This window comes from Equus quagga, chromosome 1 (assembly GCF_021613505.1).
Source record: "Equus quagga isolate Etosha38 chromosome 1, UCLA_HA_Equagga_1.0, whole genome shotgun sequence".
Classification (NCBI taxonomy): Eukaryota; Metazoa; Chordata; class Mammalia; order Perissodactyla; family Equidae; genus Equus; species Equus quagga.
Genome location: NC_060267.1, coordinates 168,140,679 through 168,212,573, shown reverse-complemented (window position 1 = coordinate 168,212,573; position 71,895 = coordinate 168,140,679). Strand labels below are relative to the sequence as shown.

Genomic DNA, 71,895 nt, shown 5'->3' with positions numbered 1-71,895 from the left:
GCTCCTGCTAATGCAGCCGGACCTGCCGGCTTCCTTCGACACTACTCGCTTGTTGTGTTGCTTCCTATTGGTTAGCTTCCTAAGGGGGGTGGGAAATGAGCTTATCAAGAGGGGAGGACTTTTCTTTTCTCTCTGTCTCTAGGAGTAGGGTGGGTGGGGAGGGAGGCTGGGCATCAGGGATCACGTCACTCTTAACAGCTGTTACTTAAACAACTATTTTTTGGTTTGGTTGTAATATATTGTACTTTATTAAGATTGCCAAAAACTGTTAAAATTTAAAAAAAAATTTAAATCATGTGTATACAACTTTTTGCCAGATAAAAATGTAGTCATTTTTATTTGAAAGATGTGCTTTTTTGTTTTTGTATATTTGTAAACTTATAGAGAACCTTTCCCACACACCTCCTCCTTCCCGTCCTCTTTAAACTCTTCGTCACCTCTGCCCTCCTCCCATCTCCAGCCCCGTAAATTAAAACAATTAACTGGGCAGCTTAATTTGGCTCCAATCCTGGGCCATCTGGCCCCGACCAAGCAGGCCCCACCAAAGAGGCCCTACCAACCTGCTTAAATCAGACGCTGATGGAACAACACAGCCTCTGCAGAGGCAGCTCTGTCTGTCCTTCCTCGGCCAGAGTGGGACATCAGCCAGGGCCCTGAGCTCAAATTAAGGCCTTGTGGCCTGTAGGGAGCCCAGCCGCAGGCCACATTGGAATTATTTTTGCCTCTCCTTTCCCATCCCTGAAAAGCCTCGAAGGGGGAGGCACTTGCCACAGGCAACCTTGTGTGCTCTGTGGTCCGCCCAGTGATTGGCTGTGTAAGAGGTCATCAGAAGGAAGGACGGGGTGCTGTAGGCTGTGTCACTGTGTGGTTTATAGACTTGGGGCACCATGCATAGTTCTGAATATGTTTTAACCAACCTGCCCAGTGATCAGAACACATGTCTTGGTTGAATCTAAGGGAAGGGCAAAAAGAAACTCAGTGTGGGCCCCCCTGAAACCCTCCTCTTTGGCCATCAGGGAAGCCGGAGCTTGTATCCCATGGTATTAGTCTGTCTGTGAGTGGGGAAGGGAGGGTTGTCTGCAGAACCGCCACCTTGAAGATGCATGTTCTCAGATCCTCGGTTGCTGATACTGTTGAGTGCTGTTCTGGAAAAGCTGACTTCTTGATGTGTTTTCACCCCACTGGTAGAGTGCAGTTGAAATGTTTGTGCACATACCTTTGTGGACACTGTATCAGCACTGGTTGCCTGAGGGTCGGGCTGAGGTGAGGTCTCCAGAAGGCTGCCCAGAGAGCCATTCTTGCCATTTTTGACTCATTTCTGAGAAGGGCTTAGTCCCGAAGACCTGTAAATTCTCTGAAGAGAGCTCTCTCTTCTCACTAAGTGATATAACCCACGTGGCCCCCATTCCAAATAGACCCAGACTCACCAACCCTGAGCCTGCACAAAGCCAGGCGGTGGGCACCAACTCTGGTGGAAAATGATAAACCCCACCCTCCAAGCTGGCTTTGACTCTTCCTCCAGGCCACTGTTGGGCATGTCTTAAGTGAGCTAAATGACCATCTGGGTGTGGTAGGAGGTGAATTCCTCCACAAAACAGGGCTCCAACAAGTCATCGCAGTGAATCTTGGAACTTCTCAGAGATGAATCCAAAATGGCAACCAGTAACTGCATCAGAACCTGGCAGGACTCTCTGATCCTTGTCCAGTGGGCCTGTCACACACTGTCAGCTAAGGAGACTAGACCTCAGAGCTGATCCTTAGAGAGGAATTCACCTTCAGGTGAAGAAAAGAGGAAGCCAGAGTCCCACGCAGCTCCTCTTCCAGAAGGCAAAGACCAATGTACGAACATAATTCCAATGTCGCGTGTTTAGTTTTTATATGTGTGTACAGAATTATATATAGAGATAGACTTGTGTACACACCTTCCACACACATTCTCACAGAGATACATGTGCTCAATGTATATTCTTGTTTTCCCTGCTCTCAATTTGGAGCTTGCATTGTGGTAACAGTTTTGGAAATTCAAAAGTACTGCAACGTGTTGAAATAAGAAATACTTAATATTGTCCAAAAAACTTGTGATTGTCTTGCCATCAATAAAATAATACATAGATGTGTTAAACTACAGGCAAAAATAGCCCACAGGAATATGTGCACCATTTCTCTCTCTATGTACTTATATGCACGGGTGTGCACGCCCATGTGGGCCAGTATCCCCCACCATGGCACACCCCCAAGTGGTGCTTGTTGGAAGAGTGCTTACTTACCTCGGGAGAACTTACAGGAGTCCATGTTCCAGCATCTGGTCTGGTTGGCATGAGGGCCATTGCTTGTGGCCTCTGGGACGCCCCATTTACAGGGATCTGCATTAGATCCCAGTGAATGAATGTATGGTGGATTTTTATTTTCTTGGTACTAAAGAGTAGCTTTTCTTAAAACATTCCTGTAAAAAAATAAGTAGAAACTCAGCTCCCTTCTCATATGTGAAGGCACCGTGAACTTTTTTTCCAGCCTAGAGCAGTAAGAGACACAGTAGATATCGTTTGGCTTGACATGGCCTCGGTGAGCCCTGCCTTTCTTAGCATGCACACATCTTCTTCTCTCGAGTCCAGGCTCTCCCCAGCCCCAGGGCCTCTGCAGGTGTGGGCAGTTGCCTCCTCTCGTCCTCCCATCTCAGTGGTGCCCTGCTATTCCATGACCCTCTTTTCCGCAGGCCTGATTTCCACCCCTCATTTTTGGGGTCTGTTAGGGCAGTCAGACCTAAGCACACTGGTTCCTTGGCTCTCGTTTTGAACAGGTACCACCACTGTCCTCTTGCTTGTAGGTGGGATCTTGACTCAGATTTAAGGCTCAATGATAAAATGACCAGGTTCCTTTGAAGAAGATGTCATGAAATTGCCTCAGCATCCCCAGTGAGGGTAGAACATTTTTGCTGAATCCATATGGCCTTGCACAAGGCCAAGTGAGGGAATTCTTTTTAGGAAATGACCTCAATTTAGCCAGTAGTTCAGAGCCTCTCCCCAAAGACTACCCTAACCTGGGAGAGGAGCAGGGTCATCTTTAGGTCCTCTTTTTGTCTTTGGGGATCTCAAAGAAAACCTGTCAATAAAGCTCCTGTTTTGCAAGCATCTGAAAAATTGAGCATAAGATGGAAAAAGCAGACCGCATACTTATAAATGCATACAAGTGCCAGAAGAACGTGTGCCGTCAGCAGCGGGAGGGCTCGACCTGCAGTTGTGTAGTCCAAGGTTAGCAGGCTTGGTGATTATAAGCTAGTTTCTTTTGGTCAGAGGCCTCCCTGTGATGACTGTCACCACTCTTTTCCTGTCAGCATCCTCAAACATTCTGTAATATTCCCAGGTCCAAGGAGCAATGGCCAGATCAGTTCAGGCATCTCAGGCAACAGAAACAAGGATTGAATGGTGGTAGCTAAGGGTGCAGACACAACTTGAGCGCGTCTCTGTCCTCCCGGTGGCCAGCTAGTGCTGGGAGCCCCTGCCCTCTAATACCAGGTGTGACAGTAATGGCACCGCTGGCTTCGGTGTCCGGCAGGCAGAGCAACCTCTTTCCTGCACACAGTGGAAGGCAGGTGAGGATGTCAGGATGTGAGACAGGTAGCCAAGGACTGAGGCGTATCTGAGCCACATGAGGGGCGGCTGAACAGAAGTATGTCTGTGTGCATCGACCAGGCAGGGTTGTGTGCTCACTAGTTTCCAAACTACCTCTCCCCCAAGAATGTGAGGCATTGTCACCTGGCTACAGCAGTGTGAGGCAGAGGTCTCATAACCCTTCCTGTTCCACAGGCAGGAAAACCAAGACAGAGAGGGGTGACTTGCTTATGATCACCCAGCAAGTTGGAAGCAGTGAGAACCAGGGTTTCCCTTCTTCATCCGTCGCTGACCTGTGTGTCAAATGTGACTGTGCACTTGCACATAAAGGGCTGCTGTGCATGGGTGCTCCTCAGACCATCTCTGCTCTGGTTAGGACCTAAGATTCTGTCCAGCGTGTCTGAGTGAGCCGGGAAAGAATCCACATACATTTCAGGCTCCTCCATTGCAGAGGAGGGCCCCTCCCCAAGTCCGTTCTGATTGTTGTGGGCACCCCACAGACCAGGGCACCCTTATATTTTTGTTTGAAATGAACTATGTAGGTGTTCCAAAGCCTTGGGCTCTCAATGTGTAAACTCCCTGGATGCCAGGCCCCTGTGTGGCTGACCTTCCTGGCAGGGCATGGTTTTTCCTTCCAGTGGGGTTTTGATGGTTCCTTCCGGTGGGAAGCCTCCATACGTTGAAGGCCAGCCTGTATCACGTGGTGTGTGTCAACTTCTCCCCTCACTTTCCCTCACCCATCCCCATAAAAGTGATTGGCCATGACGAGCACAGAGGGTGGCATTTCCATCTCTTACTGGCTCAGCAGGCATAAATGGGCACATTGACTTTACATAAAACTGTGTAAAATGTGGAAGACTCAGCATGTTGATCAAATAAACTGTCCTAATTCTCAACACAAAGCTTCTTGTCTAATGTTTCTAAGTGGTGCGATCATATATGGGGGGAGAGGGTGTGCAAAAATAGATTTCTTCAAGTGCGTGCTCCACGAAGACTCTCCTCTCTTGTCTGGGTGGTATGTCCACCACCCAGAGCCCTTTGCTTCTTCCTCCTGCTCACCTGGGCTCTCCACCAACTTGGAAGGGGGGATGATACAACACACTCAGCAGATTAAATCCACACTCGTTTCATAATCTCCACTCTGCCTAAAGGCGGATGGGAAGGGAGACTCCAGGCAGAACTGAGCCTGGGGATGTGCTATCTGCTCTCATCCCTGCTCTCCACTGCCATGGCTGGGGGTTAGGAAAGGTGGGTGCAGGGACTGGATCTCTATTCCTTCTGCTGATTTCCACAAAGCCATTTCAAGGCAAGAATTTCAGGTGAACCATAATCACCTTTCAGGTAACACCAAGTTGCCACATACTATCTCCAGCTTCACCCCACACCAGTTAGAGAACATCCCTGAGAGGTCCCTACCGGTCTCAGTCACCTCCAGACTAAAAGATGCCCTGAAGGTCAGGAGAGTTGTGGGACTGATCCAAAGAGGACACAAAGGCCACGATCAGGCACAGAACTGCCCTGGCCTGAGAATGCTGGGATCCTGGGGCTGTGGAGTAAGCCAAGTTTGCCAGGTCTCGTTCTTCAAGTTCAACTTCATTAACTATCTTTCCCCTTTAAAGGTTCTAAAGTTTCTAGAACACCCTCCAATCTGCCACCCCAAGGAAACCATCTCTGATTAGGAGGACAGGAAATAGATGTCCCTGCCCACTAAGCCTAACTTTTCTGGCTGCCAGATTTAAAACGTGAGGTAGAGGAGGTACAGGGAATGTCAAGGGGCAGAGGCCGGAGAGCCAAAGCGCAGATGCTTGTCTGCTCCCGAGTGAAGCTATTCCAGGACAAGAGGTCATTCCCCAACATTATGGTATTCAGGGCAAGATGACTTCACACAGCAAAGGGAGTGAATAATCTGTGTATGGTATTTGCACGCACGGCTGTCCAGCAGCCCCTTCCCTTGCCAGACGATGGGAGCACTGTTGGGACTGCCCAGATGTGAATGTGAAGATTCCAGAGTTATGGGTAAATGTCCCACCTGACCCCGCATGGTATCAAGGGATGCTGTTCACGGTGGCTTTCCTGATCACCGTAGCTGTGTTTTGCTGTGACCAAGAGTGCAGAAAAGAGCGTTGATATCCATGCTAACCTCAATTTTTTTAAAAAAAGCATATTTCAGTTGAAACAAAAGGATCTTAAGGCAACAGAACACCAAGTGCCTCATACATAATGATAAGGACCACAGGGGGACACTGGAATCCCAGGAAGCACTGAGTCACAGGCCATGGGAAGAAGTGGCAGTCATGTCAGGGCTGCATGGCTGGCACAGCCGCACAAGAAAGCAAGGACAGCAAAGGCAAAGGTGAGGGCAGCACTGAGGCAGCTGACCTTGGGGCCCACACAGTGCAGCCATGATGGCGTTCAGGCTAACACGATGAGGGGAGAGCAGGGGCGCCACGCTGAAAGACCACCTTTCTCCACCTCAGAATGGGACGATCCATCTCGGGGAGGAATGGTGCTTTATTCGGCATTCCCACAGCCGGGCACAGTGCTTGGTGTTTTCTGAATGAATGAACGCCATACAAGGCTCTCGTGAGTCAGCAACAATTTAGGGCTTTAGCAGTGAAAAGGAAATGGGGTTACTTCCTATGCAAAAGCCAGGTGTAGTAGTCACCTTTCTTCATGTGAAGGGCTGAAACAGAGGAGGGAGGAGGAGGTAAGCATTTTCATTGCTGCTAATATCCTTCAGGTGAGAATGGGCATGAACCCACTGAATATTGATAATTCTCTGCTAAACTCAAACCTTAAAAAAAAAAAGCAGCATAATATTCTGGCTGAAATGATCTCAAGTGAACGGGACATGGCCAAGCGTCTCCCACATGGCAGGACCACGGAAATCCAGAGGCACTGACAGAGGCCAGGGAAAAGGGAAGTGGCAAACCCCAGGAACTCCGACCACTAGCAGCTGTTTTTGATCAGGAACTAGGACCCCAGTAAACTGACAAGTGCTGGCAGTGGAGGGGCTACCAAGGCCCCAGAACCCATGGAAAAGAGGCTTCAAAAAGCTGGAATAAAGAACAGTGCAGTCTGCCTAGACCCTTGGTCTGCATGTGTGCTCCACACGCCTTGAAGATTCCATTCCAGAAGCGGGCAGCATCTACCAATGGAATGCCCAGGGCTTATGCGTCACAGCTGCCCCTCCACAACAGCATCTCACTGTGGCCTGCACCTCTCCCTTAGCAAGGAGCAGGGTCATTCACATCGGGAGGCAGATGCCCTGGGAGCAGGTCTCAGTGCCCATACACACACAGCGGTTCAGACACTGCCATGTTCCCAAGGAGGAGGTGTTTCAAGCCACAGCTGCCTCATCTATGACATACAGTCAGGCTTAGTCTGCTGGTCCTCATGAGCTGACACCCATCTTTGCACTCTGGACACACTTGCCCCTCAGCTGATAAAGAAATGGGCCGATTTTGGCTGAGTGGCTTCAGGGCCACAAGAGGATACCACCAGAGTAGAGAACACATTTGACCTCCCATCAAAACCCCTTCCCAGTCCCCAAGGACTGGTCACCTTGACCTCAGCCTGGCCCAAACCTACAGGAATGGGGCGTAGCACAGGAGTGGGAAGAAGGCTGAACACGCCCAGGAGGGATTCTAACCTGCTCGCTTGCTTCACCCTGCAGGAAAAACTACACAGGGCTTGGGGCCCAAAGGACAGAAAAACACAACATACTAAAGGCACACGTGCTACTCCAGGCCACTCGCTTCTGAGCGTGATCCTAGGAGCCCCATGGGCCTGGTGAAGGACATGTTAAGCATGCAGATCCCTGAGACCACAGCAGATCTGCTACTGAATTGAATGTTTCAGAGCAGGGTCCTCAGATCACCTGTTTAACAAGCATCACAGGCAATTCTGATGCACAGCAACATCTGAGAATCAGTGTTTGAAACAGAACTTTCCTGCTTCAGAAGATCATCTTTAGGCCCTGAATAAAATTCAACCTTGCTCCCCTTCTTCAGTCACTTTTTTGATGTATTGCTTCTTCCAATAAAGTGAAAACACTTTATGAACCAGAAAAAACAAAAAAGCTGAGCGAACACAAGGCTCTCAGAGAAGTGTCGAGCTCTAGAGAAGTGTCAAGCCACCGATTTTTACTGACATGAGCCCCCACTATGATGTGAACAGGTCACATTCATCACATTCCTTTTTGATTTCTGGCTCACTGTTCTTACCTACTTCCTTAAATTACTATTTGGTTAATAAAGAAAGGGCAAGAGCACAGTAAGAACACTAGCAGCATGAGGCTTTTGAATGAGAATCCTGCCAGGGTCAAGGTCTAACGTCTTCTCCGTGTCAGCAGGCATTTATTTCATACACCCGCAGCAAGGTGTATGACTGAGGGTTTGGGGCAAAAGGAGGAGGGGAGCTGGAGTACTCACTCAGAGCCAGAGTGACCTACAGGAAGGGGTGACAGCAGGCAGAGGCTTGGGCTGTAGACGTGGAGACCATACTCACTGGGGCGTTATCAGCCCTGTGTTTCACTCTTGTACCCTCCCTGATCCCTCAAGGCCAGGTTCGGTGCCCCTGCTGGTGCTCCCAGAGCACCCTGCGCCTCTCCTCTTCGGGCTCTTACCACCCTGTTCTGGGGTTGGGGTTAGCTTCTCACTTATCCACAGCCACCCTCGTCTCCTTTTAAGCTTTAGTTGGGCTTGTCCCTGGGTGTGTGAAGTAGGGATAGAAGAGTTTGCTCCTGGGTAAGATGTAATCTTGAGGCCCTAGAAACTTGGAGTCAGGCCTGAATCCTAACACATGCTGCCATTTGTACTCCCTATACCATTCTATTTAATTGCTTGGAGCCAGACAGGTTGTTTTATTTACCAAGAAATGTAGTAATAATTTATAAAAGCCATGTTTACGAAGACAGCAAAGCATACCACTTTGAAAAGGCAGACTTTTTTTTAGCCATCAGTGAATAAGCACTTCAAAGATCTACAGAGAACTTTTTTCAATTTGTATTTGTTCCACAGCATTCTAGCTAAGAGTACAATGTAGGGGCAGATCAAACAGCACATGAAGATAGCTCAGGAGCCCCCAGCCCTCCAGAAACACGGAAGAGCTTCTAAATCCCCATCTGCCCCCAGTTAGGGAAGACTGCTAGAACACACTAGACTTGGCATCTGGGGATTTAGCACTTACAGTTCTATCATCTGGGAATGACTGCAAGAGCTCATGACATGTTTTTGAAACCTAAGTGCTATGAGGCTGGAGTGTGGACAAGTCATTGAGCTGATGAAGAACAGACCCACTGTCAACACAGCCTCGCTGTCTCCTACCTTTCTTCACATGTCGGGAGACCGTACTGTAACTGTACCTACAAATCTGAGAAGGCACAAAGGACAAGATGACATACTGCGCAAGAATGCCAGGGGCAACTGGAAACCAACCGATTCCATACACAGGCAGGTTTGTTTCCAGGAAAAAGGGACCAAAGCACAGAAACAGAGGATAAGAAAACTTTTCAGATGATAACCATATTCTCATGATAATATCCTAAGTGGAGTCCACTTGTTATGGCACAAAGACCTTGACCCTATGTCAAGCATACACTAAAGGGATGTTACATACACTTTAACAAAGGGAAGACACACAAGTCAAATAAAAGTGACCAGTGTGAAAGCAATAAGGGAGAACAGAACTTAAAAAAATTCCAAGCTGGTTTCAACAACAGTTTGTGCCAGAACAAGGAAATATTTCTAACTATGTTTTATACCCCTTCTTTATCAACTGCAGGCGACCATACCCTTTTCCAAAACTGGCAGTCAGACACATACACATCCCTGTCTTGTGCTTGGACCAGCTGCTCAGGCGATTTTAGCCAGCCACTTCTCCAAGTCCTGGATGTCAGCAGAGCCAGCGTCTCCTCTTCCACCCTTGGCACTGCACTCCAGGAACTCCACTTTGAGGGGCAACTGTGAGAATTCAAATTCTTTGCCTTTCTTTCCCAGCTGAGCAGGGGCAGTGCTGGAACTGTCCAGTGTGCTGGGGGCAGCAGAACGGGTGACTCGTAGAGTGTTGCTGTGAGGCAAAAGGAAAATAAGAAGCAAAAAGAGCTTAATTTTCATAGCAATTAAAGGTCTTTAAGAAATCATATTAGTTCTTAAATATTTCAGCACTCATTTAAATACTTAACCATAAAACTGTCAATTATGCTATTAAGATTGTTGAATAATCCTTTGCATTTATAGATCATCCTCTTGGACAGACAGGAGACAGGCATCCAACCTGACATGGCCAGATGACATCAAGTCAGTAATGGACCCAGGTCGCACCAACCTTCTTTCAGCCCTGGGCCGGGGCTCCCCTTCCACTAGGATCTCCTGCATGATGCCATTTTTATATACATGCTAAAGGTTATAAAAATTAAGTTTCTGAAAGTTGAGGGTCGGTAGATAGGGTATTTATATTTATCTTAGGTCTATGTGGATATAGAGCTTAGAAATCCACAAACTCCAGATTCTCATATCCAGTTTGGGCACAATTATTATTCTCTAACCTCCTTAACCACCAAAACCTTCCCAATTTAAGTTGTCTTACTGCCACCTGCTGGCCCTAATAAAGAGTGCATAAGCAACGCTCATTTGTCTACTTCTCCCATCCTTTCTGCTAACAAGCAGCAGAGGAATATATGCTGCCAATCTCTTTCTTACAAAATAAAGCATTTCTTGGTGCTGTAAGATTGCATCAAAACTAGTGAAGAATCCACAGGAAAAACTAAACAATACCTTGTTTAGAAGACACACATATATGGAAAAAGTATTTTAAAAAACAAATAATACAAAATTCAAGATATTAATTACCTCTTGAGGGAAAGAGGGGAAAGCTTTTGGGGAGGAGCATATAGGGCCTTCTAAGCAAGGTGGTGGGTCCATGGGTATTCATTTTAGTATTGCTTAAGCTCAATATATGTGTCATACATATTCCTTTATAGGTAAGATATTTTAGGGAAAAAAAAACTTTAAAAAAGCCAAACATTACATGTACTCAGCTCTTGCCATAAGGCCATGTAAATATAGTAAACTTTGTTATTTAGAAGACTCTGAAATGCTTCAAAGCTGATAGGGCCTAATTCTCACAAACATGGCATTAAACTAAAATTAGACTCCTAATTGAACTGACATTAACTTTTAAAACTTTTTAACATTTCACTTCCCTGCCTTATAATACAGCATTTCCTTCTGTACTATTTTTCTAGAACTCTTTAGAGTCTCTAAAGAGCTATACTGTTGGACTATACTGTTAAAAAAAAAAAAGGGGGATATATAACTAACATTATGATCGTTTTTCCCAAAGATAATTCCCAACAATTACAACAGAATTTTTAGAAAAACCAAATCATATAATTTTTCCAATTCCCTTAGCCTAATGACAAGCAATTCACAGTCTCTGGAGAGTGAGCATCAAAAGTATGGGACAAGATGACAAACAGGCATCTCCAGAATGGATAGAAACCACTGACAGAGGGACACCAGCAAGATGGCCGAACAGGAGTTTCCAGCACAAGTCCTCTCACAGAAAAATCAATCTGAATTACCAGCCATGCAGGAAAATACCTTCATGAGAGCTAAGGAATCCAGGTCAGAGACTACAGCACCTGGGTGTAGCACAGAAATAAGAAAAGACAAGCTGTAGAGGGTAGGAAGGACAGTTTCACATTACCCACATTACTTCTCCCACAAGCTTGCACAGTGCAGCATGGAGAGAGATATGCTCCTAGTGGGGGAAAGAGAGTGAAGTGAGTAGACACTGTGCCACGGAACCCAGCACCCCTGCACTCCCCAGTGGACCTCAACACCAGGCCTGCCCCAAAAGACCCAGGCACCTGGCCACACATGACAGATTCAGGCTCCAGGCCCACCCCAGTGGACCCTGGTGCCAGGCCAGCTTCCATGGAGCCAGGCAGTAGGCCCACCCTCCCACAGACCCAGGAGCCAGGCCAGCCTGCCCAAGGACTCCAGCAGCAAGCCTGCCCAGAATCTCTGGCCGGACTGACTACAGAAGTGCTTTCTTCAACAAAGCTAGTCTGTAAGGCCTAGAAGAGGTGCTTATTTTTTCAAATGCGCAGACACCAATGCAAGGACACAAGGATCATGAATAATCAGGGAAACATGACACCACCAAGAGAACAAAATAAAGCACCAGTAACCAACCTTAGAGAAATGGAGATCTACAAACTGCCTGACAAAGAATTCAAAATAATCGCCTGAAAGTTCAGTGAGATGCAAAAGAACACAGATAGACAACAAAATCAGGAAGCAATATATGAACAAAATGAGAAGTTCAACAAATAGAAACCATAAAAAAGAACCAAATAGAAATTTTAGAGCTAATGAACAAAATGACTGATGTGAAAAATTCAGACAGCTTCAATAACAGAGCTGGATCAAGCAGAAGAAAGAATCAGAGAGCTTGAAGACAGGTAATTTGAAATTACCCAGTGAGAAGAACAAAAAGAAAAAAGAAAAAGAATACAGAAAGTCTGTGTAACTTATGGGACATCATTAAAGGACCAATATATGCATTATGGAACTCCCAGAAGGAGCACAGAAAGACAAGGAAGCTGAAAGCCTATTTAAAAAAACAATAACAGAAAAACCCCAAATCTGGGGAGGAAAATGAACATCAAGATCCTTTAAGCCCTAAGAACCCCAAACAGATTAAACAAAAAGAGAGCTTCACCAACATACATTATAATCAAACTGACAGAAGTCAAAGACAGAGAATTTTAAAAGCAACAAAGAAAAGCCAATTGTCACAAACAAGGGAAACCCCGTAAGACTAAAAGATTTCTTAGCAGAAACTTTGCAGGCCAGTAGAGAGTGGGATGATGGGGGGGGAAAACTGCCAACCAAGAATATACTATACCCAGCAAAGCTGTCCTTCAGACATGAAGGAGAGAGAAAAACTTTTCCCAGACACATAAAAGCTGAGGGAGTTCATCACCACTAGACCCTCCTTACATGAAATGCTAAAGGGAGTTTTTCAAGGTGAAATGAAAGGACAGTAATTAACAACAGGAAAGTATACAACTCACTGTAACACTTAAGAATATACTCAAATTCAGAATACTCTAATACTGTAATGCTCACACATAATCACTTTTAACTCTACTATAAAAACCAAAAATATTAAAAATAACTATGGCTACCATGGATATACAATATAAACTAATATATAAGGTAAACTAATATAAACTAATGGGTGCACAATATAATAAGATGTAAATTGAGACATCAACAACATAAACTGTGGAGGAAGGAGACTAAAGTGTAGAATTTTTGTATGCAGTTGAAGTTATCAGCTTAAAAGAGACTGTCAGTACTATAAGATGTTTTATATAAGCCTTATGGTAATCACAAAGAAAAAACCTGTAGTTGGTACACAAAATAAAGAGGAAGAAAGCAAAACATAACATCACAAAAACCATCAAATTACAAAGGAAGAGAGGAATAAAGGAACTATAGAACAGTCAGAAAACAATCAACAAAATAGCACAGAAGTCCTTACCTATCAATAGTTACTTTAAATGTAAGTGGTTTAAAATCTCCAAACAAGACGTGAAGTGGATGAATAGATAAAAAAACAAGATCAAACTATATGTTGTCTCCAAGAGATGCACTTTAGATTTAAGGACACACAAGGGTTCAACGTGAAAGGATAGAGAAAGATATTCCATGCAAACAATAATCAAAAGAGAACAGGACTGGCCATATTTATATCAACGAAACAGACTTTACTTCAAAAATTGTCACAAGAGACAAAGAAGGTCATTATATAATAATAAAGATGTCAATTCACCAAGAGGATATAATAATTAAAAACATATATGCATCCAACCCCAGAGCACCTAAATGTGTAAAGCAAATATTAACAGAACTAAAGGGAGAAATAGACAGCAATACAATAATAGTAGGGGACTTCAATACTCCTCTTTCAACAAAAGATAGATCATCCAGATAGAAAATCAAAAAGGAAACAGCATATTTGAACAATACCTAAAAGACATATACAGAACATTCCACCCAACAATTGTATAATACATTCAAGTGTACACAGAACATTCTCCAGGATACAGCATATGTTAAGCCACAGAACAAGTCTTAACAAATTTAAGAAGACTGAAATCCTATCAAGTATCTTCCAACCATTAGATGGTATGAAACTAAAAATCAATAAAAGAAGGAAGAATCAAAAGCCAAATAAAAAAGTATCTTGACACAAATGAAAATGGAAACCCAACATACCAAAACTTATAGGATGCAGCCAAGGCACTTCTAAGAGGGAACTTTATAGCGATAAACATCTACACCAAGAAAAAAGAAAGATCTCAGATAAACAACCTAACTTGAGGGCCGGCCAAGTGGCACAGCAGTTAAGTTCTCACATTCCACTTCTCAGTGGCCCGGGGTTTGCTGGTTCAGATCCCGGGTGTGGACATGGCACCGCTTGGCACGCCATACTGTGGCAGGCGTCCTGCATATAAGTAGAGGAAGATGGGCATGGATGTTAGCTCAAGGCCAGGCTTCCTCAGCACAAAAAGAGGAGGACTGGCAGTAGTTAGCTCAGGGCTAATCTTCCTCAAAAAAAAAAAAAAAAAAAACCACCTAACTTGACACCTCAAGGAACTACAAGAAAAACAAAGCCCAAAGTTAGCAAAAGAAAGGAAAAAATAAACACAAAAACAGAAATAAAATACAAACTAGAAAAACAACAGAAAATATCAGTGAAACTAAGAATTGGTTTTTGAAAGATAAAATTGACAAAACTTTAGCTAGAATAACAAAGAAAAAGAAGACTAAAATAAATAAAATCAGAAATTAAAGAGGAGACATTACTGATACCACAGAAATACAAAGGATCATAAGAGACTACTATAACAAATTGGATAACCTAGAAGAAATGGAGAAATTCCTAGAAACACACAAGATACCAAAATCAAATCATGAAGAAACAGAAAATCTGAACAGACCAATAATGAGTAAGCATATTGAACCAGTAATCAAAAACCTCCTAACAAAGAAAAGCTCAGGACCAGATGGTTTCACTGGTGAATTCCACCAAACATTTAAAGAAGAACTAACACCAATTCTTCTCAATCTCTTTCTAACACTTAAAGGTGAGGTAACACTTAGAAACTCATTTTACAAGGTGAGCACTACCATGATATCAAAGCCAGACAAAGACACTACAAGAAAAGAATATATTACAGGCCAATATCCCTGATGAACACAGATGAAAAAATCCTCAACAAAATACTAGAAAATCAAATTCAACAGAACATTAAAAGGATCATATCCCATGATCAAGTGGGATTTGCCCAAGAAGCAAAGATGGTTCAACATACACAATTAACAAATGGGATACACCAGATTAACAGAATGAAGGATAAAAATCATATGATCAGAAAAAACATTTGACAAAATTTAACATCTTTTCATGATAAAAACTCAGCAAAATAGTTATAGAAGAAATGTACCTAAAATTAATAAGGGCCATATATGACAAGTCCATAGATAATATCATACTCAACAGTGAAAAGCTGGAAGCTTTCCCTCTAAGATCTGGAACAAGACAAGAATGCCCACTCTCACCACTTCTATTCCACACAATACTAGAAGTCCTAAACAGAGCAATTAGGCAAGAAAAGAAAGAAAAGGCATCAAAATTGTAAAGAAAGAAGTAACATTATCTGTTTTCAGATGACTTGATCTTATATATAGAAAACCCTAAAGATTCCACCAAAAAGCAGAATAAACAATAAGTAGCAGAATACAAAATCAACATACAAAATCAGTTATGTTTCTATACACTAATAACAAACTATTGGAAAGAGAAGTTAAGAAAACAATCCCATTTACAACAGCATCAAAAACAATAAAATACTAAGGCATAAATTTAAGGAAGTAGGTGAAAGATCTGTACATTGAAAACTATAAGACATTGATGAAAGAAATTGAAGACAAAAACAAATGGAAAGATACTGCTTGTTCATGGATTGGAATAATTAATATTGCTAAAATGTCCATACTATCCAAAGCCATCTCTAGATTCAATGCAATCTCTATCAATATTCTAATGGCATTTTTCACAGAAATAGAAAAAAATAATCCTAAAATTCATATGGGACCACAAAAGACCCATAATAGCCAAAATAATCTTGAGTAAAAACAACAAAGCTGGAGGCATCACACGTCCAGATTTTAAATTATACTACAAAGCTATAGTAATCAAAACAGTATGGTACTGACATAAAAACAGACACAGAGACCAATGGAACAGAATAGAGGCCCAGAAATAAAGCCTCACATATACAGTCAACAATCTTCGACAAGGATAACAAGAATATAAAATGGGGAAAGGAAAATCTCTTCAATAAATGGTGCTGGGAAAACTGGATATTCACATGCAAAAGAATGAAACTGGATCCTTATCTTACACTATACACAAAAATCAACTCAAAATGGATTAAAGACTTAAATGTAAGACCTGAAAACCATAAAAAATCTGACAAGAAAACATAGGAGAAAAGCTCACTGACATTGGTTGTGGCAATGAGTTTTTGGATATGACACCAAAAGCACATGCAACAGAAGCAAGCATAAAGAAGTATGATTGCATCAAATGAAAAAGTTTCTGCCCAGCAAAGAAAACAACCAACAAAATTAAAAGATAACTTATGGAATCGGAGAAAATATGTGCAAACCACATCTCTGATAAAGGTTAATATCCAAAATATGTAAGGAACTCATACAACTCAGTAACAAAAAAACAAATAACCCAAATGAAAAACAGGCAAAGGACCTGAATAAACATTTCTCCAAAGAGGACATATAAATAGCCAAGAAGTACATGAAAAGGCGCTTGACATCACTACTAACCAGGGAGATGCAAATCGAAATCACAGTGAGCTAGCACCTCGTTCCCGACAGAATGACTAATAGTAAAATTTTTAAAAAAGATAAGTATTGGCAATGATGTGGAGAAAAGGAAACCCTGGTACACTGTTGCAGGGAATATAAACTGGTACAGCCATTATGAAAACAGCATGGAGATTCCTCAAAAAATTATAAATAAAACTACCACCATATGATCTAGGAATTCTACTTCTGGGTATTTATCCAAAGGAACTGAAATCAGGATCTCAAGGAGGTACCTGCACCCCCATGTTCACTGCAGCATTATTCACAATAGCCAATATATGGAAGCAACCTAAATGCCCACCAAAGAATGAATGGATAAAAAAATGTAGAACATATACATAATGGAATAAGATTCAGCCCTGAAAAAGAAGGAAATCCCGCCATTTCAACAACATGGATGGACCTAGAGGACATTACACAAAGTGAAATAACAGACACAGACACAGTGAGACAATACTATATGATCATACTCATATGTGGAATCTAAAACAGACAGAAGCAAAGAATAGAATGGTGGTTCCTAGGGGTGGGGGAGAGGGGGAAATGGGGGAGATGATGGTCAAAGGATTTAAAATTTTAGTTATGCAAATAAATAAGTACTAGAGATCTACTATATGGCATAGTATCTGTAGTTAACAATACTGCATTGTATACTTAAAATTTGCTAATAGGGTAGATCTTATGTTAAGTGTTCTCATGAAAAACACACAAAAATAATAAAAGGGGCAGAAGGAATCTTTGGGAAGTAATGTATATTTTTATGGCCTTGATGGTGGTGATGGTTTCACAGATGTATACCAAATGCATCAAGTTGCATATATTAAATATATGCTGCTTTTACATATCGATTATACCTCAATAAAAGGTATAAAAATTTCTTTTGATATTCAATTTGAAGACATGAAGTCTGATAAATATGACTGAAGGGCTAACTTGACTCTTCTATTCATACATTAAAAAGTTTAAAGCATATGGAATTAAATATCATTCCCAATTAAAAGAAAAAAGAAACCACAGAAAATGACAGACCAGGGCTGGTAAAATTTTTCTGTAAAGAGCCATAAATTAAATATTTTGGACTTACGGGTGACATTTAGTCTTCGTCACATATTTTTCTACTTCTTCTTCTCTTTTTGTTTTACCTGTCCTTTGTTTTTTATTTTTTTTGAGGAAGATTAGCCCTGAGCTAACATCCACCACCAATCCTCCTCTTTTTGCTGAGGAAGCCTGGCCCTGAGGTAACATCCGTGCCCATCTTCCTCTACTTTATATGTGGGATGCCTGCCACAGCATGGCTTGATAATCAGTGCGTAGGTCCACACCCAGGACCTGGGCCGGCGAACCCCAGGCCACCAAAGCAGAGCCCGTGAACTTAACTGCTACACCACCGCCACTGCCACCGGCCGGCCCATTAACCTGCCCTTTAAAAATGTAAAACTGCTCTTTGCTCACAGACTCTAAGCAGGAATTTCCCAACCCCTGAAGCAAACCATACTCTGCTAGACTCCAAGCTCCTGAGTACAGAGCGACAGCACATTTCTGCCACATCCTGACTACAGGGCTTGGTAGATTCTAGATGAGTAAGAGGTGCCTGTTAAATGAATAAAGCAGTAAGTAAAGCATACTGAGGAAAAAATGTGCTAAAAGCTGAATTTATACAATTTTTCCTCATCAAATCCTTTAATTTAAAAAAAGTCTATACACAACAGCAATAAGAAAACATAATGTGCTTTATTATAATGTTGATGGTAACTCCTGTGTAAGCAAGCTGTTGGCTAACTCTTATAAACTGGCAGAACACAAAGACATGCTGGGTTCCTTAAAATTCAAAAGCTTATAGCTCAATTTACAAATTTTTAAACACTAAAACAAGCTAAATAACATTGCCATGTAGCCTGAAAACAATAAAATAAGCTATACAATAGTATCATAGATTTTTATATTCTCCTAAAGTGTTCCTTTCTTATTCTGTCAACAAAAGTTTCCATGGCTTTCAAATTTTTTAGTTTTAAAATCTTTGATATCTACTATATAGATGAGCTAAAAACAGTAGTAAAATAAATTGAGTTTATGGTCTCAATAAACCTGAGATCTTTTTTCTATGAAAATTTAAAATATCTATAAACATCCCATTCATGCTTTTTATAGTTCCATTAATTCTTTTGTCAATTACTAAATAAGTATATTTCACACTAATCTTCAGACTGATTGTGATAACCATAAACAACCAAAGACCTTCAGCAGTATACTCATATTTCCTAATATACAATTAACCAATAGGACTTAATCATACTTACAGTTCTTTCTCAAGCTGCTGCTGAATTAACTTTGCTGATTTTGCCATTGTAATGTCTGTAAAGAAATAAAGACACTGCAGTGGTTTAAACCAGAAAGGGTCTTTTCCCAAGACTTCTTGCACATATGGAAAATTCCTATTTAAACCAGTAAGTTTCTTTTCCCTTTTTATTTTTTTAAAAAGAGCTTTTTATTACTAGTAGCTTCATTATCAAAGTAAGCTTTATATTTGCATGTATGGGTTTTCCTAACATAATACTTACAAATATATTAAGCTGGTGACCCTAAAATTGACTAGCTCTTTCATGAAAGTTTTCCACACCTTACAGACCTTTTTAATGAATATATATATTTAAGTCAAGCCAGCGTAACAAAAAGAAAACCACCAGCTTTGTGACTGTAACAAGAGCCTTCCCTCCAACAGCTAATACCTTACCTGTCATATAAAAGTTAACTAAGCCCTTTTCCAGCTGATATTAAGATGCTATGTTAAAGTATCAAGGACATATGGGTAAGAAACAAGTGCTGGTTTGGCACACAGTAGAAACCAAATTAGTATTACCCCTCTCCTTATACCGAAGCGAGGAAACAAAGAGAAGGTCAGAAAATGCCCCTAAGACCACATTCCTGACTAGGCGGTGTTAGAGTTAATACCTGATCACTTCTGAGAAATGTGCTGGGTTCTTCACAGAGTCAGAATTTTACATCTGCAAGAGGCCAGTAGAGATCAACTAGTCCAACTTATTTTAGAGGTAATGAAACTGAGACCTACTTTTATTGGGTGTGACTAAAAAGTTTTTAATGGCTATCAGGTGAAAGAAAAACAACTTCTGCAAACTCCCCTTGAGGAAATGTGCTGAATGGTAAATGTGTTTGAAAGGAGACGCTCCACCCTGTCCCTCCACAACTGTGTAACTGAGACGACTATGGTCAACCTGATGAACTTAACCTGGTAAAGTAAAATGATTTATAATTTAAACAAAATGAAACAATTTGCTAATAGTCACTCCTTTGTTATCCCTCAGAACAGCCTGGTAAAAAGACGAATGAAGATGCAGGAGTATAAATAAATTTTAAAATTTAAAATCCTTTAACTTATAGGTTATTAGCAATCATCTCTCATCCTCAATAATAATTGCAGATAATTGTATTAATTCTTAGTAGCAATCCCAGAAAAAAAATCTCCATTATTATTGCCAAAATACATGATGGCACCTTGCTTATTGCAGGCGATTAAGAATGACGGTGTGTTCTTCAGACCCATACTGTCAATGAGGACTTGATACAGGAACTCGGCCACATCTTTGACCTCTCGCTGGAAGGCTGCACTATCCACAACAAACACGACAGCCCTGGAGGGGGAGAAAGAAAAACCGACAGGTGAACACGAAACAGTGCAGCATTATCCTGAAAAACTCTATCCTCCATTTTGTCCAATTCAATCCTACCGAATAACACACAACAGACTCACACACAGGTGTGTGCACATATAGTCACACAACACAAATACTCACTAAGCAAAGGACTACTGAGTGCTACTCAGTATCAATGATTGTATCTAAACAGATAATAGGGAATAAGGCCTGCCCTCAAAGTCCAGGAAGTCAGCATACACACAACTGTGTGATAAAATGCTACGACAATTATTCTACGGCTGCAACAGGAACAAAGAGGAAGATCATTTACATGAGAACAGGAGAGAAGACTTAAAGGAAGATGTCATAGTTGAGCTGAATTTTAGACAAAAAACTAGGGGGCAGACTGTCTGGAAAGAGGATGTGCAGGGCACAAAGGAGTGGAACACCACACCCTGGAGAACTCGAGGTAAGCCGGTACACAGGGAGGTGGAGAAACGGGGGGAAATCAGGTCAGGTGGCAAATGGGCGTGATACACTGACCTTTGTAGCTCGTGCTTTTCTGTCTTACAAAGAATACTGGCGCCTAAATGGAAGACAAATAAATCTAAGAGGGTAATCAAACTAGAAGCAACGTGACCAGGTAGGGCCCAACCTAAGGCAGCCAACAGTGAGAATCCTCGTGTGCCAGAAATAAAGAGGTATCAAAGCTAAAGCAAAGCAGTCCAGGAAAACAGCAGATAACAGGCCTCAGGGCCTCACGAGGGTCTGAACGCCCAGGTGGAGATGGAGACATGCAATGGCCAACATGCAACTGGGGAGCTGGAGCTGAACACCCTGCACAAAGCCTAGAACTTAAAAGCAGTCTGATGGAGGGCGGTGTGGGAAAATAATCCAAGAGGAATTGAAACACCAAGCCTCCTGTGCTGCACATAGATATGGGGTAGAATTTACACTCTCATGGTGCAAGATCTCCAAGCAGGAAGATTTATATAAAAATTGGGTCAGACTCAATGAAGCCCTATGGCCCCCAACAGAAGGAAAGATGAACCCCTTTTGGAGAGAGGCTTTCTTATCCTAAAGCAATAAAAATTAGCAACCACAAAAACATCAACAACAAAATCCAACCCTCTTGAACAGGGGTTCTAGATCAAAAATTACAAAACACAGAAAACAAACAATTATGAGAGAGAATAACCACAAAGATTAATTGGCATCCCAAAACTAAAAATAATAAAGCAATCAGTAAAATACTTAAAATTATTTAATACTAGAAACCATAATAAAAGAATAAGATAGTATAAAAGAAACATGATTTGAAAAGATAGGTTTTCAGAAGTAAAGAATAAATTAAATTAATAATAACTCAATGGAAAAGTTAAACAGAGAATACAGCTGAAAAGGATATAGTAAACTACAAAACAAATATGAGAATATCACACCATATGCCAAGTAAAAAGACTTGGAAAATATGATAGAGAAGGAACAAGAACAACAGAAATGATAAAGTTCAATGATGTCAATAAGAGTTCCAGAAGGTAAGAATTGACAATTTGGAAATCGAACTACCTAAAAAGATAACACTGAGAATTTTCCAGAACTGAAGATGTGAATCTTTCAAGTCAAATAGTACAATTGAATTCCGAGCATGATAAAGCTAAACCACCCCGAACAGAAGAAAATCTACCCCTGAACAGAGAGGAAAGAAGACAGATTATACACAATGAAAGAACAATTAGACTGCCCGCTGCATTCTCATCTACAACAACAGATGTCTGAAGTAGGAGTAAAGCCTTCAAAGTGATGATGGAAATCACCACCAGCCAAGATGTTACACTCAGCTACGATAGTTATTCAAAAATGTCGGCCAATGAGAAACAGTTTTAAATGAACAAAAGATGAGAAACTTTATCTCTTGTTCACCATTTTTGGAAACACATCTAAAAGATTTACTCAGCAAGGGAAACTGAATCTAATAGGAAAGGGTAAGAGGCAAGAAGCAATGGAGAGCAAAGAAATGTGTAAACATCCTGGTAATTCTAGGTGCTCACTGAATGGAGAAAATAATACTAATTGTTGGGGCTTAAAAAGGAGAAAAGAAAAAGAAAACCAAAGGAAGATGTGAGGAAGATCAAAGTTAAAGTGTTTTAAGATCCAGGAAAAGAAAACTGATATTGATTTTAAACTTGTGTTAAATAATCAATGTTAAAAAAAAAAAAAAGTCGTAGGGGGTAACAATGAAAAGAGTAGAAATAGCATACTTTCAAACCAGTAGGGGCAAAAATGAGATTAAGGAAACTTGATTAACTCAGAAGGTAGGATTAAAAACAATGGGAGCCAGGGCCAGCCTGGTGGCGCAGAGGTTAAGTTTGCACATTCCACTTTGGCGGCCCGGGGTTCGCCGGTTCAGATCCCAGGTGTGGAGATGGCACCGCTTGGCAAGCCATGCTGTGGTAGGCCTCCCACATATAAAGCAGAAGAAGATGGGCATGGATGTTAGCTCAGGGCCAGCCTTCCTCAGAAAAAAGAGGATTGGCAGTAGTTAGCTCAGGACTAATCTTCCTCAAAAAACAAAACAAAAACACAAACAATGGGGGCCAGCCCCAGGGCCAAGTGGTTAAGTTTGTGTGCTCTGAAGCCCAGGGTTTGCTGGTTCAGATCCTGGCCTCGGACCTACACACTGCTCTCATCAAGCCATGGTGTGGAGGCATCCCACAGAGAAGAACCAGAATGACCTACAGCTAGGATATACAACTATGTACTGCGGCTTTGGGGAGAAAAAAAAGAAAGGAAAAAACAAGGAAGATTGGCAACAGATGTTAGCTCAGGGCCAATCTTTCTCAAAAAAAAAAAAAGAAGAAAGCTCCAAAAATAAATAAATAAATAAAATGAAGGTGCAGATCAATATAGTGAATGTCTTGTGAATCGCATGTATCGCGATTACAATTTATCTGAATTCATTTGTATCTTCATATTCTGAATGTTTTAGTGACCCAAAATACGTAGATCAAAGAGTAATTATACTACAAATTGTAAAAAATTTATAACTGAAAACAGAAAAAGAGAAAAATATTTTAGAAATTAAAACCCAATTATAACAAAATTTACAGTTATGGCTTTGTATCAATTGAGGAATAAAAATCACAAAACTTCCAGTTTCCAGTCCAACATGAAAGAAACTGGAAGTCATCACTCCATTCTAACAACAAGTAAAAAGCTGACCAAACTGAAAAATCAACAGCACTGGCTTCATCAGAGAAGTGCTATTACAGGGCAAATCGCTGCCCCCCAAACTGCAGAGAACACACACGGGGAGACCTGAATTGGAAGTAATGAACTGCTGGAGGCTCAGAGTAAACAAGTCTGAGCTATAAAAACTCCAGAGGACCCAGTCTTGGGAGCCCCACACTTTTGTACACTTTGCCTCCAGGAGCTTGACCAGGTTTTTATTGTAAATAGCGGAGAAAAATCCCCTCATGCTCTGGCAGGGGGAAGGGAAAAGGAATCATTTTGAAATATGCCAGAGCTTTCAGTTCTTAACAAGGGCTACCTCAGAAGGTACACCAGAGCCTAATTTGCTGGGGTTTTATCAGAGCCTAACTGACCCAGGGGAGGGTAATATCCAACTCCAGCCAGCTCTAGAATTCCAAGTGGGAAAAAAATAACCCCCAACTCCATCTTATCCCACCTAAAGTGTAGGTGGGAATCAACTGAGAAGCATGTGTGGTTCACAGTCCAGACATACAGGCTCACTAAAGACTGAGACCTAATCATAGGCCGCTTCCCCTCCCCTCACATTTCACCACCAAATTACTAAAAGCCTATTTACAGCGGCTCCTTTTACCCAGTACATTACGTCTGGCTGTCAAAAAAAAATCAGAAGACATATTAAAAAGCAAAAACAGTTTGAGAAGGGACAAGCAACAGAACTAGACTGAGATATGGCAGCAATGTTGGAATTATCAGACTAGGAATTTAAAACAATTATGATTACAAGGCTAAGGGCTCTCATGGATAAGGGAGACAACATGCAAGAACAGACTGCAAATGGAAATTCTAAGAAGGCACCAAAAAGAAATGCTACAGATCAAAAACACCATAACAGAAATGAAGAATGCCTTGGATGGGATTATTAGTAGACTGGACACGACTGAGGAAAGAATCTCTGTGCTTGACGATTCTCAGTGGAAACCTCCATAAAAAGCAAAGAGAATAAAGACTGAAAAAAAAGAACAGAATATCTAAGAACTGTGGGAGAACCACAAAAGGTGTAACATACATGTAATGGGAATTCCAGAAGGAGAAGAGAGAAAGGAAGAGAAGAAATATTTGAAACAATGACTGAGAATTTCCCCAAATTAATGTCAGACACCAAACCACAAATCCACAGAAACCACAGGAAGCTCAGAGGATGCCAAGTAGTATTAATGCCAAAAGAACTACAGCTAAGCATCTCATTTTCAAACTGCAGAAAATCAAAGACAAAGAAAAAATCTCAAAAGGAGCCAGAGGGAAAAAAATACCTTACTTATAGAGGAACAATCTAAGAATTCAACTTCTCCTCAGAAACCATGCAAGTGAGTGAAGTGAAATATTTAAAGTGTTGAGAGAAAAATCCCAACAGTGTAGATTTTATACCCTGTGAAATTTATAGCGCTAAATGTATACATTAGAACAGAAGAAAGACCTAAAATCAATAATTTAAGCTTCCAGGGGCCAGCCCGGTGGCACAGCAGTTGGGTGTGTACGTTCCGCTTAAGCAGCCTGGGGTTTGCCGGTTCAGATCCCAGGTGCAGACATGGCACCACCTGGCAGGCCATGCTGTGGTGGGCATCCCACATGTAGAGTGGAGGAAGATGGGCATGGATGTTGGCTCAGGGCCAGTCTTCCTCGGCAAAAAAAGAGGAGGATTGGCAGCAGTTATCTCAGGGTTAATCTTCCTCAAAAAAATAATAATAATAATAATAATAACAATCTAAGCTTACACCTTAGGCAGCTAGAAAAATTAGAGCAAATTAAATCTAAAGTAAGTGGGAAAAAAAAGAATAGAAATAAATGAAATTGAACACAGGAAATCAATGGAGAACATCAACAAAACCAAAAGCTGGTTATTTGAAAAGATCAATAAAACTGATAAACTTCTAGCTAGGCTAACTAAGAAAAAGAGAGAAGACACAAATTGCTAACATCAGAAATGAAGGGGATATCACTACAGATCCCATGGACATTAAAAGGATAATCAAGGAATACTATGAACAACTCTATGTCCACAAATTTGATAACCTAGGTGAAATGGTCCAATTCCTTGAAAGACACAATCTGCCTAAACTCACACAAGAAACAGACAACCTGAAGAGGCCTATATCCATTAAAGAAACTGAATCAATAATTAAAATCCTTCCAAAACAGAAAGCACCAGGCACAGATGAGTTCACTGGTGAATTCTATCAAACATTTAAGGAAGTTTACACAATGTTGTACGTCAAATATATTCAATTTAAAAAAAAGCCCTTAAGGAAGAAAATATACCAATTGTCTACAATCACTTTCAGAAAATAGAAGCAGAGAGACTATTTCCTAACTCATTCTATGAGGACAGCATTACTCTAATACCAAAACCAGACAAAAACATGACAAGAAACCTACAGGTGAATATCTCATGAAGAGAGATGCAAAAATCCTCCATAAAATATTGGCAAATCAAATCTAACGATGTATGAAAAGAATAATACACCACAACTAATGAGTTCTGGACCCAATTCCAGTGTGGGGAGCAGGGGTTTCTCCCACCACCCAGCAATGCTCCTGACACCAGCTGGGTGTCCTACAATTCAACTCAATCCTAACACTATCTACCTGGAGACAGCATCAGACTCCACAGGTTAAGGGCTCAGTCCCACAAGACTGCCCTCCACTTCAATGCCAATCACAAGCCCAGGTTGTTCCCTGTGCTTCTGACAAGCTACAGATTGGAGGTTCCCAGGACTCCCTCCTTGGGTTCCATTAATTTGCTAGAGCGGACTTCAGAGACACCAGTTGCAAGTTCAGGTTATTACCTGTACTTCTGACTGACTGGCAATAAATCAGATGTTCCCATGAACCCCTCCTTGGATTCAATTAATTTGCTAGAGCTCACAGAACTCAATAAACCCATTTACTCATTAAATTACCAGTTTATTACAAAGGATATTAAAGGATAAGAATCAAAAGCCAGATAAAGAGATACACATGGTGAGGTTCTGAACAAAGGAGTTTCAGTCCCCACGGAGTTTGGGCCCTGCACAGTGGCACGTGCAAGTGTTCTGGTTCCCCAACCTGTAAGCTCTCTGAACACTGTCTTTGGGTTTTTATGGAGGCTAATTTCATAGGCATTGATGAGGATCTTTAGGCTGCTTAATTTTAAAACGGTTTATGATGAGGATTTTTAGGCTGGTTAATTTTAAAACTGCAGATGAGAAGCAGGCTCCAAGGACTGGAATTTTGCTTGCCCTTTTGAGAGACATTTGCGTTTGTGAAGGAAGGGGGGATGACCTTGTAGGGACCTGAAATTGGCCACCACAGGATGTGTCTCTTTGGCATCAGGACTGTTTGGGGCTGATTGCTTTTGATAACAGGGACAGGGAAGGAGGCTCTGGGGAATGGAACTTGCCCTTGTTGGGACACATTTACATTTGTAAGGTAAATCTCTATCTGTAAAAGGTGCCTCCCTCTCTGTACCAGGAAGAAGAAGAGAGATGACCTTATCCCTAGAAACTCTTAATGGGGAGGGCAAGAACTTAAGTTGGTTGCTGTCTGGCAATCTCATGTAACTGATTTAGGGTGGTGGCTTCTAACCTTTCTAACCTTTACTCAATCCGATTTGATTCTTGTCTAAAAGTCATGGGATCACCCAATGACCAGACCCCACCTGCACTGGTACCATTTTAACTTTTTTTTCCATGTTCTTTCCTTTGTCTTGTAAAGAGATGAATCACATACCTATGCCTTAAATTTAGCTCTAACCCTCAACTTGGGGCAGCAGCAGGAGCTCTGACTGCCCATGGGCCCTGTCCCCAGGCACCAGCTCTGCCTGCCCATGGGTCCTGTCCCCATGCCAGCGGGGACAGCAGAAGCGGCAGCAGCAGAAGCTCTGCCTGCCCATGGGCCCTGTCCCCATGCTCTTCCACACTATTCTCTAAATAAAAGAGCACTACTGCCATATCTTGAGAGTCTAAGAAATCTTTCTTTCGACTCCTCGGCTCACCGACCCCGCATCAGGCATGATTGATTTTATCATTGGCCACTAACAAGTGATTCAACCTCCAGCCCCTCTCCCCTTCCTGGAGGTCAGGGGGATAAGACTTGAAAAGTTCCAACCCTCTAATCACGTGGTTGGTTCTCCTGGCAGGTGGCCCCCATCCTTAAGTGTTTTCCAAAAGTCATCTTATTAACACAACAAAACACACCTTATTCACTCTCATCACACAGGAAATTCTAAGAGTTTTAGGAGCTCTATGCCAGAAATGGAAATGAAGACCAAACACCTATTTCTTATTACAAATCACAATATCACAACGACCAAGTGGGATTTATCCCGGGTATGCAAGGCTGGCTCAACATCAGAATATCAATTAATATAATCAATCACATCAATAAACTAAAAAAGAAAAATCACATGATCATATCATTAGATGCAAAAAAGCATTTGACAAAATCCACCACCCAATCATGATAAAAAACTCTCAGTAAACTAGGAATAGAGAGGAACTTCCTCAACTTGATAAAGATTATCTACAAAAAACATATAGCTAACATCCTGCTTAACAGTGAGAAACTCAAAGCTTTCCCACTAAGACCAGGAACAAAGCAAGGATGTTCCCTCTCACCATTGCTTTCGCAACATACTGGAACTCCTAGCTAATGCATTAAGACAAGAGGAGGAAATAAAAGGTATATAGATTAGGAAGGAAGAAATAAAAATGTCTTTGTTCACACATGAAATTAGCATCTACATAGAAAATCTGAAAGAACTGGCCAAAAAATTCAGGAACTAATAAGCCATTATAGTATGGCTGCAGGATACTAGGTTAATGTATAAAGTCAACTGCTTTCCCAAAGATCAAGAATGAACAAATGGAATTTGATATTAAAACACAATACCATTTCTATTAGCATCCTAAAAAATGAAACTTTGGAATAAATCTAACAAAATATGTACAAGATCTACCTGAGGAAAACTACAAAACTCTGACCAACAAAATTGAGGCAGACTTAAATAAATGGAGAGGTATTTCACACTCATGGATAGGAAGACTGAATAGTGTCAAGATGTCAGTTTTTTCCAACTTGATCTTTAGAGTCAATGCCATCCCAGTCAAAATCTCAGCAACTTATTTTGTGGATATTGACAAAGTGATTCAACAGTTTATATGAAAAGGCAAAAGACCCAGAATAGCCAACACAATACCAAGAAGAATAAAGTCGGAAGACTGACACTACCCAAATTACTATGAACCTATAGTAACCAAGACAGCATGGTATTGGTGAAAGAACAGATCAGTAGAACAGAATAGAGTCCAAAAGGGAGACCCCAATAAATACAGTCAAGTGATCTGTGACAAAGGGGCAAAGGCAACACAAGGGAGCAAAGATAGTCTCGTCAACAAATGGTGCTCAAAGAGTTAGACATTCACATGCAGAAAAATGAATCTAGATACAGACCTTACACCTTTCGAAAAATTAACTCAAAATGGATCACATACCTAATGTAAACCACAAAACTATAAAACTCCTTGGAGATAACAAAGGAGAAAATCTAGATGATCTTGGGTGTGGCAATGACTTTTTAGATACAACAGCAAAGGCACAATCCATGAAAAGAATCGATTTACTGGACTTCATTAAAGTTAAAAATTTCTGTTCTACAACAGTCATCATCAAGAGAATGAGGAGACAAGCCACAGACTGGGATAAAATATTTGCAAAAGATATATCTGATAAAGAACTGTTATCCAAAATATATAAAGAACTCTTAAAACTCAACAATAAGAAAACAAACAACGCAATTTAAAAATGGGACAAAGATCTTTACAGACACCTCACCAAACAAGATACACTGATAGTAAATAAGCATATGAAAAGATACTCCACATCATGTCATTAATTTGCAATGCAAATTAAAAAAATTAGATACTGCTATATAACTATTAGAATGCCCAAAATACAGAACACTGACAACACTAAATGCTGGTGAAGGATGCAGAACAAAAGGAACTTTCATTCACTGCCAGTGGGAATACAAAATGCTATGGCCACTTTGTAAGAGTTTGGTGATTTCTCACAAAACTAAACATACTCTTACCATGATTCCGCCATTGCGCTCCTTCATATTTACCCAAAAATCTTATGTCTACATAAAAACCTGCACATAGATGTTTATAGCAGCTTTATTCAGAAAAACTTGGAAAACTTGCCAAAACTTGGAAGTTATCAAAATGTCCTTCAGCAGGTGAGTGGATAAACTGTAGCACAACCAGACAATGGAATATTATTCAGCACTAAAAAGAAATGAGCTATCAAGCAATGAAAAGATATGGAAGAAATTTGAATGCATATTAGTAAGTGAAAGAAGCCAATCTGAAAAGGCTACATACTGTATGATTCCAACTATACGACATTCTGGAAAAGGCAAAACTATGGAAATAGTACAAAGATGACTGGTGGGCAGGGGTTCGGGAAGAGAGAGGTGAACTGGCAGAGCACAGGATTTTTAGGGCAGTGAAACTACTCTATACTACAATGGAGACTACGTGTCATTATATATTTATTCAAATATGTAGAATGTACTACACCAAGAGTGAATCCTAATATAAAATATGGACTCTGAGTGATTATGACATGTCAGTGGAAGTTCATCAAGTGTAACAAATGAACCACTCTGCTGGTGGAGGATGTCAATGATGGGGAGACTATGCATGTGTGGGAGCAGAGAGTATATGGGAAATCTCTGTACCTTCTGTGCAATTTTGCTATGAACCTGAACCTACTCTAAAAAATAAAGTCTTTTTTTTTTTTTAAATCACACAACAGCCTTATCTGTGACAGACTGCTCGTCACCATCATTTTGTGGGCAAGGAAGCAACAGCAAAATATAAGTCAAGACATCTTTAAAATTAAGGAAAGAAACAACCACCTGATTCCATCAAACCTAAGATTCCATCAATTAAAAGACACGTTATGATTTCAGGTACAACTAAGAAAGAGAAGATATTGCCAATTGAACTATGGCACCACAACCATAACTAGCATTCCAATGTCACAGATATTAACATGTGTCTTAAAATCAATGAAATGTGGTATATTGGTTTTCCTCTCAAGTTCTTATCAGTGTAAGAGACTAAAGAATAAAACATCTTAAACTACAGCACAAGGATTTTAGGAAATAAGAATCAGCTAACACTAGGATAATATTAAAAGAAATATGAAAATATTGTTCTGTACCTTTGAAGCATTGATTTTAGGTAATTTAAGAACAGAAATATATAATGTTGCATTCTAATAACTTCTGGAATTCCACCTAGCTTTAAAACTCTTTTTTTCAGATTTTAATAGTTCTACACATTATTACGTTTGTCCTTGGAATAAATGAAAAATTTACTAACAATGACAATAAGGGTTAACACTTTCTGAACACTCTGAGAAAGACTTTTAAACAGTATCTCACATAACCCTCATAAAATCCTAGTGAAGGTGGGCTTGCAACACAGAAATGGCTGAGCACAGGGTCCATGCTCTTTCCACTCCAGGACACCAGGCTGCCTCCTGCATATCACCACAGCAAACAATATAGGTGGTCTAGATGTACAGATTTCAGACAAGCCCATTTCACTCCCTACTTACCTGGCTGAAGCCTTAAACCGCTCTAAGAACTGAAGTCTCAAGCTCTCATGGCCAGGGAGGTCAATCAAGGTCAGACTAGCGCCCTATGGATGGCAGCAACAACATTGTATTAATGTTTCAGTCCTCACTCACGTTCACAACATCAACTTTTCATATCAGATTTCAGGTACCAGAATAGTGTCCAATTAATTAATGAGTCAAATAAATGTTCATGGAGCATCTTCTATTTATAAATCATCAGTTGAGGCTCTGGGGATATAACAGTGAGCAAAACAGACATGTTCCCTGCTCTAACATGGCTTATAATATAATCAGAAAGATCAACACAATGTAAAATTACATATATATGTAAAATTACAACTTTGATCAGTGCTCTAAAGGAACCTGTCTGAAGGAGTCAGAGAAGTGTGGTCCATCTGAGGCTGAGGAAATATGCCAGAACGAATAAAAGCAGAAACATGTGAAAAACAGTAATAAATATTCACAAACGAAATAACTTAAGAACCTACACTTTATCATATAGCATATTACCATTATAGGGATCTCCAATCTTTATAACAACCAAACATTCTTTTACATTTCCACTGTTAATTTAATTTTTATTTGTCTACTAGACACACTATTGATTTATTCCAACCCTGTCAATATTTTGTGTCAATTCTTGATCCAGATGACAATCCTTGAACAAGGATGGGTTGTGCCCCTAGTGAGCAAACTCATTAAGTACCCACTTAGGAGCTACTCGTTCTTGAGATCAGACTCCACACAGACGTAGCTATGCTCAATAAAGACTCTCGGATGTAGCCCTGGTACATGTATCAGAGCCAGGGATCATTCCTCAGATGTTCTCCCTTATCCACAGCCAGCCTTAACCACTGTTCAGCAGGAGGGAGTCAGCATCATGCACAAATCTGACATAATTACAGCTGGATTCATTCTAACCTGTCACTTAGCCTGTGTAGTCTTTTATGGGTAAATATACGATGTGTATTAGCCTTTTTTTTTTAATACTGGTAAGAGTCTAGGGACCTCAGGTTGGAACCCACTGCCACCTTTCATAATCAGCACTGCACCACACACTACAAACAACTCAAAAGATACAGTACTAGCTTGAGAGACCCTAGATCCAAAACCTAAGGGGAGTGGGAGAGGGAGTGAAAAAACAAGGGTGGAAAGTTCTACACAGTCAATAGAAACATGGTTTCATATGTAATGCTCTGATAGCCATATTAAAAAAGTAAAAAAAAATAGACAAAATTAATTTTGATAATGTTATTTAATCCAATATATCTAAAATATCCTTTTAACATATAATTTAAAAAATCAAGAAATTATTAATGATATTATACATTCTTTTTTTCATTCCAAGTCTTCAAGATCTGGTGTGTATTTACACCTATAGCATCCCTCAGTTTGACTCGTCACATTTCAGATGCTCAACAGTCACACATGGACAGTGGCTACTCTATTGGAAAGTACAGGTCTAAAGCATACCCTGGAACACCCCACTTAAAAAATCTGGTACAAGTGCCCCAAGACTTAAAGATCTGCCAAACCTGAAATTTCAGAATCTTGGAAGTTTAAAAAGGACTGGAGCAGAAAGAAGGCCATTATTGAAAAAAAGCAAAAAATCTCTAAGATATTAAAAAGATGTCCCTTTATCTTTGCTTACAATATTTAATTCTGGAGGCATCAGAAAACGGAGAGGGTGGGAGGCAGAATCAAAGGAGAAGGGGAACGGTTTCTAAGATCACCATTCTAATCCATCCATCTATTCATGACCCTCCAACCAGCCACCCAGCCTTCCCTCCACTCACTCACCAAATACTTATTAAGCACTATAATCAGCTCGACACTCACTGTCTACATTCTGGAGCTACATAGGTACAAAAAAGTCCTTCTCGTGACTCTTTATTGGTATTTGTGAAATAGACCCATGTATACGCTTTAAGATATCCATTACAACATTGTTTGTAAAAGCAAAAGACTGTAAGAACAAACAAAACTAAATGTCTGTTATGCGGGTTCTGATTAAATAAGAACTTAATTGCATGGTACAGCCACATAATGGAACGTGATGCAGCTCATAAATCAACCAGGTAGTGCTAAGGGTACAAACGAGGGAGAAAAACAAAAAACAAACCCAGGCTATATCAGTCATATTGTTAAACTAAAAAAAAAAAAGGGCAGGAGGGAAAGAACAGAGTGTTAAAAAAGAAAAAGCAGTAAAGGATATATTCAGATATGTTTGTATATGCACAGATCACCTGGAAGGAGATACAGGAAAACGGTCACAGTTACCACCTTTAAAGAGAAGACGGTAGTAGGGACAGGAAAGGCAAAATTACTTTTCACTAAATCTCCTTTTTAACCTTTTGAATTTTTGTCCCATATACATGTATTACCTATTTAAAACATAAATGAAAAGAAAAAGGCTTAATGCTCACCCTTGAGAACTTGCAGTAAAGTTGAAAAGAAGAAAAAGAAACAAAAGCTAATGAAATGTGATGCAGCATCAGTGTGCATGAGGTACAACAAAGCAGGCGAGGGCAGGATTAAATCCATGGCTCAGATGGTCGAGAGCAGAATTTGTCACGTGGACTATATTATCCATAAAAATAAGCTACAAATGGTACCTATACCCTCACACTAATTCATCCTAGAAATGTCCTTTCCTGACACACCACAGTAAAGCAAAACTGTCAGACTCCCAACATTCTAGGAACACCTTACCCTGGTATTGTTGACTCTGTACACAGCAGAGCTGTCAGTGATGGAAGTCTGAGTATCTCTGTAAAGGCCTGTTAACAACTGTGGAAAAAAAAAAAAAGACATGGGGGAGATCAGAGTAAACATATAAATAGCAAACCTAAAGAGTAATTCTGTTCTAACTCTCCTCGGTGTCAGGTCAAATAAATGAATGTTGCTTGCAATAGCTGAAAAGGACCATGATGATTAAATTTTTTTTTTTTTTTTTGCCTTCCGGGGCTGGCCCCGTGGCCGAGTGGTTAAGTTCGCACGCTCCACTGCAGGTGGCCCAGTGTTTCATTGGTTCGAATCCTGGGCACAGACATGGCACTGCTCATCAAGCCACGCTGAAGCAGCATCCCACATGCCACAACTAGAAGAACCCACAACGAAGAATATACAACTATGTACCGGGGGGCTTTGGGGAGGAAAAAGAAAAAAATAAAATCTTTAAAAGAAAAAAAAATTTTTTTTTCCTTTACTTGTAGAAAAATCTAATTAATTGCAAACTTCATTCCCCTCTCCCCAATGGGGGGGTAGGACACCTATTATTTTCAAATAATAGTTGAAATGGTTACTGGCCAAATTTACCAATTTTCCATAAACATTTTTAATTATCAAAAATGAGATTATATTTCTTTAGTGGAAGGGAAATAATTTATACTCTCACAAAGAAGGATAAAGAGAAAACCTCTGCTACTCTCTGTAGCAAAAAACAAAGTTAAAAATACTAAATAGATTAAAAATAACTATTAGTGAAAAGAAGCCTAAGTGGCCCACTATGTCAAAGAAGAATCACCCTTTTAAAAAATCCCTTTGACAAGTTCTCAGAAGAGTTTGTTACACAACAAATTACACACATCACTTCTGCTATTTTTTTGGCTGTTCTGGCAGCCTTAGCCATAGCATGAAAGGAATTAATAAAACCCATAAATGTGATAAGGGCTAAATGTCAGCATCTGGTAAGTGCAAGAAAACAGAAATGGTCAAGATATTCCAGTTTATGAGTTTTTTAAGAGTCTCTTTGTCCTCCCACATAAGTCAAGAATTAACTCCCCAATTTGTCAGCATCAGCCTCTTTTCCAAAATAAACCATGACCTCACAGGAATAATGGGATGCCCTAAAATTTCCTATCAAGTTTAAGAGAGGTGTAAATCAAAGCATTTACTCTGACAAAGAGCAATGTTTTCCCGGAGTCACAAAGGCCAACCAGAAGAACAGCTCTCTGACTGCTCCTTCTGCTCCGGATGAACTTCCAGAACACTGTGGAATAGAGAAAAACAACCAAAATTATGCCCTGATTATCAATAGTATGCACGTACGCTTGGGGTGGGGAAATTAACAGAAGTCTACCACAGAATACCTCATTCACCTGGAACTTAACTTTTATTGTTATTACCATCTTTAAACCGTTATTGTTGTTGCTGGGGACCCCACCAAGTGCCAGCCACTATCAACTGTCAACTTTTCTATGTCTGCACCCCCTACCCCAACTGTGGACTCTTCAAGCCCAATCTTGTCTTATTAGCTTCGGATCCCCAGCGCCCAGCTCGCGAACACAGGCCCCTCAAACTTGGAGTAAAGACCCTGTGCGTCTTAGTAAGAGCAGTGGAAGTGGGGGATAACAGGGGCCGATGAAGGAAGAGTAACTCGTGGCCCAAGGGCCAGCACGTCACTCCAGGAGTCGCGGATGTCCCCTTTAACGCAGCGCTCCTTCAGGCAGGAGGGCAGGGAGGTATACGGGGTGAGTCTCGCTCTCTAGACGCCACCCAGGTGCCTTCTCCAGCCGCGGCCGCGGTCTGTACCAGCCCAGTCCAAGCCCGGACCCTCGCGCGCCTGCCCCCACCATATCCACCGGCCGCCTCTTTACCCAGCGTCAGCAGCACGGCGAGAAGCGCCACCACGACTGACAGCAGCGTCCGGTCGCTTTCCTGCAGCTCCTGCCGCAAGGAGTCTAGGTAGGGCTGGAAGGTGCCCCCGACCCCGCCGCCATTCCCCATCCGCCGCGAGTCCACGGAAGCCATGCCTGCGGTGCGTGGTCTCCGGCGCCGCAAAAGCAACGTGGCCCTAGGCTGTGCGCAGGCGACCGGAGCGGAGCATCACGGGAATGGTAGTTCCTAAGCTGCGTTCCCTCCTTCGGGGGCGGGGATCCCGAAGGTCCTGATGGGAGTTGTAGTTCTCTGGGACACTGTGCTCCTGAGGAACGAGTGGGGAGTCGCAGGTATTTCACGAGTGACACGCTCATCCTTTAAGATATCAGCCACATGTGGCCGCCCTCTTCATGGTTGTTGATGGAATGAAGAATGAGTAAATGGCTCAAGAAATCTCCACTGAGGATTTCCAGTCGCTCAGTTCTTGAGGTGAGCTTTGTGAGGAACTCAAACACAAACGTTTAATCTGAATGTAATGCGGCATGGGATGTGACCCAGGATGTACGGTGCGATATGGAAATACAGAAAGGGACGCTTAGTCCAGCACAGGTTCAGAGAAAGGCTCCTGGAGGAAAGTGACAGGTAGTGAGACACAAAGGTTTTTAGCTTCCGCAGGCATAAAAGGAGAAAGGAAGGATGCTCTGTGCAGAAGAAAATGAGCAATGCAGCGTCCCTACACTGGAAATCCAGAGATGCCACTGAGTATCTACGGGAAGGGAAGCACCCAGGAAATTGAATGGGGGGGGGGGGGGGGGGGCGGGGGCGGGCGGCGCCGGGGGTAGTCTGTTGAAAACTATGGTTGTCATTCCTGCCGAAAGGGGGCAGCCACCACTCTGCGAGGTAGATACGTGGGACCACGGTGGCCAGTTCTTAGGTTTTTCCAGAGAAGCCTGAAAGACAGGTTTTATGGGAAATTTTTCACTTTTCAAGATTCAGCAAGTTATGGAAAACATTCAAAAACTTGTGACCCAAATAAGACACCTCGGGCCGGCTCCGTGGCCGAGTGGTTAAGTTCGCGCGCTCCGCTGCGGCGACCCAGGGTTCGGATCCTGGGCGCGGACATGGCACCCCTCGTCAGGCCACGTTGAGGCGGCGTCCCGCATCCCACAACTAGAAGGCCGTGCAGCTAAGATATACAACTGTGTACAAGGGGGGTTTGGGGAGATAAAGCAGAAAAAAAAAAAAAAAAAGATTAGCAACAGTTGTTAGCCCAGGTGCCAGTCTTTGAAAAAAAAATAATAATAAGACACCTCATCGGCCAGCCGTGGCCAGCCTAGGGGCTACCAGTTTGCAGTCTCTGTCATTAGGCAAGTGTCATTTCGGCAGAAGTGGCAGGAAAGGTTGGCAGGAAGCAGACCTGATGGGACTGTCTGCTATGCTGAGGAACCTTGACTTAATCCAGAAGGCAATAAGAAGTTTCAGTTGGGGATGACATAGATGATTGGCAGATCTGTGGAGAACTATGATATGAGAGAGAAAAGACTGGAGGCAGGGAGACCAGCTGGGGGCTGTTGCAGTGTCTTGGCAAAAGATGCACATGGTCTGCACCCTGCACAGAGGGAGATGTGGAAAGGAGGGCACAGATTTGAGAGATGTTTAGAAGGAAAATATATAGGATGTGGTGATTAATTGGACATGCTGAGTTAAGGAGAAGGAGAGTTATCAAGACTGCATCTGAAGCAGTTGGTGGGGGTTACTGGGAAGATAAGAGTGCATAAAGTGAGTTAGAGAACTCGGTCGGAGGGACTTTGGAGCTGGGAACATGCCCAGAATGAGACTTGCCTCTCTTTTGTATATATTGGTTTCAAGTGCCTCTGGGAAATCTGAAATCTTATGTCAAGAGGGTGCTATAGTAAACGAAAGTAAAGTTTCAGGAGGCCTGCCCCATGGCCAAGTGGTTAAGTTTGCATGCTCTGCTTCGGTGGCCTGGGTTCACCAGTTCAGATCCTGGGCGCGGACCTATGCACCTCTCGTCAAGCCATGCTGTGGCGGCATCCCACATAGAACTAGAATGACTTACAACTAGGATATACAACTATGTACTGGGGCTTTGGGGAGGAAAAAAGAAAGGAAAAAAAGAGGAAGATTGGCAACAGATGTTAGCTCAGGCCCACTCTTCCAAAAAAAAAAAAAGTAAAGTTTCAGCAATAGGTGCTAGATTTTCATTTGGGAGTCATACATAAACAAGTGGTCATTAAAATCATGGAGAGCATGAAGAGTGAGAAGGAGATAGGAACCCACAAAGAAGCCTAAGAAGGAAGAGTCAGCAAAACAGGAGTAAAACACGTCCTGGAAGTGGTCAGCAGCATCTCTTGTAATGAGAGGAGCTCCTATGATGAGGGCTAGAATGAAAAGTGAGCTCAGGGGAACAGCGGGGTGAGGGTGGGGGTGAGGCATGGGTGTGGAAGCAAGACTGAGGTAGGTGGAGTAGAGGGTGGGGAATGAGGGTGATTGCTAACATGAATGAGTGCTTGCTAGTGCCAGCCTTTAGTCTAAATACTTTTGATTTATTAATTAGTTTAATCCTCATAATGACTTATTATCCCAATTTTATGGAGGGCAAACTGTGGCAGGGGTTAAGTACTTTACCAACTGATCCTAGGCAGTTGGGCTCCTTTATGCTTAACTGTATGTTCTCACCTAGTACAATTCATTTACCAGGGGTTTCATTGAGAAGGTAGGCAATAGGGACTCCAGATTAAGGAAGGATGTTTAGGATGTGAGGTTAAAGTAAGTAAACTGACTTCTTTATTTTAGATTAGCATTATCACTTAAAACTGTCAAAACTGGCAGTAGTCTTACCACATTCTATTTCTTTTCTTTCTTATGTGGTCTTGACCCCTGCTCTGTATCCACCAACCCAAACACATACATACACACACACACACACACACACACACACACGCACACACACACAGCTTCTTTATAGTAACCATTAGTTCCTCTGTTAGGGACTAAAAGTGCAGGGAAGGAGGTGGGACCAGATATGGATAACATCTACCATAATTGTCCTAATATAAGGATTTTTAGTCAGAACTGTGTCAATGAAAAACGCTGCCTTGGTGGTGAAATTTGGGAATGATGAAAGAAGGGTTCAATAAGACACAGTTATATATATTTTTTTTTTTCAATTTTTCTCCTGGGTATTATGAGGGCAGAAGAAATGTGCAGCCCTTCCACACTCAAGTGAGAAGGTGGGGCCGCCATTCCCAGGAATGAGGGCAGGATGGGATGGGATCAGCTGCTTCCTGTCCTCTCACAGCTCCACCTCGCGGACCCCACAGGCTTCCAGGAGCTCTGTGGGGCTGAATGTAGAGGACAGAGGACGGACATGCAGATACTGACTGCTGCTTGCTGACAGGGTTCCGCTCCCTGATTCAAATAGCGGATGGAGAGTTACGACGAAACAAACACAGCCAGACAATTTTCATTTCTCTTCCATTAATTAAAATGTCTCATTCACGAGACACGTATTTCCCTCCTCTACTGTTCCCAATAGTTCCATCCTATAGATAGAACCTATCTCAGACTTAAGGACACCAATCGTGTGATTTACCTACTCTGGCTTCTCTCTTTAACTCTGTTTCTTTGAAAATATTTTTTTTTAAAGAATTAAGGGGCCAGCCCAGTGATGTTGTGGTTAAGTTCATGTGCTCCACTTCAGTGGCCTGGGGTTCGCAGGTTTGGATCCCGGGTGTTGACCTACACACTGCTCATCAAGTCATGCTGTGGCGGCATCCCATATACAAAGCAGAGGAAGCTTGGCACAGATGTTAGCTCAGGGCCCATCTTCCTCAAGCGAAAAGAGGAAGATTGGCAGCATATGTTAGCTCAGGGCCAATCTTGCTAACACAAAAAAAAGAATTAAAATGAGACATGCTTATTATATTACAAACTCAAGCAATAGTGAAAGATTAAAGAAGAAAGCCACAAATCACCTCAAGGTTTACACCGGTAGTATCTGGTGAACATTATTTCAGACATTTCTGTGTACATATATACTGATAAGAAGGCAGTCTAGAGAGAGGAATAAATAAAAATAAGCAGAAATTATTTTAAGGGACTATAGGATGCACTGCAGTATTGGCAGTCCCTAGAAGAGTGCATGGCTCATGGTAGGTACTCAGTACGTTGCTGACAAAATTAGGTTTGTTGACTTATTGCAACAAGACAGACCAAACCCCAGAGGAACCATGAGGCATCTCACCAAACAAAGGAAAAGAACGAGTTATTATAGGATTGGGGGTAAGGGGGAGTTTAGGTGAACATTAAATAAGGCAGAGTGTTGATAGGCTCAAAGCAAAGGATGGCTGTGTGTACAAAGGTCAACATTAGGTCTTGACTGCAAAGTGGACCCAGAGTCCTCTTTCCTTGGATACTAGAAAGTTAAGAGAGATGTGGACTATTGCGTCCAGAAACCCCCTCTCTGCAGCTCTGCCTCTGAGTGTAAACTGTAGCTGTGGTAGGAGTTAGGAAATAAAGGGGCCAACTGGAGAGTTGTTAAGAAGGCATAATCAACAGAACTTGCTGACGTTGGATGTGGAGTGAGGGAAAACAGTAAATTGAAATTTGGCTCCTTGATTTATGGCTCCTGTGAGTGGACAGAAGATCATATCTTTAGCTGATGTGAAATATGTGGAAACGAGAGTTGGATTAGGGAAGCAGAAGAGGGAAGGGGCAGGATGACCACCTCAGTGTTCGATTTGTTGAACTTCTGATTGCTCTGAGCACTCTACAGTATAGATGCACAGGCAGGAGGAGGTATGAGTGTGGGGATGCTGGAGGCAGGGGTTAGAACTATAGATATAGATGTTGATGCCCAGCAGCCATTTGCATTGCTTAGGGAAGGCCTGGAGAGTGAGAAGAGCACTGGATCAAGAGAAGAACCACAGGAAGATTTCCCTACAATTTCAGGGCTGGCAGGATGAGCCCACAGTAAGACCACAAATGGACAGAGAGAGGTAGGAGCCAAAGCAGAGAGCTACCATGTCAGAGACGTTGAGGAGAGTCGCAAGGAAGAGTGAGTAGTCCGCTGTATCAAGTGCAGTAAACAGACTCAGGAATGAACGAACTAAAATTGTTTTTCACAGTTGGCAAGTGGGCAGCGACCTTGGCCAGGATAGCTGCAGGGAAGTGAGTGGAGCAGGAGACGGATTTCCATGTGCTCAGTCATCACTAAGAGGTGAGGCGTGGAAAGAGTGAGCCTCCACTTTTCAGGGGCTCGACGGAGAAGGCAAGGAGACAGGGCAGGGATGCCGTGGGAATCGGGGTCAGGATTGAGTTTTAGTGAGAAGGTGTTCCAGTGATTCACTTTTCCAACCAGTTAGAATCCGGACCTCAAGTATACCTGATAAAATATTTAAAATATTTTAAAAATATATAAATCTTCCACATTCTTTTCCTGTACTCCCTTGAACACTCCATCTCAATAACTCACTCCACATCCTCCTTCCTGCCCCTTCTCTAGCAACGCGCACACACACGCACACGCACATGCACACACACAGCCATAAAGACTTGATTCTATTATAATGACCACGCAGACCCCTTTTAGAAAGAACTCCTATGTGGCTTGTACTCAGGAGATGTGGCTGTGTCACCACAACCAAAGCTGTGGGAAAGACGAGATGAATCTTGAGCTCTGAAGGAAGGGCTCAGTTGCATGTGTATTTAGTCAGTATAAAAGAAATCCTTCCAGGTCCAACATTTAGGAAAGAATGAAGTTTGTAAAAGATAAAACCAACAATAATTTTTATTTTATGTTCTGCAGAGGTGCCACCACCAAACTGTGAAGGCAGACAAACCACTCAGGCCAGTGAGAGCAGAGGGAAGCTTATGGGTCACGTGAGCTCCCATCTCCATCTGGTGGTGACCCCACCTCTTGGGCTTTAAACTCTGTGGAAAGTGCAGGCTTCCAGCAGTCCTGTGGAGCACAGCAGAGAGGTAGGACAGTCAGAATCTACTTATGTTTATTTTCTGTTGAGTGAATGAACAGTTAAGCTTGATACAAAAGCGCTCAGACCCTGCTCTCCTGATGGGTGTACCAGCCCTTCCCCCAGCGGCCTTCTCTTGCCGGCTGAGCTCCTGTCCCTTTACAGGCACTGCCGTGCACCAAGGATGGTAACATGATTTCCCTGCCCTGTATGATCCCCCACCTTGTGTCTTATAGGCAGGACTCTCACACCTGAGTCCTTGTGGCTGGAAGGAGCCTGGGAGGCATGTCCTCTCTGAGCTCTTTAGGCAGGTGAGGAACTAACATAACAAGATGCACTAAGCACCTGGCACATGCCAGTTTCTGTGCTAGGGGCTGGGAATGGAGCAGGGAGCAGAGAAGAGCAGACCCAGACTTTCTCAAACCCTCACGGAGGATATAGGTTAGGTAAATATAACCTGGGTGCTCACAAGAGTGGCCATGGACAAGCATGTTCATTACATGGGAATTATGTGGGGCAGCTGTTAAAATGCAGAAACTCTGACCCTGACACAGACTTGCTGCATCAGTATCCCTGGGGCCTGGGAATCAGTATTTTAAGGACCATGGCTCACTTACATGCACACAAAAGTTGAAGAATAACCAATCACCTTCCATCCACATATTATTCTCCCACATCTACCAAATGATTTCAAGTGTTAAATGATATCCAACATAGTTATAGTGCAAAAGTGTGTTTTGTTCTATTTTAATGCTTATAAAGCTGGTGTTCTAGATGAGTAGTATGTATGGCAACTTTGTAGTTACCAAAACTTACCATTGTTCAAGCTCTCAAGAGCAGTGCTGTATAAAAGAACTTTCTGCAATGATGGAAATGTTCTCTTTGCTCACCTATATGGAGCCACAAGTAGCTACTGAGGACTTGAATTGTGACTGGTATGACTGAGGAACTAAATTTTTTATTTTGTTTAATTTTAATTAATTTAAATTTAAATAGCCACATGTAGCTACAGGCTACCATATTGGATAACACAGCTCGGTATAAAAAGGAGTTTATCGCAGAGCAATGGGCATGTGCACGTAAACCTCTTCCTTTTCTTAGTAATAACATGGAATTCTGCCTGTCCAGGTAGATCACTACCTCAGTGCCCTGAGCCTGAGCCTGTGTCCACCTTATCATCTGCCCATACAAGTAGCCTTTCATACATGCTGAGATTACATTGTTCCCTCATCATCTCATCTTGTCCATTGATCATCTCCTGGGGGCTACAGCCCACTCTTCCTTTTGTACCCACCACCCAGAACCCCAACTGTGTTTGCTTTGCAGCTTCCCCCATGCTGTTCCTCCTACTCACTCGAGGTTGAGCACTGTTTCAAGTTAGCCACCGCCGTGAGATACTCTGCTCCTAAGTAGGTTTCATATGTTGTTGTGGGCTGAAGCTTGGCCAAACATTGTGTGTCATCCCTGAACAGAAGGTCCTTGGTGGCTGACCGGAACAAACAAAACGTGCTTGAGCAGACACTTCCATTTTTTCCAAAAAAAGTCTGTCAAATGGACAGAAAGTGCATGAGGACCTGTGGCAGTGAACAGCTGGGAACACAAGGATGGGATGGAGGAGGCTGGAAGCTGGGAATCAGCCCTGGGAAGAAAGCGAAGCTGCAGAGGATGCCTCAGGATCTTTCCACATCCCTTGCCTGGCATTCGCCCATTTTTGGCCCTGGCTCCATGCTTTCCTGAGGCCTCAAAGTCCTCTGTAGGTTCATCCTGGTCCCCGCAACTCCTGACTTCTCTGATCTGTCTTCCCCACCAATTGGCATATCTCTTGGGGGCTGCCTACAGGAAATGAGAGGACAGACACAGGTCCCTTCCAAGTGTTATTTCGAAAAAGATATTAAATGGGAGCTGTCCAGTGAGGAGTGATACAGGTAGTTGTTAGAAGTTCATGTTTGACTGAGTCTTTGATCCTATCTCGGGCAAGAGGCTTGACTACTCCAGGCTTCCTAAGATTATAAGTGAAATGAGTATTACAAAAATTTTGGCATTCCATTTAGCACCTAGGAAATGTGCATTAAATGCTAATTATCCTTATCATTTACCTTAAGAAGACTTGCAAAGATATACTATCTTAATTTTTAAAAAAGCAAACTAATGGTGAATCAACAGGCAGGAAGCCGTCGCTGAGGGGAAAGTGGTATTTGTGGGGAGAGGAGCCTTTAGGATTAGAATACTCAGGCAGCCCCTTTCCCCAACAAGGCAAGCCCTGGGTTGACTGTTCTCCCCACAGGACAAACTCCCTGAGTGTAGGGGTCCTGGATTTTTCTGGATGTTGGAATGATACCCAGTCTTCCTAAGCAAAAGAAACACAAATCTGCATTTCATGACTTGTATCAAGGATGGCCGGGAACAGGATCAGTCTCCTTCATTTAAAAAAAGGCAGCAGTGGGGAAAATGAGGGTACCAAAGAGCAAGGTCAGGGGCAAGCAGGAAGGGAGATTCTTGGACCTGAGGAAATGCAGATCGGATGGGGACTAATCTCCAGTGACCAGGAGATACAGCAGAGCCAGGCCTAGGAGATCCGGTTCCACAATCCACGGCCTCCGGATTCCAGTTCCCAGAAAGAGAATGCTGGAGTGTGGGCTGCACTTAGCCCTGAACTCCCCCGAATCATCCACACCACCCGAGAAGAGAAGGTAGGCGGCCCTTGCTGGTCCATACCTGCTGGTTGTGTAACTCTTCGCGAACACAAGCTGCCTTTTCTTTCCGTGAGACTACAGCATGATTCGGGGCTTCGGCTAGGTTGCAACTCTTATATTCAGTCACAGCCTTCCTAGTGCCATCAGGGCATAGCAGCTGAAAGTTTCCACTCTTCAGATCCTTAGCCCAATCGTCAGGGTTACGTCCTGGGGGCAGAGAAGATGGGTCAGCCACAGCTGATGGCTTTGGTCAAGGCACTCTCACTGGGGGATGTGACTGACCGACCCACTAGTGTGTGGAGGGCCTGCACCCAGTGGCCAGCAGAAGTGCGCACACTGGGTTTACAGTTATGTGGAGAAGAAGAGACTTATCTGGAGTTCCTAACAACTGCCCCTTCCAACCTGCCCCACTCAACCACGGGAGAGTGAACTATACTCTGGGGACGATGTTCAAAAAGATCTTCATTTCTACTAGATTCCAAAGCATCTGGACGTCTTGCTCTAGTGTAGGATGAACATGACCCTCTAAGCTAGTTGACAACCTCTGTGCTATACCATCTGGTACCACCAAGCAAAAGAACTTTTCCCCAGAGGCCCTTTTGGAAATGGTGCCAGTGTTTTAAAGCTGACTCACTTGTCCTAGTTCTACATGAAAGCGTGCACATGTCTCTGTGTGCACAGGTCTGTATCCTGTCTCAGTCCCTAGCTTCATCTTCTCTGTATTCTCTCTGAAAAAGAAAATCTCACCCATTCTCGGAATTTCATCTCCTTCATCCTGAGTTAATTCTCAGGTTTTCCAAGTTTTACTTCTCCCCTAAAATGCAGGATGACAATCTTTTTCTTAATTTTGATTCAATTTTCTTCACTTACTTGAACAACAAATACAGGAATTCACTATCATAAGATTTTTATGTTATCTGTATATAAAGTAACTACATTCCCCAAATGTACACTTTTAGTTTTAATAGAAAACTCCAAATTGCCTGTTTCTTTCCGACCAGTCACTGCACACACTTTCGTTCACCTTCTAACATTTCTCCTTTCCTTTCTCACCAGCCCCTCCAACTCAACACTTTCCAAATAAAACCCATCATCATTCTCTCCAAACCCATCCTGTTCTACTTAGTAATTTAAGCATTTATTCAATACTGTGTTCTCAGCCCTCTGCAAGACACAATCTTATTGAAGGGGGGAAATAGCACAAGTACCAAAAGCAAAAATTCAGGGCACAGAATAATATTTTATATTTTGTGGAACACACTCTAAATGCTGTGTGAGCTCAGAAGCAGCACAACGAGAGCACATTAGTTAGGGAAAGCTGTCAGGAGGAGGCAGGGTTTTAGGTGTGTCTTGTAACATGTGCAGGACTGAGAGGGGGAGAAAGGGATGCCTCTCTGCGGGAGGACGGAGGGCACTGGCAAGACGGAGGGCATTGGCAAGACTGAGGAACAGGTACCTGCCTGGTGTTTCTAATGGGGGAGAGGAGAACAGCCCCACTGGAACAGTCTCAGGCAATTTGGCTGAACATGTGAGGGCTGCCCAGGCACTTTTTAGTGTGGGATGGAGTGCAGAGCTTAAGCAGGAGAAAAAGTGGGTCTGTGAGGACTTATAAATGGAAATCAATGTTAATATGTGAGCCAGGGCCTGAAATAGGACAATGAAGACAAATGAGATGGGAGGTGATTCAGTTTGCATTAGGAGGGTAGCAGTGGGCATCTAGAAGCACATGATAAAAATTTTTCTTTGCAATAAAAGTAATGCTTATTTATCGTGGCTAATTTGTAAAATGCTACATAGTATAAGGAAGAAAATTTTGCAACACTTATAATCCCACAGCATCCACTTTCAACACTGTGGCATTTCTTCTAGTCTTTTTTCTATACATATAGGATGTGCAGACACATATCCACATAATTAGATCATACAGTCCACATGCTTTGGTATCCTGATTCTTCTATATCACAACACCATAGAATTTAATGAAGACATATTTTGAAGAAACAAAAACATTGAGAGACTAATCCAGGCTTGATTAGCAGGGCATATAATAAAGTCCTCACTAGGGACAGAGGCTGTGGGAAGAGGACTGGATTTTGAGAGAAATCTGAGGAGTTTGAATTTATATAGGTTGAATTTGCAATGCCAGTGTACTTTGTACATAAAAAATAACCATGTGGCAAATAGAGATCCTGGGATGTTATTTAGATGGGAGGTTAGGCCTCCTCTCTAAATTCCCTCAGGAGGTAAGACTTTTGGAGTCATTGCAAAGAGTGGAGAGTTGAGAGCCAGAGAGAGGAGCGCTACTCAGAAGAGTACAGAAAGAAATCAAGAGGTGACAAGGAACCAGTCTTAGAGTAACACTCAGGTAGCAGGAAAAAGGACCGCCCTTAAAGGAAAAAGCAAAAACGGTAGGAGGAAAGAAAGAAAAATTAGCCAAAACAATGTTCCTTCAAGCAAGTACTTAGGAACTTTTGTGTGCCACATACTATAGTTGGTGTTGGGCTATAGGAGGAGTAAAAAAGAGCTCAAAAAGTTTCTGTGGCCACAGTTTATTAAAGAATTGATGAATTCAATAATAATAGCAATATGGACACAGGATTCTATTGTGGGAAGCCAGTGTGCCATCTGAGAAGGCTTCTTGGAGGAGCTGGTGCTGAGCTAGTTCATTCTAGATGAGTTGCTGGAAAGATCTGAGGCTGGGTGAAGGGACAATGAGGGAAGGAAGGGAAGTAATAACTGCTTGGACGTAGCAGGTCCTATAAGCACTTAGTGACACAGAGGGGGCATGTGGAGAGCTCATTCTTACCAACATTTTTTAAATTTTTGTTTTTTTTTTTTAACGTCATAGTCATCCACTATTCACCCACTAGTTTTAGTACCCATTGATGATTCTTGCCTGAATCAATTATTATTATGTTGGTTGCCAAATGATAGTTTTTAACTTTATTTCTATGTTTATTAGTTAGCGTTCTATGATAAGAAAGATCTTTCCCTTTATCTTCATTGGTATAATCAGGATGGACTCCTGTATTCTTATTTTATGCAATAGGTTATTATCTCTTATTACTATTTTATTTCTTTTAACATTCAAAATGTCCCAGATTTGGCCAGTGGGAGGTCCTTCAAAATGGTTCCCGTGTGCTTTGACATGTCCCATCACTCTGAGCACTTCAGCATGATGTTCCAGGCTCATCTTATATGTTTCCTGCTCCAGCCCTAGAATCAGCTATTTTTCCAAGGGGCCCTGGTTCCTTCTATTGCAGAATGGTTCTAGAAGCCAAGATATTGGTGCTCATTCCTACTGGTGTGCCACTGTCTCTAGGTCTTCTCAGTGGACAGTGCCAAGAAATATAGGAAATAGTTATAAAGGACCTTTTGGAATGATTGACATTTGAATATGGACTGTGGACATGATGAGTCCTAATTCCATGTTAATATAAATTTCCTGATCTCACTAACTATAATGTAGGTATGTGAGAGAATGTCCTTGTTCTTAGGAAATGTGCACTGAAGTATTTAAGGAACAATGCCTGCACCTGTGGGGGGATTCCTGGGAGAGAATTCAGGGCCACTGGAACCTCATGGTCCTTAGCGTTCTGCCTACCCAGGTGAAGACTTCTGTCTTCACTAAACAAAAAGCTTGAGAATCAGAGCTCTGGAGCCTGACCGAGTCCATAACACTTCCACAAAGGCATCCTGAACACAAGTGAACCCAGCAACCCCCATTTATGGGGACAGAGGAGCATGTGCACGTACCATCAGTGTTCTGTTCGACAGTCTGGTGTTTCACAAAGGCCACATCTCCCTTCTCAACCAGACACCTGCAGAATACCAGAGAGACAGAGAGAAGAAAGGAGGTCAGAGAGACACATCTGCCATTCAGGAGGGCCATCTTATAGATCCAGGGCTGGCCATCTGAGATCAGCAATTGTGACTCCCATTCTATCACTAATCTACTATTATCACTAATCTTACATATTACTAACGTAGGTAATAAAGAAAAAGAAAACAAAACCTCTGATTTGCTTTGTAGTTATACAATCTCAGTTCCACACAGTAAATTCTAAATTTGGCAGTTTCTCCAGCAGAGCTACATCATTCTCCTAGCATCAATGCTGACATTAGAGGTTAACTTTTTTCAACAAGGCGATTCCTTACTCACACTCTGCTTTGTAAAACTGGAAACTTGTGGACTGCAAATTGTACTTAGTCTAACTCACAAGTTGGTTCTAACTAGAGAATTGGGATAACCTTTGTTTTTTCCTTCCCTACTGAGAAGTTCAGTTACAATACCACCATCACTGTGTAATTGATGGATTCATGAACTACTAAGTAACACAGGCTTGAATCAGAAAGGATAGTTAAAAAGTAGTAAGGTCATGAGGGGCATAGGTGACTCTATAAAAATGATAAACACCCCATGAAATAGGATTGTAGTTGGGAATGTAGAAATCATGTACTTTATTTTTGTATATTTCCAGGTGAGTATGGTTGTAGGTTCCCCAGAAGTGCATGGAAGGGCATGAACCAGACTGCTGACTCCTGTATTCAACTACAGGAGGGTTTCCTGTGTTGGTACTGGTGACATTTTGAGCCAGATAATTCTTTCTTATAGGGTGCTATCCTATGTGTGCAGGATGTTTAGCAGCCTCCACCAATTAGATGCCAGTAGCACCCTCCCCTTCCCAACCCCGTTGGATAAACAAAAACATCTCCAGATACTGCCAAATGTCCCCTGGAGGGCAAAGCACCCTCTGTTGAGAACTTCTAATCTGCACCCAACTGCCAGTCTTTGCTGTCTATGACAGCCAGGTCTGGAGACAGTATCCTGGGGGGGCCTGGATGCCCCTTTACACAGGGCTTTACATATGTTTGCTAAATGTGATACTGTAACACATGCAGGACTAACAGGCTAGGAACATAAGAATTTCACCTTAATTCCTAAAAAGGAATCTTGCAGGGCTGGGGTTATTATTGTATTTGTATCAGGATTATAAGACTCACCTGAAAGCCCCTGTGTAACCATAGTATCTCTCATGGTTGTTGGGTTCACACTCCTTTCCTGGACCACTTGCCGAGCCAATACACAGATTGCAGAGGGTGGAATTTCGCCTATACCCAGGGGCACAGCCTTCACGGAAAAATTTATCTGTGCAGAAGGACAAGAGGAAGTCAGCTCTTCCTAACTGAGTCAATATGAGTGGCCTTCCTCTAACACATTACAGGTGTGGATGGCCCAAGATCAGTAGAACATCCTCATTCATTCCGTGCCCAGCCACCAACTCGGGACCTGCCAGACCATAGGCTTTAAAAGGAAACTTAATTGAGGCTGAGAATAGAAGTTAGTGACCATTCAAATTCAGGTGAAGGGGATTCCATGGGCTCCCTGACAGTGTCATCACTTATGTAAAGAGAGATGAGATGGAAACGACGTGAAAGTCAATATAAAAGGGATAAAATGGAAGGTCTCACGCCCTGAACTTGTGCCACCTGTTTTCAGATGTTTCCTTCCCCTGCCACTTATTAGAAGAGCCTGTAACAGCACTTAAAACTCCAAGCTCAAGAAAGGGCTGGGGCCTTTTACCCACAGCTCAGTGCTCTGCCATGGCTGCGAGACTGCCAGGAGGCTTGGGAGAGCAGCAGTGGCGCCCTTGCTGGTGGGGAGCCAGGACTTCTGATGTCGCCCCACCCACACTTTGCTTCCTGTCAGATTGGTGTCAGAGAACACCCCAGTGCAGAAGCGTGACCTCATCTCCAAGTCCCCACACACACAAGACATGTCTGGTTCCTAAGCATCTTCAGAGGCCTCTCTTTTTAAAGCAGTTGCACATATTTGAGGCGGCCAGGAGGAAGTACTCAGGAAGGGTAAATGAGAACCCTTAGAAAACATTGGTCCGTGGCGAACTTACACATAGATTTTTAGGGGGTGGAACTAAGCTTATACCTGAAAATATTCAGAGGACACAGAGAATAAACTGATTTCCAGTGAGACTCCCGGGACCTTCAAGAGACCTGAGGATGCTACACACTTAGGTTGCCTAGAACGCCCTGTGGCAGGGATCGCAGATGTCCACCCACTAGCCATTTTCCCTTGTTCTTTAGTAACAAAGATCTGGTTTTGGTTTTTGTTGAATTTCTTCCCCATTAATTTTTTAGATATATAGACATAGAGATATAATTGACATATAACATTAGTCTCAAATGTACAACATAATGAGTCGATATTGAGAATATATTGCAAAATGATCACCACAATAAGTCTAGTTAACGTCCGTCATCACACATAGTTACAGATTTTTTTCTTATAATGAGAACTTTTAAGATCTACTCTCTTAGCAACTTTCAAGTATGCAATACACTATTATTAACTGTAGTCACCATGCTGTACATTAAATCCCCAGGACTTATTTATTTTATAACTGGAAGTTTGTACCTTTGACCTCTTTCACCCAGTTCACTCACCTTCCACCCTCTACCTCTGGTGATCACCAATCTGTTCTCTGTATCTATGAGCTTGTTTTTTTTTTTTAGATTCCACATATAAGTGAGATCATGTGGTATTTGCCTTTCTCTGTCTGACTTATTTCACTTAGTGTGATGTCTTCAAGGTCCATCCACCTTGTCATAAATGACAAGATTTCCTTATTTTTTATAGCTGAATAATATCCCATTGTACATATACACACTGCATTTTCTTTACCACTCATCCATCAATGGACACTTAGGTTGTTTCCCTATCTTGACTATTGTAAATAATGCTGCAATGAACATAGGGGTGCATATATCTTTTCAAGTTAGTGTTTTTGTTTTCTTTATATAAATACCCAGAAGTGGAATTGCTGGATCATATGGTAGTTCTACTTTTCATTTTTTGAACAAAGATCATGTTTTATTTGAGCAGAAACATGCCAGACTCTTTTACAGCGAAGTGTGACTATGCACCTAAGATCTGAGCAATGAGAAGTTACTTGAAGTAATTTGGTTAGATTTCCTGCATGGTTCCTTTAATAAGGTGACAGCAGGTGGCATATACTTCAAGTTACCCTTACTCCTTGCTCCTTGAGGCCCTCTGGATCATGGAAGCAATGGCAACCATGGGTGACCTTGAAGATAGGGGTCTCATGCTCAGAATGGAGGAGCAGAAAGAGAGAAGGAGCCTGGGTTTCTAGTGACAACACCAGCCATGGACTGCTCACCTCTGGTCTTTTTCATGAGAGAGAAAAGTAAATGTGTATTCACTTAATCACTTAAATGTATATTCACTGCAATCGAAAAGAACCATTCTGATTCAGCTCCCCAGTCCTACCATCCCTTTTAGATATTTCCTTGAGGTTCACTTTAACCAAATTGTACTACTGTAGACCCAAGGCCACAGCCTTTTTCACCATACCACTCTCTCCCCAGTACACCTCTTTCCAGCCTGGCACTGACCACAGCATGCTCCCGGGATTCACTCACCGAATTCACAGTGCTTGATCTCGCTATAGAGCAGGCCCATGGGGATGTTCCAGCCGGCGGTTCTATCTACTCCAGTGTGACAGGACTTCTTGCCTTTCAGAGAGTTCCAGGTGAGGTCAGGACCTGATGAGGACTTAACCACGGCCACAGCATAATACGCTAAAAGAAAGACACCAAAAAAGGAAGCATTAACACCTCCGGGCCTTCCAGAATGTCTGTTTACAATCAAAGCCTGCCATCTCTCTATGGAATCAAAATTATCCCAAATCATTCCTTCTCTCTTTGAAAGCGTCTTCCCAATAACTGACTGAAGTGAAATATAAGCCACTCTGTCCGGTGGAGATTAATCTGAACTCAAAAAACAAAATAGTAAGAATACATTGTCATCAGAGCAATGGCTGGTGTGTAACCCTTCCCCAAAAGCATAAAGCTACTAAAGTTATAAACCAGTAACTCACCCTCCACTGTGGAATATCAGAGGAATGGATACTGAAGAGTACATGTAACTCCAACATTTTATACTTAACAATTATTAGGAAAGAGTAGGAAATGACCAATATACTACAAGGAATATTCTGGTCAGATACTTTGTGATAAGGAGAATACAGGTTTGCATCAAAATAAATATGCAAAGTGGAAACAGTCAAAACCAAGACAGCTGCCATCTTTAGCAGAGAATACATGCTGGTCTTTAAAACTGGGAATAGAACATCAACCCATGATTTCAGTTTTCCAATGTTATTAATTCAGGAAATGGTTTCCAACAGAACATAGATATGTCTTATTGTCCATGGAATAAGAATGAGTCTATTTTCAGCTAACAAGCGTGGCTCTTAAGGTGATGGGGAGAGGCTGGCAGGTTGTAACTGGGAGAAGTGACAAGGGCAGACTTGCACACTAATGGCTGCAGGGTCTGAGCATAGAGGCTCCGGGGCCTAGTGCTCACCTTGGTAAGATTTCCTGTTTTGCTCCTGCCCCATCTTTCCAGATCCACCCCCAGCAAGAGCCCTGGGTGAGAGCCAGGTTGGCCTGGGTTCCTGAGCCCAGCTGTAGCTGGGTAATTTCATGCTCCTAGACATCTGCCTGTGTGAGCCTCTCTCCTCAGCCCTGCCAGGCACATATATGCAAGGCTCCTCGACTGGGCTAACCCTCATCTAAAAGTATGCCGGCATCATGTAGTGCGAGGCAGTGAGGAATAGTGGGGAGGGTGTGGATTTGCTTACTGGATATAGGAGCCTAGGCAGCTTGTAAACTCTGAGCTGTTATATCCTTAGAGGATAACAATATCTACCTAATAGGATTAAATGAGATATCCTATGTCTAAGTCATGGCAAGTAAATTGGAATAACCATCATTATCCAACACTATCCTTCCATGATTCTTTTGCATTCAAAAATTGGTGTCTTCTATTGCCCTATCTACTAGTGATTTGAATTTTATACTTACCTTACCCTTTCTCCCCCAAAATGGGAACTTACCTTTTAACTCATGAGATTACCAATCCCAACTCACCTTTCTTTGCTGTGTCCATACCACATGGACGGCCAGGATCAGTTTCTGAAGAAGAAAAACCTAAAGAAGTGAGTAAACACTTATTTATACATTGGAAATCATGCCTTTCCTATATTGTAGCTCAGAATAAAAAGAGCCAGGAAAACTATCTACATATCACCAATTCCCAAAAAGTCCAGGTTCCCTGGATTATGCAAATTCACTTTAGCTCGCTGGCCTCTGGAATTTAGCCAAAAATCAGGAATTTCAAGTTTCCTGCTCTGTCTGTCCTGTGACCACTCTACCTGAATCCCTGTACCAGGCCAATAGGAGAAGTGTGAGTTTTGGACGCAAGACCTGCCAGGAATCCCAGCTGTCCTTTGCAGCCGAGTCACTTTTAGCCGGAACTTCCCAGTGCAAACCCTCTAATTCCCCTGGTGGAAGGTATGATAGAAGGTCCCGTCCTTCAAGATAACTGTGGGAATTAGGGATGAGGGGCGTCTGAGCCTGAGAAGTAGGAGGTACTCAGTAAGCAAGACTTTTTTGGCCCATGTGGTATGAATTAGGCTGTGATTTTCCCATCTCCTCTCTCCATGGCCCAGAGGAAATAAAATACTGAGAGGTACCCCCTCCACTTACGATAGTTCTCTGCCAGGACAGGCACCAGACCACACTTGCCCGCTATGTAGATGAAACCTCCATCCAAACTCATGGCATCAGCTTCTCCTTTCTGCAAAGACACAGCACATCAAGCAGATGAAGAGAGGCCACCTCCTGTCCCACTTGCCCTTCCAGCCGTTTCCTTGAAGCAGCCTTCCCAGCACAGGTCATGAAGGCCCCAGGAGACAGCAGGTGCTAGTTCTGGACCCCTAAAGGATCAGTCAGATGCACCCAGCATAGACAACAAAAGGTGCTCTCATTTTCACCCAAACCATCATCAGCTGATGATCAACTCTGGGTGCCTTGCTTCGTTTCATCAGGAAGAAAGACCCACATTCAGTCCTCATGTCCTCTTATAGGACACACTGTCCCAGAGACACTCCCACGACACTTTTCTGACACCAAGAATTCTCATTTGTAAGACAGACAAGTGGAGTCAAGGATTCAAGGCTGTGTCTGAGGGCTAGAGCGCCTCCTGATGGAAGCTCCAGCCCCAAATCTTGGCCACATTGGCTAAGTGCTATTTCAGTGCTTGATGCAGATGAGATGTTTAATGAATGAGTAAAATATACTCAAATGACCTCATTCTCAGATTTAATGAGCCCTGAATTACAAAAATGCTTAAATTCAAAAAGATTGCCAAGTTTTCCATTGGGCCTGGCAATATACTTTCCAGGATTACACCCTAAAGGAATAATCAGATATGTGGGACACTATTCAGGTAAAATGTGTAAGTGAGTAAAAACATGCAAGTATGATTCATAATAACAAAAGGATAGAAACAGACTAAATGGTGTTATGGATAATATTGATACAAGGCTAAATAAATTGCATCACATCCACAACTATGAAATAGATTACAGGGGCCGGCCTAGTGGCACAGCGGTTAAGTGCACACATTCCGCTTCTCAGCAGCCCAGGGTTCGCCAGTTTGGATCCCGGGTGCAGACATGGCACCGCTTGGCAAAACCCATGCTGTGGTAGCCGTCCCATGTGTAAAGTAGAGGAAGATGGGCATGGATGTTAGCTCAGAGCCAGTCTTCCTCAGCAAAAAGAGGAGGATTGGCAGTAGTTAGCTCAGGGCTAATCTTCCTCAAAAAAGAAAAATAGATTATAACATTTTTAATCATGGTTTCTAAAAATGACTTGTGACATGGGAAAAGCTCACTAGATATCAAGTGAAAAAAGGTTAGTAAATTGTGTATATGATATGATCCCAATTAACAAGATTTTCTCTGTGTCAGAAGATTACAACTACATCTTATTTTCTTTTCTAAAAGCAAACACGGAATGCTCTTGTGATCAAGAAAGCTAAACTTCCACCTGCTCGCACAATCCACATGGCCTTATCGCACTGGTCACAGCACACTGTGGGTCTCAGGCACGCCCACACCGCGGGCCCGCCTCCGCTAAGCAGACACTGCTTAGTCGGCCCTCTACTGGGTGGTAACACGAGAAGGAAACGGAGCCCTAAGGAGCCCTTTAGATCCACGAGCTCAAAAGATCTGAAGCTCCTGTGCGGCTGGACTCTCACAGTGAGGGCAGGGTTCCTGGGAACCCAGGGTTCACATCATTCCCAGGAACGCTCACTCAGCCCTTGGCCCAGGCAGGCAGCAGTGGAAGGGATGCTGCCCTACGGAGGCAGGAGTGACGTACCACAATCTTGGCAATGCAGTCTTCGGTGGACTGTGCTGACTCACACTCTATCTTCCCTCCACTGTTTACACTCCACTCGTCACACTTGACCTTCTCATGGTGGCCTATTGCACACCACTTCACCTTCTTGCATTCGTCCTTTGGGACTTCTGGGCCTAGGGCATAAGAAAAGGAAGCAGAAATAAGAAGAGGGCCCAGAAGTTGCCCTCCAGTTATGAAGGTTACTGTCTTCAGGCAAATGCTGGAATTTGGCAGCAATACACCAACAGGTCCATTCAAGGAATTAAGCTCTTAGAAAGCAAAGATAATAACAATCTCTTGCTTGACTTATCATTTAGAGTTAGCTTAAAGTTATTTCTTCTGAGAAGCCAACCCTCCTCCTGACCCCTGGGCACTTTATCACTTCAGATTAGATTTTTCCTCTTCTTTTTGAAATAGTACTTAAGCACCTGAGCTGTTGTTATTTATTTGTTTATTGTTCATTGTTCCTTGTCTGTTCTCTTCAGGAGAACAGAAGCCTGGCCAAGGCAAGGGCCACGCCTGTCTTGTTCTCCACAGCACCCTCATTGTTCAGGGCAGCACCTGGCTCATGGTCAGCGCAATAATGTCTGCTGAATAAAGGGACACTGTTCAAGAATAACTTCCCCAGGGAAGCCTTCTCTCAACTCCAAGACCTGTTTTCCTTTGTTTTTATGGTTTCGTAGGACTATGATATTTTGTTCTGTTTTTTTTTTTCTTCTTCTGAGCAGATCTCTCATTTTTAATTGGTCTTTCAACAGAGTGACTATTCATTGAACATTTGTCTTCTCCACTAGTGAGAAAGTTCCATGACAGCAGAAGCTGATATGTGTGTATATGCCCAACACCTAGCACAGTTTATGTATAGATGGTCCATAAATATCTGTTGAATGAATGAATGATTAGACACATCCCCAGTGAAATTCAGGACCAGGATTGATGTGTCTAGAGCTCCAGCTTCACTCTGGCACATGTTGACCATAGTATTGGCTGCAGATGTGCAAGTTTGTAGCAGTTTCATTCTATTTGACTTACTTTGCACCAGGCTAATTGGCTTCACAAAGTGGGCAGGGCGGCCCTGACTCATATAAGGGAAATGATGCTGATATCAATCCAAGTCATCTTAAGCAGGAATTTCCCTTAATGCCCTTTGGGGATGTCCAGGCCCACCTCATGATGACTGATGTCATTTAGCATCCATCTAACACTGGGCGGCACAGGCAGGGCAGATAAAGGAATATCAGGGCAGGCGTTCGGTACCTGGAAAGAGTCTATCACTGGTCCCCACCCTCACCAGGTTTCCAAGCTCCTAGGGTGACATGATCCTTCTCAAGTACTTACGTATATCTTCCCTTAGATTCCGAATAGCAGTGACATACTCATATCCAAGGTACAGCCAGGTGTCCATCGCAGGGGGAATCCTTAAAAAGCCAAGGGCAGAGTCCTTAAACAGCAGGTCCTTCCCATGAGGGGAGCTGAAGAGATGGAAGTCTTTAGATTTTTCTGTGCCAAAATGTTCCTGTTTATAGTAAAACACAACAGTGAATGGCTATAGCGACAAGGCAGGCTGCAAAATGGGACTGAGGAAAAACAATATTCCCAGAAAACTGAATTAAGGCCACGGAATTTTCAAGATGCCAGGAGAGAGGGCAGTCAGGCCTGCTCTTTCCACCCAGTACCTTCTCCACTCACAACCCTCTTGGGGCCACACCACACCATTTCCCTGAACGTGGTTCTGTGCCTGTCTCCCTGGCTGGGTCGACAGCTCACTGAGTGCAAGAAATGCATCTCCTTCAGAAGCTGACACTGTGTGATTGCCACTTAAACTCTTGATGGACAGATGGGAGGGCTGTACAAGAGAAAGTTGGGTCAGTTCTGGAATCCCCCTACTCTAGGAAGTAAAACCGACTGTGCTTGCCTTTGCTGTCAGGCTGAGGGACATCAGGAGAGAGATCATTTCCTTCTGGGGAGGTGATGGAAGGCCTCACGGGGGAGGAAGTGTTTGCTCTTGGCCTAGAAGGCCTGGTTTATATGGAAAGAAATGGAATAGAACAATAAGGAGCATCTTCATGTCGCTGGTCCAGAATGAAAGGGTCTGGCACATGATAATGCAGGACCAGGCTCTGTGTGACTCTGAGAGTAATCCCTGCTGGGCGCCTTTAGACGAGTGGATGATGTGTGGCATGGTTCCCACTGTGTCCTGAAAACAGAAGGACTTCTACAGTGGCAAGAAGGGAATGAAGGAAAATGTCCCAAATCCAAACAGGAGGGAGGATGGTGGATTCAGTACCTGGGCCTGGTTGAGAAGCCCCCAGATCAAGTCCTCCTTGCCGCCCACACTTCGGGCCACAACGGCATGGGAAGGGATGCTGGCCAGGTAGCAGTCCTTGTATTCATCCACTGACTTCCGGGTGTTGTCCCTGCAGAGCAGCTGATACTCGTCTCTGTCAGCCTCTTGTGGCAGGTTCTCTGGGGGAGGAAAGCCCAGATAAGCCGACGGCAGGCAGAGCCATGAGGTGTGGTGCCCTTCCCCTGCCCTTGTAATCCCACTGCATCATGAAATGTATGAGCTGAGAGGCTTGGGGCAATCACTGAGGCCAGAGAACATAAGGAAACTGACTTGTTCAAGATCCCACAGCCAGTTACAAGCAAAGAAGTATCTGATGCCCAATACAGGTGTGACCGCCCCACACCCCACAGTAGGTCTCATCTCAGTAGGCCGACTTCAGGCCAGGGTTGGCCAGACTTGCCCCCAATCCTTTGCTGTGGCAACAGTGACCAGGAGGAAGGGTCCCTGTGTTCAGGAGGTTGAATGATGGAAAGAGGCCCAGGAATCCAGATGGGGACTGCACAGCCTCACAGCTCTGCACAGGTGGAAACCCAAGTAATGATAAAGGAGGAACACACTATGCTCATGTCTGACTCTTGAGCATGAAAAAGGGGACAAGAGAAAAAAGAAGAGGGGCTGGCCCCGTGGCCGAGTGGTTAAGTTCGTGTGCTCTGCCGCAGGCGGCCCAGTGTTTCATTGGTTCGAATCCTGGGCGCAGACAGGCACTGCTCATCAAACCACGCTGAGGCAGCATCCCACATGCCACAACTAGAAGGACCCACAACGAAGAATATACAACTATGTACTGGAGGGCTTTGGGGAGAAAAAGGAAAAAAATTAAATCTTTAAAAAAAAAAAGAAAAAAGAAGGCCCACTGATTGGTAGGGGATCTGCAAATTCTTCTGTCACTCACCCAATACTGTTGAATGCTTGACAAAGGCCACGTCCCCAGCGCCATCCGCCAGGCACCTGTGGGGTAAAGACACTTGAGGAGGGTTCCTGCAGGGCAGGCCCGTCTCCTCAGGCTTGAAGGTCTGATCACACTGTCCAGCCTTGGGACCCACAGCTGAGACAGCACCATGGGGCGCTGATATCCAGGGTACCACTGAGATGGGGGATGAGCCCACAGGAGCTGGAGGTTCCTCACCATGTGCCCCAAAGCAGCAAAAAAGCACTGAAGATATTTTAATTCAGAAAAGAGTTTTCAAACTTCTGAAATGGAGAATAAAGGAATAGTGTCACCTGAGGAAGGAGGACCCTTGGCTGGCTATAAAACTCAAGGATATAACCAAGGGAAAAGAGGGAGCAAGAAATCAGCCACATGAGCTGTCTGCACAGGAGTAGTGAGGGGAGGCAATAGAGAGGCCAGTGCATTGAGCAGAGGACACTGCTACAACAAAAAGCAGAGGGTCACTCACTGAAGAATGGCCCAGACACTAGGGACATGGCTGTTCCCTCAGGTTCTGCCTAGGCCAATGAGAGGAGATACTGGCCAGGTTTGAGGGCTGTGGGGAAACAGAAGGGGTCCTCCGAGAGGGCCTTCCTTGTCAGTGTCACATGAAGGGAGCATATGCTAGCCTGGCCTGGGGAGTCCCAGCTGATCGCTGAGTCACTGGGAGAGGATTAGTCTTCCTGGATGCCCCTGTTGCAGGCTGGGCTCTGCCATGGGCCAGGGAGGGTCTCCCAACCTAAGGACATTGGGTATTTTGGTGACCGTGGAGCAGCAGTCGGTCTCACTCACTTGAAGGCACCTGAGTAGCCAAAGTACGGTTCGTGGTTGGAGCAGGCACACTTGTCTGTCCCTTTCCCCACACACAGTTGACACAGGTTGGGGACAGCTGTCCGATCTGCACAGGGTACGCAGCTGCCCGCGAAGAAATTGGACACTGCTGCTCAACACAGAGACATGGAGCACATGGTGTGAGCAGCCTGGCCAGGTGCAATTACAGCTCCAGCCCAGGCTCATTCAGCAACAGACAGTGAGCAAACCAAAATCAGTACACCCAGTCCCAGCTTGCCCTTTTGTGTGCTCCTTCTTCAAGACCAAGCATTTCCAAAACGGGAGAGTTAACCCTTGTCATCCTACCTTCCTCCCTAAGAACCAGGCCTGTGCCTGCCACCAACCAAGACCTGTCCTAGGTCGCTGTCAGCCCCTTTTGCTGCCTTGTCAGACTGAAACAGCTCAAAGAGAGGTCTCTGGGAGCTATGGCCTGGAGAGGTGCAGGCCAAGCTCATGGCCAGCAGATGTCCACCAGAAAACCCTCTAGGAGAATGAGACACACTGGGCCACAGACAGGAAAGCACCCTGGAGAAGCAGACAACAGGGCCCAGCAACCTTGGCCCTGACTGAAGCCCTCTGTCAAGCTTCATCCCCTTCCTCCCACTGCTCAGGACAGCCCCTGGTGGGGTGTTGGGAGCTCAGAGAAGAAAAGATTCAGCTGACACCCCCCAAGGGCTGCTGGTGCAATAGACCTGCCCATTTAAAGCTGGTTTACTTCCCACTTCCACCCCCAGAGTCATCATACATGATCTCCTGATGGTGTCTGAGTGACCCCAGTATGGCCTGTGGGGGCATCTGAAGAAGAGATGCCTGCCCAAGGGCACTCACCCTCCTCCCTGCTTACCTTTCTGAAGAGATTCACGTGGCTCAGGCAATTGCCAATAAAGTAAGCCAATGGGGATGTTCCACCCAGCAGACCTGCCAAGGCCCGTGTGGCAGGACTTCTTGCCTTGGAGCTGGTTCAGCTGGAAATTGCTGTTCTTCTTCACCACGGCCACAGCATAATAGTGGGTTTGTGGCTCTGCAAAGGGATAGCAGGAATGAAAGACCCTCAACCTGGGCCACAGGGGAACACTGCTGATCACTACTGGGCTCCTGAGTAGGGAAGGGTAACTCCCAGGCCACACTTACATTGGGTTGTAAAGAGGGAGGGATCAGAAAAACCTTCCTAGGCTTACAGGGAAAAGAAAGGACAAGAGGGGGACATTTGTAATAACCCTCCAGGCAAATACAGGGGCAAGAAAGCCACATGCACATGTGCCCCAAATGCGCTCACCTATTCTGGCCCTGGAGGGTGTCGGCCCACACTTACCAACCCAAGCCCACCAAGAAACTGGGGTTGTGGCACAGAGGCCACATTGCTAACTCCCTCTAAGTATTTCCTGTCCCCTGAAATAGGCCCAGGGACAGTCAAGTTGCTCTCGGGAGAGAGGCAGGGCTGTCGAGGCTCTGAGTGTGTTTTTCTGTGTGGTCTCTCCCCTGTGTGTGGCACCTATCATCTGAAGGACTCCTCTATACAGCTCTAAACCACAGTAATTGGGTCAGGGTGCAAACAGCCTGCACTGTTTCTCCCGGGAGCATATTTCCTGTCTCAGGAGGTCAGTGTCCAGAGCACCAGTCCTCAACCAGCCCAAAGTCCCAGAGGCCTTGAGTTGTACTGCGGGGGCTGACAGGGGCCCTCATTCCCTACTCTCTCCCCAATGGGGAATGTTCCTCACTATCTAATCTCCATTACCTGCCTGAACAAGACAAGACTCAGCGTCTACCAGGAGAGAACAAGGGCCACAAACTCCTTCCTGGATCCCCAGGGAGAACTTACCAGTTTTGGACCCATAGAACTCTGCCACTACAGGCTTCAGGTTGTAGGGGGACAGGCCAGCTTCGAACACCAAACCTGCATCCAACGTCACAGCATCCGCTTCGTTATCCTGAAAGCGAACAGACCAGACCTGGATGAAGCCCTCACTTCCAAGGAAGGCCCACCTAAACCGGGGCAAGTAGGGGTGACTGGCGGAGCTTCTTGGATCTGGGGCCAGAGGAACCCGCAGCTTCGCCAGACCGTGCACCGCACCATGGGCTTCGGTTGACTCTGCCTCTGTGGTGAGGGGATTTGGCCGCCATATTCCTATTCCTCCCACATAGAGGAAGGAATGTATCATTTGTCTCTTCTCCCTGGTGAGGAATCTGGCTCTTGGCCCAGACACCTATGCGTGATCTTTCAAGATCCACCCGAATTACAGAGGCTTTACCTGGCAGGCCTCATGGGGGAAAGCTGCTCTCCCGGCACCAGACGGGGTGCACAGCCCACGCACTACAGGCTCTGAAGGGGGTTGCAGTCAAGGACTCGGGGCCGCCTGCCAGGCCGTGCTCATACACATGTTTACAATGTGAGCTCAGTTGCTTCCCTTTGGTGACCTCTTTATCTTGGGCCTTCTGCTGAGGTCCTCCTCAGGCACTCTGTGAAGCCCTCCTCATCGGTGAGGGGAGCCTTGAAGACACTTGTCTCCACTCTGATTCAGTACTCAGTTCTTTTCCTTCCTTTCCTGGGTCCCAACAACTGCAGGAGTCTTTTCTTCAAGGATTCAGCACTTTCTCTGGGTTTATCTTCTTGCTTATACTATGAACTAATGGTTGAATGCTGATTATTACTTCTCTTATGGCTCATTGTTCATTTAATAGACTATTCAGACACATCACAGGTCACCACTGTTCAACTCAGCTCCATTTTAAAGATTAAAAAACAGAGGCACAGAAAGTTTGTCACTTCACCAGGCCACATAGCTAGTAAGTCACAGAGCTGGAATTTGAATCTAGGTAGTCCGAGTTTATTCCATTACACTGTTACTTGCTGCTTTTTAATTTTTTTAATTTCTGCTTCTACTAACTCTCATCTTTAAACCAACAGTTCCTTGAAATATTATAGGTGCCTTCCCACCAGGTCTAGAATTTATTTTCTCTTAAAGTGAGAAGCACTATCTTTTGTATATATACTTAATAACATATTTTTATTGCCTTCTTTTCTTGCTTCAAATATCGTTAATCAAATGATTTTTCTAGAAGCCTTTGCCAGTACCCTATGAATAGTTCTTACTGGTTAAATTACAAGGCAGGAAACAAAGCTCCATCATGTGTCATGTTATAGGTAAGTAATAAGACAATAGTATTTCTTGATGTATACCTGAAATTTATATAATGTTGTAAACCAATGTTGCCTCAATAAAAAAATAAATTTAAAAAAAGAAGAAAAAAGAGACAATAGTATTTCCAAATGAAATATAATATTAATAAAAGCCAAAGTATATGTTTGTCTAGCTGAAACTTTTCTTTTAAAGGTTGGGGTCGTTTTTGTTGTTGTTTTATTGTAATAAAATACATAAGATAAAATTTACTGTTTAACCATTTTTAAGGGTACATTTTAGTGCCATTAAATACATTCGCATTGGTAAAGGACCCTTCTCTCCCACAATTACATACAAGATATGAAACAATCTTTGTGGCTTTCTTGGTATCACAAAAGGTGGGTGTAACCTCCAGAGACTCATGCCACCCACCCCACACAGCACAGAATACAAATAAATGAGCAAACCAACAAGAGCTTTTCCCAGAGCAGTGAGGTTGGGACTTTCTTGGCCAAGACACCAGGATCCTGAACAGGAATCACTGGAACCTCAGGGGTTCAGGAACCCAGGAGCCAAGGCCTGACTCATGGGATCCATTAGAGCAGCAGGGGTTCTGAGAGGAACCTGAACCAGCAGGGAGGGGGAAGAAGAAAATCAAGCGTGACCTTGCAGGTGCAGACAACCAAACTCAGAAGAAGGTGAGCTGCAATGTGTGGGCATCAACAGGAGCAACAGGCTTGGGCCCTCGAGGTGGTGGAGCTTGGAACTGTTGGATGCGAGGAGAAGAGCTACCAATGAGGTATTTAGTTTTACGTACAAAGTGAAGGTTACAACCACATAGATAAGCATAGAAAAGGAAGTTATCAGGAATAAAAAGAAAAATTATTTAAACTAGTGCTTCTAGAAACAAAAAATATAACGAAATAAAAAAATGAATGAATGAGCAACAAGTTATTAGACATGGTTAAAGTGAGAATTAATGAACTGGAAGCTATAGCTGAAGAATTTTTCCTGGATGCTGCTAAAAAGAAGTGCGGATGATGGAAATTATGAAAGAAGGATTAAAAGATAATGAAGGCTAGATTAAAGAAGGCCTAACAGGTGTCTTCTTGGAATGCTGGAATTAAAAAAAAAAAAAAAAGGGCAAGATTGAAGACAAGGCAGTATTTAAAGAGACAATGGCTGCAAATTTTCCAGAACTGATGAAAAACATGATTCCACAGATCCAGTATTCCCTAAGCAGGATAGGTACCAAGATTTCCACAACTGCAAATATTATAGTGAATCTGTGGAACACCACAGATCAAGGAAATGAAATCTCAAAATTATCCAGGGAAAAGATGATTGAAAGAATGACAGGATAACACCAGACTTCTCAAAACTACCATGGAAGTCAGGAGACAGTGGAATAATATCTTAAAACTGTGAAAATGTCATACTGAAATTATACATTAAGCAAAATTACCATTTAAGAATAAGGGGGAGATTAAAGCAGTTTCAGAGAAAACAAACAAGCAAGCAACTGAGAGAGTTTAACACCAAGAGATTGACTCTAAAGGGTCGCCAAAAGACCATATTTCAAGAAGGAAACATCTCCCAGAAGGATGGTCTGAAACATGAGAAGGAACGGTGAACAAATCAAAGGGCAAAATGTAGGTAAATCCAAATATTCTCTCTCTCTCCCTCTTTCTGAATTTCTGGGTGTGTATACACACACACAGACATAAACACATGCACAGACACACACATACAAACACAGACACAAATATATTTACATATAGTGCCTACAAATACGTGAAGTATTTACATGTGGGGTTAAAAATGATAGATATAAAATATTAAATAGTAATATCTAAAGAGGGAAGAGGGAAATCTGAGCCACTGTATTCTGGAGTCCTTTTATTGTTTGGGAAGAAGAGTCAGGATTCTTTTACTGTAACACTTTGGTAAGCTAAAAGTATACAGTAAAAATTAATGGGAAATCATTAAAGAATTTAAATAAAGAGTTTAAATTCACTACTAGTGCGGGGAGAGTGGAACAAAGAGAAAACGATGCAAGTGAACACACACATGTACAAACTCAATTTTTAAAAATCAGAAATCAGAGGGAAAGCAGGACTAAGAGAAATCAAAAAGTCATATGGCAGAAATAAGTCCGAATTTATCAATAAAAACAATAATTATTAAAGCTCTAAATTTACCACATAAAATAAATAAGATTGTCAGATTGCGTTAATAAACAAAATCTAGCAATATACAGTTTTCAAAAGACACACTTAAAGCATAAGCACACAGAAAGTTGAAAATAAAGGAATGGAAAAAGATAGAGGAGGGGAATACTAACCAAAAGAAAGTTGATGTAGTATTCTAATATCAGAAAAACAGAGTTTAGTCAAAAAGCACTGCCAGAGATAGCGATTATTTCATAATCGCAAAATATCAACTTCACCAAGAATGATATGGTTATTCTCTCATACACTGCTGCTGGGAGTGGAAATTGACAGAACCACATTGAATTTGCTTAAAAATCAAAGGCACTTGGCATTGTCTTAAAAATCAAATACTCACATATCCCATGACACAGCAAGTCTACTACTACGTATATATTCAGAAGAAACTATTCATACTGTGTCTCAGGAGATTTGTATAAAAATATTCCTCAAACCCTGATTAGAATAACAAAAAATTGGAAACAATTCAAATGCCTAATGACCAGAAAAGAAAAAATAAATTGTGGTACACTAACATAATGGACTATTGTCGAGCTGTGAAAGTGAAGGAACAATAGCGATATTCAACAGCATCAACAGGTGAATCTTAGCATCATATTGAGGAGGAAAAAGCAAGTGTGAGAAGACAGCACACAGTAATGTGATATTTATAAAATTTTTTAAGAAGCAAAACTATATAAGTCTTAAAACTAGAATAAAAAGCAAGAAAGTTTTAGGATTCTGTTTGCTCAGGGTGGGGAAACACATAGGTAGTCGTACGTGGGGCCAGTGGGTTATGGCCCTCCAAGTGGCACCATTCCCACAGAATCCAGTGCTGCTGAACAGTAGGCCTGGAAGTAAGGTCCTGGCAATGATGAAGCTTTGAGAACCTGTGGTGGGTTCATGGATAGTATTATTTTATATTATTAACATTTTCAAAAATAAAGAGGGGCATGCATGGACCAAAGCTGAATGTATGTCATCATTCCAGAGTTATTATTAAGCCATGATAGTAACTGAGGTCCAATTAAAACGCACACACACACCCCCCAAACCAGTTGTTTATACCAAATCACTGATTTTTCAAGTTAATCCTGCTCCATCTGGCTGAGTCTACCTCTCCCACCTCATCGCTCCTGCCAGCCTCCTGCTTGCTCTGCTCCTGTCACCCTGGCTTCCCTACAGCAACTCAAAAAAGCCCAGCTCTCCCCCGTCTCAGGCCCTTTGCACATGCCCTTGTTCACTGCCTGGCGTATTCTACCCATGGCTCTTGGCAGGCTTAGCCACACTCATCCCTGCGGTCTCAGTTTCATTGCTTCCCTCTCAGGGAGACTGTCACACCCAGGCCAAAGCAAGTTTCCTCTGAAAGTCTCTGTCAGAGCATTCTACTCTTTCCCTTCATTGTACATCACACAATTTGAAATTACATGTTTACTTGTTTGCATGTTTTTCTTCTCTCCTTACTAAACTGTAAGCTCCTCAAGAGTAAGGACCATGTGTATTTAAATTCACCACTGCAGCCCCATTGCCAAGCACAGGGTCTGACCCATGTTCAGATGTGCAGGAACAGTGTTGAAGGAGTGAAGAGTATTTTGGAAGATCTACAAAACAAAGGGATCAGCCATCACCTGCAATGATACCATATTCCTCTTCCCTGGGAGCATCATCCATCTACTTCCCATGATGTATCAAGAACTTCCAAAACCATGTTACATGATAATTTTGATAGCAAACATTCCTGTTTTTTCCCTTGAGTTCAGAGAACTTAGGGCCTCAAAATAGTTCCCTGTCAGAGCCTGCTGGATTTTGCTTTAAGACTCGTTAAAATGACCACAGCAATTTCCATTTCTGAAGTAGGTTTATTAGCATTGAGGGCTGACTGCCCCACACATCAGCCTCCTACCTGTGAGTAAAGAATTGTTCCAAAACAGCAGAAGAAAGAGAAAGTACCGGTTTTCTTCCACTCTCCTTTAGGCAGCAGCGACTTACCGCAATGGCCTTGATGCACTCCAGGTAGGAGGTTCTCTTCACACAGGCGACAAGAGGAGGAGCAGGAACAATGGTTTTCATACTGTCGCGGAAACTGGCGCACTTACTGACCTCATGATTTGAGACGGTGCACCATCTCACAGTTTGCTCCGCCAGACACAGCCCTATGGGAGAGAGGCCAGAGGTCCCTGTGCCAGTGGGAGAGACAGCAGCCCCCTCTGAAGAGTCTTGAAGGCTACATTCCTTCTGTCCTGTTTTCCTCCCACTCCTGTCCATGAACACCACAGGGCACAGGTTCCACTACATTCTGAGGCTGGGGACAAAAGAAGGGAACCCTAATGGCCTCCCAGTTTTCTGCTGACCACCCTGTGTTGGCCAGAGGGATGCCACCTTAACCATCAGCTTGCAAATGGAGACCACAGTCTGCTCCTCTGTGTTCTCTGTGCTTTCTTTGCTCATCATCATGGGACTGCCATGCGACATAAGCCTTATCAGTGTGGACAGGGCATTTTTTGCCACTTCAAGACATTGGCTCAATACCAAAACTCTGGGAAGTCAGCAGGGTAGGAACAACCATTTTTAAGAAATAGGGCAACTGTGCTCAGAGAGTGTTGCTTTACCCAAAGTCACCCAGCCTGTCAGTGGTCAAGACTGGCCTTGAAATCAGGCCTCCAGATGTTGGTCTCTGCCCAGGGAAGAAAAGAAGGTATCGTTCTGAGTTATCTTCCCTCTGCTTGGCCAGTAAACAGGGGTAAATGATTGATGAGATAATGAATTTGCCTGTGACACTCATGTGTCATCCTCTGTTGCAGGAATAACTAGAAACTCCACATATTCAGTGGTTCTCTCTGTTTCCAGTGACCCCTTCCTCAATTTTCACCAGTCTTCTTGGCTGCCATTAGAAGAAAGCTAAAGCCAGCCATGTCTGTAGCTATTAAAACCCCTATGGTTGCAGACATGTTGTCCCCATCATGTGAGCAGTGGCACTGTCACCAAAGCCCTCTGTCATCTCCACCCTCTGAGGATCCACAGCACAGGGCTGACTGAGGAAAGGTGATGAATATCCGAAGCACAAAGCAGGAGATGGGAGGGCAACAGTTCTCCAGGATGCATAAGGAGGGGCCACAGGGAACTTACTGCCCCAACCACCCTTTGTCCCACCTGTCCCATGGACCATCACAGGAGGCATGAGGAGTCAGTGGCAGACCCTTCCCAAACCGCCCCTCCTGAGGTCCTACAGGCAGGAATTTGTCCTCGGTCACACATTTGCCTTGCACAGCCCTATGAGCCACTCTGAGGGGGAGGGGACTAAGGCAAGTAATGAGGGGCCGACTCTCAAGGGTAAACTTTTTCAGGAGAGACATGACTAAACATGGACGTCTCCAAAGGTGTGACAAATGCACCATGAGTGGCAGGCATAAGTTGATGAGAGTGGGAGAGGCCATGCAGTGACAGGTCCCACAGCAGGCATGTGTGCCGGCAACTCCGCTGGTGCCTGGATCCACGCCTCATCTACCTTGACCTGACCCTCCCAGGCCGGCGCTGGGCCGCCTCTCTCACTGGTGAGGAACCAAGAAGTCTGGCTTCCAATCCCATGTTCCGAACTCCTGGGGGCCCTGGCTCATTAGCAGGACAACATCAGCACTGGGGGCACCCACCGGACACCAGATTGCCAAGGGGGGACATCAGACCCACGGAGTCAGATCCAGGGATGCCTTGAATGCTACGCTAAGCAGTTTGGACTTGCCTAGGAGGCCGCAGCGAAGGGATCTGATAAACCGTGAAGAAAGTGCTCTGTTTTACTGTATTCCACCACTACAAGATTTACTGGACAACGAGGAGGAGGCAAGGAGAGCATGAAAAGGCGGCAGAGGCACCAGCGGGACCAGCAGGTGCGCGCAGGCGCAGTGCCGGCCCTGCGGCGGTACTGAAGGAGGTGCAGGGGTGCCGGGAGGAGGAGCGAAGGAGAGGGCCCTGGGCTGCCAGCCCGAGCGCGGAGCCCAGAGAGTGGTGTGGCGGGGTCCGGGGTGCAAGGGGCGCCAGGGCCGGCGACTCTGCGGGCCTTCCCCGCGCCGGCACTCACCCAGGACCGCGCAGGCCAGCAGGGCGCGGATGGCGAGCCTCATCCTCCCTGGTCTGCGGCGCGGAGCGGCGAGCACAGACTGATCGGCGTCTGTGCCGCCTCCCCACGCCCCGCGCCCCTTTATCCTCGGCCCGGAGGGCAGAGCACAACCTTTGACCTCCTGTGTTTGCGCTACCCGCTTGCCCAATCGCCTTTCATCCCTCCCACTTCATTCCTCGCCCAGGCTGATCACCTCATTTTCTGGGCTCTGGCACAGATCCGTGGAAGGAATCCAGCGCAAAAATGCTGATTGAAAGGGAATTAAAGAAAAATCAACCCCTTGTTAAGCTGCTCACTCTGTGCCAGGAGGGAGGCTACAGTGGGCAGGGGCGGGAGTGGGTCTGCTCCTGAATCCGGATGCCAGAGCTGGTCCTGTACCAGTCCTATGTGCTCATTGCACAGATGGAAGGCAGAAGGGAATTGCCCCAGATCCAGAGTAGGACGAGAATGTGACAAGGAAAGACCATCCTGGGAAAGGGTGTCAGAAAAGACTAGAGCTGGCCTCAAGTCACAGAGAGCAGGCTCACACCCTCCTCTTGTTCCCAGGTGTCCCCAGAACCCCTGCTCCTGGGCTCTTAAAGGCCGGCCCCACTGAGGAACTGTTCTCCTGCCGTGTGCCCCGCTGAGCTAAGATTCCTGGATGGAAAACTTTCCTTCCCTTCGTGGAACCTGCCAGACACCTTGGCCTAGGGACAGAGTCACAGGAGAGGCAAATTCTCTCCCACAAGAAGCTGCCCAGGAGTGTGGTGAAGACTATCTGAGACTCAGAACAAAGTGCAATGGTGAGCATGAAGAGGGGGCACAAGGGAGGGTGTGGCCTGATCTCAGTGCCCTGGACCATCCCTGGCTCCAAACTGTCTTTTTTTTTTCTTTTTTCTTTTTGAGGAAGATTAGCCCTGAGCTAACTACTGCCAATCCTCCTCTTTTTGCTGAGGAAGACTGGCCCTGAGCTAACATCCATGCCCATCTTCCTCTACATTATACGTGGGACGCCTACCACAGCATGGCTTTTGCCAAGCGGTGCCATGTCCGCACCCGGGATCCGAACCGGTGAACCCCGGGCCTCCAAGAAGCAGAACGGGCACACGGCTGTGCCACCAGGCCGGCCCCTCCAAACTCTTTCAATTGCACATCCTTATCAGGAAAAAGAGGGAGGTGGTACACTAATCTATTGTGTAAATTTCACTCGTGAGATGAATAGAAATTTATAAAAGGATCAAAGATGACATACTCATTTTTAAATGTCCTTCTGTTTATGCTGCCTTATGTACAATGAATAATATCTCTAGGCAAAATATACACCTAAGGAAAGGTCAAGGTTCCTGATGGTAGGTGTAAATCCGTATTCCAGAGAGTCATCATTTCTAAAAGTTACTTCTTATCCAATCTGATCAGATGATCATTATCTTTGGCTCTGTTTACACTAATTGACACCAGGCCTAGAAGATGAGTCAGTGTTTCCATTTTAGTTTTGTTCACTTGTGTTTGTGTTATCAGAATCATCCTCTAATTCCAGTTTCTTTGCAGACATCTTTTTAAGGCACTTGTGCATCTCATGAGGTCTGGTGAGTTAAACCGCATCACCTAATCTGTACATCCAGTTGCCTGGGCATGTGCAAACCACCGTGTGGAACCACACAAGCCAAAAGCAAAGGACAGATCAGGGAATCACAGCATTCCAGCACCCCGCTCCCTACCCCGCCCTGGGACGGGTTCCCCGCCTTCCTTCAGGACACTGCAAAGGCTCCACCTGACATCCCTCTCTCTGGCCTATAGACCAGTACCAATCCTCATATGAAAGAGGGGTGAGTGATCATTTGTTAGTCCTTTGCATTAAGAATAAGTATAACTGGAAGTAAGGTTATATTCTCCCACGCCCCAGTGTATTGTCTCACCACACTGTAGAGAGCACTGCTGTAGCAGGGACTTCCTGCTGACAGTGGGGACCTAAGACGAGCCCTGCCATCCAAGCAGCTGCCTCACCAGTGGGAAAGAGTGGCCACTGCTGCCCTTCTTCCTGTCGCTGCTCCATTCCTCGGAGGCAGGGGTGAGGCTGGCTATGGGGTGTTAAGTGTGCACCACCCTGGTCGTATGGCTGTGCCTACATCTGTCAGGTATAAAGGGGTATGTAGAAGTGAGAGGTTCCCATGACAGTGTTTTGTGTCCTTGGTCGCCTGTGACACTTGCGCCTGTGCTTTCCCTTATGGTGTTTAATTCTACACCAGAGACGCTCTGGAGTCAGGAAGCTCATCATCCCTCTTTTTACAACTTCATGGTGGCTAGCACTTACTAGGAGCTTTACTGGGTGCTTACCACAGCCCTCTGAGATCAGTGCATTAGAATTCCCGCTCTACAGATGACATGAGGAAATGGAAGCCCTGAGAGATTAATAACTTGTTCCAGGTCAGCTGGCAAGTCGGATGCAAAATCAGGCCGCCTGGTTCCAGAGTGAACATACTCATCCACCAGGGACACTGCCTCTCCCAGGAAACAGGGACACACAGAGGCCACGGGGCTCATCTGTGGTCCACTGAGAGAGGAACAGACAGGGCACTCCCAGCTCTGCCATTTCTCCACAGCCACAAAGCTCCAGTTTCAGTCTGCAGAGGGGCTTGTCCTCCAACAGCAGAACCACAGGCACACACTGGCT

General features: G+C 43.6%; 3 protein-coding genes across 4 annotated transcripts in view; 1 reads left to right on the top strand and 2 right to left on the bottom strand.

Annotated features, from left to right (window-relative positions):
- RAB6B (RAB6B, member RAS oncogene family) overlaps window positions 1–105 on the top strand; it is a 55,926-nt gene extending 55,821 nt beyond the window's left edge. The window contains exon 8 of one of the 2 annotated variants that reach the window (XM_046684545.1): window positions 1–105. This exon is cut by the window's left edge and continues 54 nt beyond it. In XM_046684545.1, the coding sequence (XP_046540501.1) occupies window positions 1–11 (11 nt within the window). In that variant the 3' untranslated portion in view covers window positions 12–105. The other variant, XM_046684552.1, reaches the window with a different exon arrangement.
- An 8,487-nt stretch (window positions 106–8,592) lies between these two features.
- SRPRB (SRP receptor subunit beta) lies at window positions 8,593–35,926 on the bottom strand. The gene is made up of 7 exons (XM_046639987.1): window positions 35,727–35,926; window positions 35,025–35,119; window positions 33,841–33,918; window positions 31,108–31,190; window positions 20,090–20,226; window positions 18,877–18,931; window positions 8,593–9,677 (listed from the first exon to the last, which is right to left on the bottom strand). Exons 1-7 carry the CDS (start codon window positions 35,878–35,880, stop codon window positions 9,464–9,466), a joined length of 816 nt encoding a protein of 271 aa, XP_046495943.1. The 5' UTR covers window positions 35,881–35,926; the 3' UTR covers window positions 8,593–9,463.
- Window positions 35,927–41,521: 5,595 nt separating this feature from the next.
- LOC124227256 (serotransferrin) lies at window positions 41,522–69,304 on the bottom strand. The gene is made up of 17 exons (XM_046641109.1): window positions 69,207–69,304; window positions 67,124–67,287; window positions 61,625–61,733; window positions 60,650–60,826; window positions 59,767–59,914; window positions 58,939–58,994; window positions 57,987–58,165; window positions 57,038–57,215; window positions 55,679–55,833; window positions 54,002–54,092; window positions 53,384–53,443; window positions 51,872–52,030; window positions 49,418–49,562; window positions 48,170–48,234; window positions 44,436–44,620; window positions 43,075–43,264; window positions 41,522–41,710 (listed from the first exon to the last, which is right to left on the bottom strand). The coding sequence occupies exons 1-17, from the start codon at window positions 69,247–69,249 to the stop codon at window positions 41,676–41,678; spliced, it is 2,139 nt and encodes a 712-aa protein (XP_046497065.1). The 5' UTR covers window positions 69,250–69,304; the 3' UTR covers window positions 41,522–41,675.
- Window positions 69,305–71,895: the final 2,591 nt, after the last annotated feature.

Excerpts from the sequence above, each read along its gene's own strand:
- SRPRB (XM_046639987.1), bottom strand. The coding sequence starts at position 35,880 with ATGGCTTCCGTGGACTCGCGGCGGATGGGGAATGGCGGCGGGGTCGGG. Across the intron at positions 33,919-35,024 it reads AAACATTGCTCTTTGTCAGA|TTGTTAACAGGCCTTTACAG; the intron begins GTAAATGCTTTG and ends TTTTTTCCACAG. Across the intron at positions 31,191-33,840 it reads ACAGAGTCAACAATACCAGG|GGCGCTAGTCTGACCTTGAT; the intron begins GTAAGGTGTTCC and ends TGCCATCCATAG.
- LOC124227256 (XM_046641109.1), bottom strand. The coding sequence starts at position 69,249 with ATGAGGCTCGCCATCCGCGCCCTGCTGGCCTGCGCGGTCCTGG. Across the intron at positions 58,166-58,938 it reads CAAGCATTCAACAGTATTGG|AGAACCTGCCACAAGAGGCT; the intron begins GTGAGTGACAGA and ends TTCCTCCCCCAG. Across the intron at positions 52,031-53,383 it reads TATGGACACAGCAAAGAAAG|CGTATTATGCTGTGGCCGTG; the intron begins GTGAGTTGGGAT and ends TCTTTCTTTTAG.